The 72,089-nt window shown below is 35.7% G+C and overlaps 1 protein-coding gene across 1 annotated transcript; it reads left to right on the forward strand.

The window, feature by feature from the left end:
• Positions 1-19,054: 19,054 nt before the first annotated feature.
• HNMT (histamine N-methyltransferase) lies at positions 19,055-53,230 on the forward strand (the record flags this gene model as incomplete). The annotated part of the gene is made up of 6 exons (XM_084230620.1): positions 19,055-19,395; positions 25,231-25,283; positions 41,425-41,532; positions 42,507-42,637; positions 45,073-45,166; positions 52,875-53,230. The coding sequence occupies exons 1-6, from the start codon at positions 19,259-19,261 to the stop codon at positions 53,228-53,230; spliced, it is 879 nt and encodes a 292-aa protein (XP_084086746.1). The 5' UTR covers positions 19,055-19,258.
• Between the last annotated feature and the right edge of the window lie 18,859 nt (positions 53,231-72,089).

A 72,089-nucleotide genomic window follows, 5' to 3' on the forward strand; every position in this document is an offset into this window, starting at 1 on the left:
CACACACATACATATATATATATAACAAGATTCAACTATAATATATAAATAAATCTTATACAAATCAATAAGAGAAAGCAACACACAACTTTAAAATATGGATGAAGAGTTCAATAGGAAGAAGGGAAAGGTGAAGATGGTATAAAGAACCTGACCTTAGCTCCTCCAAAGATCACAACAAATTTCTACCTAAACTACATGGAAGCAGACCTGAAACCTGGATATAACAAAGGACAAAATGGCAGCACCTAGAGGGATAGGTGAGACAGACATACTCTAGCCATGGAGGGAACTGCATCGTGTAGAAAATTAGGCACAATTAGAAAGAGTTCTAAGGATGAGGAACTTTTTCCTTGGGGAGCAGGACTAACACCCAGCACCCTAACCCTACTGTGCTGAGAACTAGAGGGAAATGATCATAGGAAAGTTGAAGAAAATGTAGAGACTAAGCACCAGTCTTTTGTAGACCCATGAGTCTTACTTGCTCTGGAGCCTAAAGCAACAAACACCAGTCTGAACAATGTCCAACCCATAGAAGAAGGAATTACAGATATCATCTCACAGCATGGGCCTGGGAGGCAGACAATACTGGGGAATAATCTGGAGTTGTAGTCACCAGAAGATACCATCTTGACTTATCTTATAATCTTGCCATTAACAGAGCAAGAGGACATGATTGTAGAACTTACCCTCCATATTACTAGACCTTAAGGGTGAATCCCTATTAAGTGCTCTGCCCACCTAAGTAGCCTTGCTAGCTGGGGCCCAGAGATAATAATCAAGATATACCCCTGGAATATAGATGTGTACAACCCCTGAGAACTACTACTTACTTGTCAGCAAATAAAAGGGTAGTCAGCAAGCACCCTGCAGAACATCCAAAGCATAGGAAGCTAGGACACAAACCCTCCTGCTACCCAGTATGCTTCCTTATTGGCCCATCGCCTGCCAGAGAACATATATTCTTGGTCCAACACATGTGTGCCATCCCCTGCAAGACCCTCCATGGGATTTCACACATATTTCCAGCCATATTAAGTGCTGTAGCATCAAGTTGTGCCACCCTCAGGTACATGCAGAGCCTCAGCAAAACACTGAGCATCATGGGCACATACTACAGCTACCATGGCCAATAGTCCAGCTAACTCAGCACACCTACTAAAGGCAAGTATCTAGCTGAAGGCTGGTCTCCAGCAATTACTTGCCCTTGTGATACAAGCACTGTGCCCTGTTGCAAGCTCAGTGGGCACCAGTGTGGCATACACAAGTTCACATCCTATAGCTACTCTAGGCAACCACATACCAAAGCTGGATCCACATCACTACCTACTGAAAAAAAAACTTTAGTGTAAGGCTGATACCTAACCCAATCAAAGCATTACTGCCTGACAGGTGGACAGCCATACCCAGAGTGCTGCTTGGACACAGTAGGCAGTGAGTGTGGTGAAGAGATAGAAAAAATAATTCATACAAATGGAGCTGAAAAGAAAGTTAGTACAGTTATACACATAGAGGACAAAATATACTTCAAAACAAACCCAGTTATTAAAAAAGGTACATATTATATAATGATGAAGGGGTAATACATTAAGGAGATATAACAATCATATATATATATATATATATATATGTGTATCTCCAACACAGAAGCACTGAAATATATAAAACAAATATGAACAAATCTAGAAGGAGAAATTGACAATAACACAATAATATTAGGGGACTTCAAAATACACATTAATGTATATAGCTTCTCCAAACAGAAAATCAATATGGAATATTACTCTCATATGATACATAAGACTAGACACATGAAATAGATATATACAGAACATTCCATCCAAAATCAGCATAATATACATTCTTCTGAAATGTTAATGGAAAATTCTCAATGTTAGATCCCATGTTGGAACACAAAAACAAATCTCAACAAATTTAAAAGATCAAAATAATACTAAGCATCTTTTCTAACTACATGATATATTAGGTTAGAAATAAACTATAAGAAAAAAACTGAGAAACAAGTATGTCGACAAAACTATACTACTGAATTACTCGGTCACTAAAGAAATCAGAAAGTATTGTGAGACAAATGAAAATGAAAATACTATTTATCAGAATATTTGGGACATAGCAAAAGCAGTACTAAGAGAGAAGTTTATAGTCACACAGGCTGATCTCAAGAAACAAAGAAATCTCAAATAAGCAATCTTATTTTAAAAGTAAAGGAACTGAAAAATAAGTAGATGGAAATAAGAAAAATCAGAGTGGAAATAATCTAAACAGAAAGCAAGAAAATGCAAAGTATCAATGAACCTAAGAGCTGGTTGTTTTTGAAAAATCAAAAAATTTGAAAAACCTTTGACTAAACTCATTAAGAAAAAAAAAAAAACCTCAAAAATTAAAAAAAAAAAAGAAAAGAAGTCATGTTGGATACCACAGAAATAGAAAAGATCATAAGAAAATACTATGAACGTCCATATGCCAAAAAAATTAGACAATCTAGAGGAAATGGATAAAATCATTGAATTGTACAACCTCCCATAACTGAATCATGCAGGAAAACTTCATAATCTGAAAGTGAAGAGATGGTTGGAAAATAGTCCATGCAAATGGAGGTGAAAAAAAGCTGAACATAGATTGAACATACCTATCACAAGGAAAGAAATCAAAACAAAAAGAAAAATAGTCCCTGACTAGGTGGTTTCACTGGTAAATTCTACTTAACATTTAAGTATCTTATACTCCTGCTTAAATTTTTTCAAAAACTTGAAAAAGATAAAAAGTTTTCTAAATTCATCTGAGACCAGTATAATGCTGATATCAAAGTCAAACAGGACAGCCCAAATATATATATATATATATATATATATATATTTATATATATATATAAATATATATATATGACAGTTTTTCTGTTGAACATAGATGCAAAAATACTCAACAAAACATTAGGAAGTCAAATTTAGCAATGCATTAAGAATGTCGTAGATCGCAACTTAGTGGGATTTATTCTATGGATAAAAGATGTTCAGTATCCACAAATCCATCAATGTGATTTGAAAAATCAACAAAATGAAAGATAAAAGTCATACAAGCATCTCAATAAAGGAAGAAAAAGCATTTGCTAAAATTCAACATTCGTTTATAATAAGACTCAAAAAATGGGTGTAGAAAGAACATCCATAAAGATAATAAAGTTCATATATTTCAGATCCATTGCTAACATTATCCTCAGTGGGGATAAAATGAAAGCTTTTCCTCTGAGATCCGGAGCAAGACAAGGAGACCAACTCTCACTACAGTTATTTACTATAGTACCAGAAGTTTTGACCAGAAAAGTTATCCAAGAAAAATAAATAAAAGGTATTTCCATCTGATAGATTAAAAAGGAAGAACTAAAACTGATAGTATATGCAGATGACATATTACCTATAGCACACCTTAAAGACTTCACCAAAAATTTATTAGAAATAATAAATGATTACAGTAAAGCTACAAAATTCAATAAATAAAAGTCTGTTGCATATTTATATGCAATGACCTAGCATAGAGAGATGGCAAAGACAATACCATTTATGATGATGCCAAAAAGAATAAAATACCTTGGAGTAAATATGGCCAAATAAGTGCATACTGAAGCTATAAGACACTGTTAAAAGTAATTGAAGGGGAAAAAAATGGAAAGGGATTCCCTGCTCAAAATTAATATTGTTAAAATGGCTATTAAATGTAAAATTATAAATAAATTGAACTTAATTCTTATTCAGCCCTCAACAACATTCTCCACAGAAATAGAAAAAAAAAAAACTGCTAAAGTTTGTGTGGAAACACAAAAAAATCTCAAATAGTCAAGATAGTCCTGAGAAAAAAAGAAAATAATGGGGATATCATGCTCCCTGACTTTCAGTACATTGCAAATCTATAATAATCTAAACAGTATAACATCAGAATAAGAACACACATACAGATCAATGGAATGGAATAAGTAGCCCAGAAATAAAGCCACAAATGTGACTACAATTTATGACAAAGAAGGCATGAGAATACAATGGAGAAAGGAAAATCTTTTCAGTAAAAGATGCTGGGAAAATAGAACAGCCACATGCAAAAGAATGAAACTAGACCACTATTTTACACCACAGACTAAAATTATTTCAAAGTCGATTATAGATTCGAATATAAAACCTGAAACCTTGAAATACAGAGAAGATGTAGGTGATAAGCTCTTTGACATCAGCCTTGCTGATGTCTTTTTGGATTCATCTCTAACAGCAAGAGCAAACAAAAGAGAATATAAATAAATGGGGCTATAGCATACAAAAAAGCTTTTGCACAGCAAAAGAAACCATTATCTACTGAATGGGGGAATTTATTTGCAAACAATGTATCAGACAGGAATTAATATCCAAAATATATAAACTCATACAACTCAACAAAAGCAAAATACCCAAAATGTGTGGACAGAGGATCTAAATAAACATATCACCAACGAAGACATAAAAATGACTACAGACACATGAAAAGATGTCCTACATCATTTACCTTTAGGGAGACGCAAATGAAAATCACAGTGAGATTTCACCTCATACTGGTGAGAATGGCTATTATCAAAATGTCAAGAAATATTAAATGTTGGCAAAGGTGTGAAGAAAAAGGAACGCTCATGCACTGCTGGGAGGAATGTAAATTGGTGGACTATGGACAACAGTAAGGAGAATGTTCCTCAAAAAATTAGAAATGATCCAATAATCCTACGTCTGCATACTTACCTGAAGAATATGAAAACACTAATTTGAAAAGAGATATGCAACCCTATGTTCACTACAGCACTATTCACAGTAATCAAGAATGAAAGCAACTCAATTTGACAGATGGTTGAATTAAGAAGATTTGGTATATATACACAGTGTTACTCAGTTATTTTAAAAAGGTGAAATTTTGTCATTTACAACAATATGGATGGAACTTTATGGGATTACACTAATTGAAATGACTCAGGGAAAGACAAATAACATGATTTCACTAGGGTGTGGAATATAAAGAAAAAAAGAAAATAAATAAACAAAACAAAAACAAAACAAACCCTTACACTCTGACCTGAGAAGGAGGGGCTAGGGAGGGGCTAGGGGTGTAACTGGTTGGTGGTAGATGATGTCTCAACATTTGGTGGTAGGTATGGTGTGATATTTACAGTTACAGAGGTGAGAGACTGTACACCTGAAACCTCTATGTGTTGTAAAGTAATGTTACTTTAATAATAAGGAAAAATATTTCTTAGTACAAAGAAAAAGAAAGTCTTAAATAGGCCCTTTTAAAAAGACTGCATACCTTTCAGGGGTCACAAACTTTTGAAAACACACAAACATTACTGACAGGAAAATGCAAATTGAAATGAGAAGGAATGTTGCTATATCTCCCTAAAAGGAATAAAGCAAAAATGACTGGTAATGCTAAAAATTGGTGAGGAAATACTAAAATTTGTACTAAAATTTTTAATATTTGAGGAAATACTAATTGTCAAGTAACTAACTACCTACATTTTTTAAAAATGTTAAGTAGGCACATACGTGCTGGCTACACACATAGTATTGCCTTTAAGCCAAGTACAAACTATTCCTGAGTGAATCTGGTAGTCCTGGCATTGCCCTTACCACTGGGAGACCCAGGTTTCATAGATCAGGACCCTCAGAAGAAATGAAAATCAAGGAGTGAAGTAAAGAAAACCTATGCACAGAATAGAGCTTACTCTGGAACAAAACAAGAGGAAGCAGTGACTAACATCACTCCTCAAACCAAGGTCAAGCATTACAGCATTAGACACCCTTCTACCTCAACTTCACACCAAGGTAAGCTAAGAAGAGAACAAACAAAGATAAATCTCCAGGACCCCAACCACATACACATGCATAAATAGCAATAGAGTAATATACATGCCTAAGAAGCAAAGAAGCATCTCACCAAGAACTGGAAAAGCAAAATTAGAAGGACAAATATAAAGAAGACAGAAATAGAGAAACTGTCTGACAAAGTTTTCAACAGCAATATTAAAAATGTTAAATGAGTTACAGGAAAGTTAGTCAAAGACAGACAGACACAAGATCTCAGAAAGGGACTCAGGAACAAATAAAGTTCTTCAATGAAGAGACTGAACATATAAAAAGATCATAAAAAGAGATTCTGAATGAAATGCAGGTAAAATTAGTGGTTTATATAGATTCAAAATGGCAGAAGAATTTCAGCTGTAGAATACGCCAATGAACAAATCACACATTTAAAAGAAGGGTGACCATCAAAACAAAGGAAAAATGAGAAAACTCCACAAGAAATATGAGACTCAATTAAAATAGGAAGCCTGAAAATGATTGGTCTCTAAGAAGGGTAAGAAAAAGAAATAGGAGTAGAAACACCATTCAAAAATTGAATAAATAACTTACCAAACCTACAGAAAGAATGAAATATAGAAGTCCAACAAGCAAACAGAACACCTAAATTCTTACATGCAAACATAATTACACCAAGACACATCATTGTCAAACTATCAAAAATCAAAGACAAAAAAAAAAAATCAAAGACAGAAAAACAATTCCAGGAAGCAAGGGAAAAAATAACTTATAACTACTTCCAAATTAGTACTTCCTTGGGTTTCAGTCTAAACACTCTCCAGGCAAGAAGAGAGTAGGCAGAAATATTCACAATCATAAAAGACAAGAACTGACAACCAAGAATTCTCTATCCTGCAAAATTATCAATTAAGTATGAAGGGGTAATAAAGGTTTTCTTAGAAAAACAGAAGCTAATGGAGTTTGCCACCACCAGAACTACTCTTTAAGTAATACTAAAAGGAGTTCTAAAGAAAAACAAAAAATGAAGTGTAAACTCCTTGGCAAAATGACAAGAGCCAAACAAACACCAGTACCAAGAGCAAGAACACTATGAGTTAAAAACACCTAATACTAAGGGGGAGAAAGATATTGGTAGAACCAATGTAGTTAAATGTCAGAGAGCAGACGCCAGCTCATAAAGAACCCAAGACACAGGAATTCAAGTAAAACCCACATGGTAACCAAAATTCCAGAATAGATATCCAAAGACAAAGAAACAACTAAAAAAAAATAGAAATACTAAGGAAAACCCTGCATAAAGAGCAGAGAGGGGAAAAAAGGAACAGAAACAACAGAAAAATAAAACAATCAAAACCAAAAAAAATTTGAAAATAAACAGTTTTTATCAATAATTACCCTAAATGTGAATGATCTAAATTGATCAATAAAAGACAGGCTAATAAATGTGGGTGAAAAAATTCCAGCCATCAATACTTTGTTTACAAGAAACCCATTTAAAACCAAAAGATAAATACAAACTAAAAATAACAGGCTGGAATAAGGTTATACATAGTAATAAATCAGAGAGTAAATCAGGGACAAAGATGGACACTATGTAATGATCAGAGAAACAACTCACCAAAAAGTTATAATTCTAATTAATATTTATGCTTTATATAGGAGCAACTAGTTATATAAAGCAACTATTAAAAATCTCAAATAATACATCAACAAAAATACAATCATTGTTGGAGACTTCAACACACAACTGATACACAGGGATTGATCAACCCAACAAAAAATTAACAAAGATAAAAGGTCTTAAATGAAGTATTAGATCAGATGGTTTTATTAGCTGCTTTAAAAGCAGTACTATGTGGGAAGTTCATAACAAATACAGGCCACATTATTAAAAAAGAAATCTCAATTTAATATTTTAACTATAGTTAAAAAGTCACTAGAAAAATAAAAACAACCAGAAAATTCAGTAGAAGGTAAGAAATAATAAAAATTAGAGCAGAAGGAGATGAAACAGTAAACAAAGGACAGTCCAAAAGAGCAATAAAACCAAGAATTATTTCTTGGAAAAAATAAACAAAATTGACAACTCACTAGTTATTCTTATGAACAAAAGAAGAGAGAAAATGAAAACTAATAGAATCAGAGATGAAAAGGTGAAATTATAATAGACACTGCAGAAAACATGAGAACCTATTATAAAAGTCTCTAGGCAAACAAATTGGACACCCTAGAGGAAATGGAAAAATTCTTAGATTCACATAAACTTCCAAGACTGAACTAGAATGAAACAGTCCAATCACAAGTACTGAAATTGAAAGAGTAATAAAAAGCCTCCCCATGAACAAAAGCCCATGACCACGTGTCTTCACCAGTGAGTTCTAATCTTTATAGATTTTACTCACACTCTTCAAACACAATTGAAGAGGGAGGAAATATCCCCAAAATATTCTATGAGGCCAGCATTACCCCAACCTTGAAATCAAACAAAGAATACAAAAAAGAAAATTAGAAAGCAGTATCTCCGATGAATGTAGGTGCGAAAATTCTCAGTAAAAACCTAACAAACCAAATACAAAAACATATTAAAAGAATCACTCACCATAATTAGGTAGGCTTCACCCCAGGATGTAAGCCCGGCTCAACATATTTATTTATTTATTTGTTTGTTTGTTTATATTTTTATTTATTTATATTTTAAGATTTATTTATTTATGCATACAAGAATTGGGGTACAGGCCAGGTATGGGGGCGGGGAGAGGATTCACCAGAGAAAGAGTGGGGAACGGAACAGGCAGATTGACCGAAGTACACTGCTGGGGGAAACAGCGGGCAAGTCAGGAAAAGTCTGCTGTACCATGTGGGTTGCTCCCTGGTTGTTCAGGAATAGAACTAATGCTGCAGAAGCTGCAAACTGCTTCATAGATTGCTTCTTAACCTGTTGTGCCACCAGGGAGTCCCCCTCAACATATTTAAATCAGAGAATGTCATACTTAATAACAAAAATGGAAGAAAAAAATCACACGGTCATCTCAATGGATGTTGAAAAAACATTCAACAATGTCCAACATCCATTTATAATAAAAGCCTACAAAAATGGAAATAAATGGAACCTATTTAAATATTATAAAAGCCATAAATGACAAATCCACTGCCAATATTATACTCAATGGTGAAAAGCTTGAAGCATTTCCACTATCAAGAATAAGAGGATGCCCATTATCACTTCTGTTATTCAACATAGTCCTAGAATTTCTAGCTGAAGCAATTAGGCCAAAAATAAAAAGACAGAAAAGGAATTCAAATTGGAAAAGAAGAACTGAAACTGTCATTATTAACAGATAACATGCTTATATACTTAGAGAAACCAAAAGATTACACAAAAAATAAAAAACTCCCAGATATAATAAAATGAATACAGTAAGGTGGCAGAATATAAAATCAATACATAAAAATCCGTGGCATTTCTATAGGTGAATAATATATCAGGAAAATGGGAAGTAAGGAATACACTTCCATTTATAATCACACCAAAAAGAATGAAACAACTTGGAAAAAATAAAGGAAGTGAACTACTTATACAATAAAATCTGTAGAACTTTATTAAATGAAATAAGGGAAGACACAAAGAAAAGGAAACATATCCTATTCTCATGGGTAGGATGAATTAATAAAATTAAAATAGCTATATTGGGCCTCCCCTGGTGGCGCAGGCAGTTTGAGGGCAGCACTGTGAAGCTGTCTGCAGCCTCTGCAGCGCTGGTTCAATCCCGGCTGGCCGGTGAGGGTCCCACATGGCGCAGCAGACATCTCCTATCTCGCCCGCTGCTCCCCTCAGCAGTGTATTTCTTCAGTCTGCCCATTCTGTTCCCCACTCTGTCTCCGGTGAATCCTCTCACCCTCCCATGTATCTGGGCCTTTACCCTGGTTCTTGTATAAATAAATAAATAAATCTTTAAAAAAAATGGCTATATTACCCAAAGCAATTTAAAGGTTTAATGCAATACCTATGAAAGGACCAACCTTTTTTGAAGGAAATAGAAAAAACAATTATCAAATCTATATGGAACCACTAGAGGCCCCAAATAGCTGAAACAATCTTGAGAAAAAAGAAGGAAAGGGAAGCATCACATTTCCTGACTTCAAAAACTATTACACAGTTGGGCCTCCCTGGTGGCTTAAGGAATTAAGATGCAACCTATGAAGCTATCCACAGCCTCTGCAGCATGAGTTCAATCCCCAGCTAGCAAGCTACCTATATGGAGCAGCAGACCTCTCCTGTCTTGCCCACTGCTCCCCTCAGCAGTGTATTTCAGTCAATCTTCCTGTTCTGTTCCCCACTCTGTCTCTGGTGAATCCTCTCCCTCCACCACCCCCCACACATACCTCTGGCCTGTGCCCCAGTTCTTGTATGCATAAATAAATAAATCTTAAAAAAATTAAAAAAAAACTATTGCACAGCAACAGTTATCAAAACAGTATAGTACTGGAACAGAAACAGAAACTCAGACAATAGAAAAGAATTGAAAGTCCAGAGATGAATCCATATAAATACAGACGGCTAATTTTCAATAAAGGAATTGTGGCCAAACAATGGTGGAAAGATAGCCTTTTTAATAAATAATGCATGGATAGCTACAAGCAAAAAATTATAAATCAAGACCCATATTTCACACCATACATGAAAATTCACTCAAAATGGATTTAATATTTGAATGTAAGAACTGAAACTATAAAATATTTGAAAGAAAATATAGGGGACACACTACAGGCCATCCATCACAAAGATGTATTCTCTTGACCAACAGCAAGAGAAACAAAAGCAAAAATAAACAATTGGGCCTATTTAAAGGTCTTTGTAACTCAAAATAATACATCACAAAAACAAAAGGCAATCTACACAATGGGGAAAATATTTGCATAACATTATCTGATAAAGGGGTTAATTTTCCAAATTTATAAAGTACCTCAATAGACACTTCTCTAAAGAAGACATTCAGATGGTCCATAGACACATAAAAAAATGTTCAACATCATTTGTTATAAGACAAATGCAAATTAGATCACACTGAAACACCACCTCACCCCTGTGAGAATGGCCCATATAAAAAAGAATGGAATTAACAAATGCTGTAGAAGTTGCTGGACAAAGGAAATCTCATCCATTGTTGGTAGCAATGCAAGCTGGCATAGTATGGAAATTTCTCAAGAAAATAAAAGTGGAAATTCCATTTGGCCCAGCAGTACCACTATTAGGTATTTACCCATATAATACTAAAACACCCATATGAAAAGATCTGTCTACACCTATGTACATTGTGGCACTGTTTACAATTGCTAAATAATGGAATCAACTCAAGTGCCCTTCAACAGATGAATGGATAGAGAAATTGTGGAGCATATATTCTATGGAATATTACACAACTCTGAAGAAAGATGAAAAGGTGGCATTTGGGAAAAGAAGGGTGGAAATTGAGGTAATAATGTTGAGTGAAATCAGTCAAAATATGAAAGACAGATTGCAGAATATAAATACACCCCCCAAAAAACATAAAAAAACAAATACATGCATATATTAGAAGAAATAAAATTTTGAACACAGCAAAAATAAGATAATGGTTACCAAAGGGAATAGGGGAAACTGTGGAAATGGATGGGGAAAGCGGCAGATGGGATATGTGTACAGGTGGTTTGGTAGAATGATAAAAAAAATATATGCTTATAATTTGCTGATGACTGTGAACATCTGCAAAGCATTTTTCAAATGCCTTCTAAAGCTACACATTTGCTTTTCCTAGAAATAATTTCACTCATGCATTCATTCACAAATGAAAGCGTATATCTATGCAAAGAAATGCAAATGAATATTTCATAAGTGACAGAATGGTGACTATCTGGAGGAGGGGGTTAAGTATTACTGATTGAAGACAAGAGTTAATCTTGCAGGATGTATACACATGTAAAACTTTTTCAACCAGCACACTTGGGCTTTGTGTACTTTATTACAAATAAATTATGTTTTGACTATTTTTTAAAGTAATCTTTGGGCCTCAAGGGTATATGTATCCTTTTTAGTCTCTGAATCATTACTAGGCCAGGCTTTCCAGATGGAAGAATGTCCTAGTCTTGAGCATATGCCTCTGAAGCAGATGCCAGACAAGTTTGCTTACCATTACCATGCTCTATGCAAAAACTTTCTCTCTTATAAATACTTTCCCTTTACCAGATCCCTAAATCAACGTTAGACCTACTCACTGAGTAGGCCGAGTCACTGAGATGATCTGTATCATGGATTCAAGCAAAGCTCCTTTAATGAATTTTATTATGTTAAGTTTGGTTTGTTTTATTTTGTTTTTTTTTGGTATGTCCACTTCTTGGTAACTTACCAGTTCTAAATACTCATCAATTTCTATGTATTTGGAAGGAGATCTAGACCTTCCCAGGTAACTTTAAACATTTTTGGATTATTAAATAGGAACTAAGTTCTCAGACAATTTCTTGTGTTAGTTATGACTTGTTTCTACCCTTAACCATTTCATATAAGTTTTATGCCTCTAGGATATCACTGGTTATTCTTCTACCACTTTTAAAATTGTCTTTCTTGGGGTCTCCCCGGTGGCGAAGTGGTTGAGCACTGGGTTGCGAGGCTGCCCGCAGCCTCTGCAGCGCCGGTTCAATCCCCAGCAGCCGGGCTAGGGTCCCACATGGTGCACAGACCTCTCCTGCTGCCCGCTGCTCCCCTCAGCAGTGTACTTCATCAGTCTGCCTGTTCTGCTCCCTGCTCTGCTCTGGTGAGTTCTCTTGCCCTCCCGTGCTTTTGACTATACCCGGTGCTTGTATAAATAAATAAATAAATAAATCTTTAAAAAAAATAAAAAATAGTCTTTCTCTTCCTCTCAACTAATTACTGCCCAAATATTTCTTCTGTATCACTTCATCTGATTTGTATCATCTCTAACTGGGTGTTTTGGGTCTTTTTTTTTTTCCATTCTAAGTTAATTAAAACAAAACCATTATAAGCTACATGTTAATAAAATGTAATTGAGATAACTATGCCATTAAAAGAAATAAGGTATATGTCATTACCAGACAAGTTGAGTTTAAGCAACTCACACTGATATAAGGTTTTATATAAAGTCAAGAGACTGTATCCAAAGTCGGCCTCCAGGTTATCATTTATGATTTATTAACAGTCTTTGGATACAGTGGTTTTATTAGCTATGAACATATCTATTTTTAGTTTTACAAGCCCACAATAATTTTTAAAAGATGGAGACAATAATTAGAACTCCAAGGAACTTTAAAGATTCCCCAGTTTTACTTCCATTTATCATATTTATATATAGTGGCAGAGTAGGGGTTGGAGGCTAGTTAGAGCAGTTACCTCCTTTATCCAATGTCATTTACTTACTGTGTGGCTGAGTTTGCATTACTATGAAGGTTTGTTGCTTGTTGGCTTGGTTTACACTGTGAGAAACTTAAACAAATGTCCACTTGAAAGCAAGTTCCCCAATATTTATCATATTTGCTTAAAACTACCAGTTTAATTGAACTCTAAAACTTTATGTACTATGATTTCAAGATATCCTTAAAGACCAGAATTGCATCAGCCTGCTGCTAAACTGCTAATAAACCATCACATTGGCTGAGTCAATTAGTTTGTATAAAAGACTTTACTTCTCCATTCTTATTGAGAGAAAATAAAATGGAACTCTTCTAACTATTTAAGATAATTTAACAACACTTTTATTATCATATACATTTATGTTATGTTATGGGTCATTTAATGAAGGCTATATAAGAAGACAGGTCAACTAGAACAGTGTTTGGAGGACTGCAGACCAACGTGAAGGGAGACAGAAAAAAAAATGCTATGTATAATAAAATGGATCCTTAGAAATTTGCTATTGTTTATTCTTCTCCTTTGCTCATTTGCTTTCTGATATAGTACATTCAGAGCAATAAGAATAAACAGGGGAAAACTTTTGCTTTTTGATTTAGCCTGGATAGTATTACGTTAATAGGTGATAGGAAGAATATGGAATCATTTTGCTTTTTGATTGTTCCAGTCTTCTATAACACGGAAAATTATCTTTACATTGGAAAGGTACAGAGTGGTGTCAGAGAGTGTGATGTCATTTTAAAAACATGGTCCCCAGAAATAAGCAATGTGGATTTGAATCCCAACATTCCACTTGTGAGTTATATGATTTTCTGCAATTTCCCCTGAGTCTTGCTTTGTAATATTAATAATTCCAAGCTCAGGTTTGATAAGATAATTAAAAGAGATAACATATGTAAGGTACTTTGACACAGTAGCAGTTTAATAAATGGTAGGTAACAGGAGCTAAAGGTCTAAAGTAAGAATATCTCAAGTAGGATGGAAATGATGGGAATGGAGAGAAAATCCTAACGTGGATGTACGTGAAATGCAGACTTGGAGAAGATAAGACAATTAAGGCAGATGATGACCTCAGGGGATGAAGTCAGTTAAAGGTAGGTTTTAGCAAGAACATTTCAAAACAAGGTGAAGAATATTGCTTCACAGCAGAGTAGAATACAATAGAATCTTACCAATATTTATTTAGGATAAGTGAATAATTTGGATAGCGTTCTTAAAAAAAAAAAAAAGAGCATGCACAATGACAATAGATGAACCAAAAGCTTGTCAGTGTTAGCTTGAGGAAAGTGAGGCTGGAAGAATAGAGATGGAGGTTAAGGGATAGGATATGGAGGCCTATGAGCTAGGTTAGGAGCTGATTAGGGCCACAGGAAAAATGCAGCCCACCACCTGTTTTTGAACAGCCCATGAGCTAAGAATAACTTTCATATATCTATATATATTTTTTAAAGATTTATTTATTTATATAAGCACTGGGTACAGTCAGAAGCGTGGGAGGGTGACAAAATTCCCTAGAGCCAGAGCAGCAAGCAGAACAGGCAGACTGATGAAGTACACTGCTGAGGGGAGCAGCGGGCATGGCAGGAGAGGTCTGCTTGCCATGTGGGACCCTCGCTGGCAGCCGGGGATTGAATCAGCGCTGCAGAGGCTGCGGGCAGCTTCGCAGTCCAGAGCTCAACCGTTACGCCACCGGGGAGGCCCAACTTTCATATATTTTTTAAAAGATTTTATTTTATTTATTTATACATACAAGAACAGGGGTGTTGGCCAGAGATATGGGGGGTGAGAGGATTCACCAGAGACAGACTGGGGAGCAGAACAGGCAGATCTACTGAAAAACATTGCTGACAGGAGCAGAGGACAATACAAGAGAGGTCCGATGAGCCATGTGGGTCAGCTCCCTGTCCAGGGATTGAACTCAAGCCAAAGAGGCTGGTGATAGCTTGATGATGCTGAGACTTTAACCTCTACACCACCAGGGAGGCCCTATATTTTTTAATAATCAAAAAAAATCCAAAAAAAGAATATTTCAGACGTGAAAATGATGAGACTGTAATTTTAGTGTTGAAAAGTAAGACAAGTTTTTGTTGTTTTATTATTTAGAATGATCCAGGCTGCATCTCAGAGAACAGGAACAATGTGTTAGGAAGTACTTTATAAGCATTATCTATAAATAAAACCCTATGAAATAAACTCAATGTTCCTATTTTACTGATGAGCAAACTGAAACTTACATTTCAACCAAGGTCATGCAATTCATTAACAATAGACTCAGAAATATTACCCTCACCAACTTGCCTTTCCAGATTTCCATTTTCCCAGACTAGGCTTAAAATCCTGGCTCCAAGTTTAGTTAGACTGTTAAAGCATGACAGAGGGACACCCAGGCACTCCAAACTATTAAGGGGTACATGATCTAAAGGTATCTGACCATCCATTTGCAAAAAGGCAAAGAAAGCAAATCGTTAGTATGAAGAGTTTTAATAAAATGAATGTGTAGAGAGAGAAGAAAAGAAAGGCTATTCTTATTAGTTTCCCAATAAAAACCTTCAAAATTACCTAATCCCTTGTGGGCAAATTGCCAGTCAAAGAGGGTCAGCCCAAAGCAGGGCCACTGAAATCTTGCCACAAGTCTAAAGTACTTACTGGCTGGGAACCACAAGAAGGGGGTTAGACAGATCTCAGAGAGCTGGGATAGGAAGACATATCATATCAATATAATGACCGAAAAGAGAGAAACAGGCAAAAAAAAAAAAAGATAATGGCTGCCATTTTTAAGCCTTCCCACATGTCTCTCATCTTGTAACAGGGTAGTCCCCAGGAAAGGGGGAGGTTCCAGGTTTCCTGCCCCACCTAAAAAGGAGGGTGGATCTGAGAGAGAAGAAGCTGCAGAGGAGACTGAGGAATGAAGCAAGCAGGATGAAGAGCCAGGAGACCTGGAGGAGGCACATGGAACAGAGAGACATGTGAAGAAACTGCATTTGCTTCTTGGTCCTGGACTGGTTGAAACAGATGTGGGTGAGAGACCTGTGGGGAAGTGCCAATGACAGTGTTTATCTTGATTTTGATTTTGCTCTTTTCTTCCCAGACTAGTCTGGCTGTTTTTTATCCTTTTCCATGGGTCCCCACCAGGAGGGGCCTTAGACTTGGGCAGGCTTTTGGGGTTGCTTTGGGCCAATCCTGTTTGGCTGGACGAGGGAATGGGTAACCCATGAGGGAATGGGTATTGTTGGGTGCTTGATTTGGAAACTATATATCTTGTCTTTTCTGCATTGCACACTAATTGTATTAAAATTCCTTTTCATTAAAAGTCTATATGTTTTGTCTTGATGTGGTGGCTGACAGAACCTATTTAGAGTGTGTAGGTTTGGGGGTTCTAGGGTGCCTCTCTCCCTGCCCTGTAACAAGTCCCTCTTCTGCAAGTTTCCTTACAAATCAAAGTCTGAGAAGCAAGCACGCCATGCTCATCTGCCTTCCATGTTATATCTGCCCCTAGTATCTAGTAGCTCTTCCCCTTCAGAAGTCCAGTTCATGAAATAACAGGATTTGTAATCCAAGGTGGATGTATGTTATGGAGGTAAGGAAAATGGCACCTCCCCTTATTTGTAACAGGACCACGAGATGTTTATAAAATAAGGTTTGAAAATATGCTGAATGGTTATGTTGTGGTTTTTGGAGTCAATGGGTTTGGAGTGCGGAGTCCTTGGTTTCACTTTGGGAAAGGTTTCACCAGGGCTCCTGTTTCAGCGACACACGGTGAGTTTCCCAGGCAAATTTCTCCACAAGACAGAGATATTAGTTATATTTAAAGGGCAGGTTTATTAGGGAAGGCATAAAACAGTTAAAGACACTTGCATAGACGCAAGCAGGCAGGAAGAGCTGCCCCAGAAGGGACAGGTTTGCTAAGAGAGGCCTCCATGGTTGTGAATGTGAAGGACAAGAAAAGAAAAAAAAAAAAAAAAAAAAAACTGAAAAGGAGGTGTGCCACCAGACCAGAAACCTGGCTCACACAAGGAGGTGGGGGTCGAAGAGATTAGCATAGCTATTGACACAGCTACAGAAACAAAGATCCTTAGGCGCAGTCCACACAGTTATGGAAACTAAGATCCTTAGGCACAGACACTAGTATCCTTAGGCATGGATGCCTAGATTACAAAGCAAAAACATAACAGTGCACACAGAGATTGAGCCCATTGTAGAACCTTCTGGTCCCTTTCAAATTCTATGTAGTTATCCAAAATTGGCAACCAACTGATGGCTCACAAGGAGAGACCCCTCCCAAACAGAAGACAACTTTATCAGTTCAGTGTCTGCACTGGCAGAGGGCGGCGCACGTCTGCCCACCTGGACCCGCACGTCTGCCCACCTGGACCTATGCGGGTGCGTCTTTTCACCAACTCTCTCCTGCAGGGCAGCAGCTTCCTGCCTGCCCGTGACCTGTAACCTGCCGGGGCTTCTCTTCACTGACCTCCCTCAGTGGAGGCAGCTCTCCTCAAGGCTGCCCGCCTGCAACCATGCAGGCCTTTCTCAGCAAACCTGAACCTTCTGGGGCAGATCTTCCTGCCTGCTTGTGTCTATGCAAGCGTCCTTTAATCTTCTGTCCCTTTCCCTAATAAGCCTGCCTTTTAAATATAACTAATGTCTCTGTCCCGTGGAGAAACCCTCCTGGGAAACTCGCCGCGTGTCGCTGAAATGGGAGCTCTGGTGACACCTTTCCCAGAGTGAGCCCAAGGACCCCGCACTCCAAACCCACAGACTCCAAAAACGACAACAGTTACAGGTTACTTCTGGAACTGAATCAGAGGAAGGGAATGATTTAGGCAGACCCATTTCTTTCTTTCTTTCTTTCTTTTTTTTTAAAGATTTATTGTATTTATTTATCCAAGCACTGGGTACAGTCAGAAGCGCCGGAGGGTGAGAGAATTCACCAGAGTCAGAGGGGAGAGCAGAGCAGGAAGACTGACAAAGTACGCTGCTGAGGGGAGCAGTGGGCGGCAGGAGAGGTCTGCGCGCCATGTGGTACCCTCGCCCAGTGGCCGGGGATCGAACAGGTGCTGCAGAGGCTGCGTGCAGCTTCACAACCCAGCGCTCAACTGCTGCGCCACCTGGGAGGCCCTAGGCAGACCCATTTCTAAGAGCTGTATGTGAATTAACTCAGTTAATCCTCATGACTCCCTCCTGGGTAGAACAGAGGTGGCCTTCCTCAAGGCTGCATCCCAAATAAAAGGTCTAATGTTTGGGTTTGTTATTAGGAGATGCCACTGAGCCTCCAAAGGAGCATCCAAATGTATGTATCTATACTCCCTTCTTCAGAAGCACTCAGGGGAGGATTTTTGAGACCTTTACCTGTTTCTTGCAGTCCTGCCCTCATCTCTTTCACTATCCCCTCTCAGGGCTTCTCAGACTTAACTAAAAGCTCAATGGTTTCTCCAAGATCATTTTAAAGAGACTAGCTGAATCACAAGAAATGAATCAGCATTTGAAAAAATGCAGCAGATGAGTTTAAAGTGCAAGTGTTGATGGGCTGAAGGCATGTAACTCAGATGAGTATTTTGTCAAAGATCTCTGCAACTGTAGATTTGAGAAAGTTGTAGCTGGGGTGTTTATTCCTGAGTTCCTCTCTTTTAACCTACAAAGCAGCCACTTTGTCACTTTGAACTCACTTCTGGCAGCTGCTGACAAAACAGGAAGCATTAGAATGCAGTCTGTCTTTACAACTCTCTGAACATCAGGAGTTTTAAAACAAGTTTCAGAGGTGGATTTGCTGTTTTATGGCCTCCGTTTCTTACAAAACAAGCAGGTAGGGGTTAAAGTATCAATGCAAAGTCCTAAACACTGACTTCATAATGAGTGTTACACAACAGCCTTTCCAACATGTTAAAGTGAAAGCAAGCTTTTTTTTTTTTGCTTTTTTTTGGCTAGAAATTGGTGGGTGTGGGGAGAGAAGAAGGAACTGGGAAGAGGAGGGGAAGTTAAACCTATCTTCCCTGCCTGCCTTCTCAGAAAACCAAATATGGCATCTTCCATGAGGAGCTTGTTTTCTGACCACAGCAGATATGTCGAATCTTTTCGGAGGTTTCTGAACAATTCCACGGAACACCAGTGCATGCAGGAATTCATGGACAAGAAGCTGCCAGGCATAATAGCAAGGTAAAAAAAGGGGCATTTTTGTCAAAGGGAGGAGCCTCGGGCTCTCTCTGCTGTGGTAGATGGTGGATCCCAGGCTGGCAGGCTGGCCTCAGGGATGAGGATTTCCCGACAGCAGCTCTGCTTGGCTGCCCGCGCCCCTGCGCCCTTTCTCCCGCGGTGCTTTAGTTAGATGTTCCTTTTAAGCATTCAAAGGCTCTGATTCATGCTGTATTCCAGCTGCACAGAGATAAGGTTAACTATTTGAAGGCACAAACCCACCTTCATTTAGGAAAAGATAAGATATAGATCTTTGAGCTCAGATTTGTCAGTCCGCCTCCAAATTTTACATTAAAAAAAAGACCCTAAAGGAGTCTAGTATTCTTTTCATTAGAATCTAATGTAAATAATTACCAAATACTATTTGCCCCCTGAAGATTAATTGGGTGTCTCTCTATTCTCTTAATATCCATTTAAAGTCATTTTCCTTATCCATTATTACAGGTATCACTTTTCAATAAATTATCTTTTCCTTTCAACTTAATATTAGCAATGTGGCCCTTAAAAAAAGCATTTTTCCATTATCTGTGACACTCACTAGTTCCTATCCTTCTTGCAGACTTTTTTTTGTGTGTGTGTGTGATTAATGTGTTCAATTTGTGCCAGAGCTGATAAGCATTAAGAAAGTAACAGATTCCACATGCTAAAGATAATCAAATCACCTATCTAGGGGTGGATTGCTGTAACTTACTCTGCTGTAGGATATAATGATGGAAAACTGGGAAGAAATGACTGACTGTCAATCCAATTTGCAACAGCGCAGGAAACTGGTAGTTTATCTTTTGCTGTGTTTCCCTATTGTAGGCCTGAAATTCTTTCCCAGCAGAGAACATCAGCCTGAACAATGTTGGGTGTTTCTAGAATTCTGCTTCCCTTTCCATGTTTCATGGTTCAGTTTTTAAATGTGTTTTTAAGAAATAAGAGTATTATATAGTATAGTAATAGGTAATAAGTCATAGAATAACTGCAAATAATTAAAGCAGAGAGCAAATACAAATTATTCCTTATCCAGGTACTAATTATAGTTTGCTACTTCGGGTCTTTTTGCTTATTGATAAAATTTAAGGTGGTGAGCTAATTTTTAGTTCTTTTTGCAATACTAAACACCTGTGTTCATGGCTGTAGCTAATTCAGATCCTTGGAATTCTTCAATAATCAGTTTGTTTTGAAAAGGTACTATGGATGGATATAACCTAATGCAATACATGACTGTTGCCTGTCTTCAGGGTGTATACACTCTAACTGGATATACTGAACATAAAATTTGTAAAAGACTGAAGAACTTTTAAAAGCCTAATTAAGTTTGCATTAAAGTAGTAATATATAATTGGAAATTATTTGAGCCAATATAGCATTTATTTTAAAAGTAATTTCTTACCTGAAAATGATGAGATTTAGCTAAAGCACTTAAAATTGCTGTTTAAAGTTATTTATAATTGGGCCCACCAGTGCTGGGCTGCGAAGCTGCCTGCAGCCTCTGCAGTGCCGGTTTGTTCCCGACCACCAGCAAGGGTCCCACCTGGTGCTCAGACCTCTCCTGCCATGCCCGCTGCTCCCCTCAGCAGTGTACTTCAGTCCTTCTGCCTGCTCTGCTACCAGCTCTGGCTCTGGTGAATTCTCTCACCCTCCCTGCGCTTCTGACTGTACCCAGTGCTTGTATAAATAAATAAATAAATAAATCTTAAAATAAATAAATAAAATAAAATCTTAAGTTGTTAAAACCCTCAATTTAAAAAAAAAATAAGTTATTTATAATTGAATAGTAGGCAACATGCTTATTTGATTTTTCATTTTTATTAAAATAAGACATTCTCATATTTTTAAAGTCAAATTATCCTAAAAATACCTATAACAACAAATACTCATCCTTTGCCCTTCCTATTCCTAACCCCAATTCCTATTCCACCACTTTCAACACTCAAGATCCATTTTAGTTATTTATTTTAGAATTTTGTTCCTAATTCAAAATATCACATTGCTCTACTCTTTCTTAATTTGCTATATTAAAATTGCCAAATAAACATGCATATTTCCTACCCGTGTCAATATATTTGACAAAATTTGTTGCTAAATAATTTGTTTATATCATTTTACCTATGTATATATTATTCATAATTGAACAAAGCATTATACAACTAGACTTCCTTTCATGTACAACCTTTTATTCTTTGGTAGATTTAACTTTTATCTGAATTTTAGTTTATTTTCTTAGTTTTCTATGTCCTGTCGCTATTAAACTCCAAGCGGTAGTATTAATCTCCTCCAAAAACATCTCAACAGATCAAGTATTTTGTTAATTTCTCCCCCTGGAAAGATCCTTTCTGGAGTCTCTATTCTTTTCCCACAACTTGGGTGACTTGCTCTTGGTCTGCTATACAACTATTGATGAAGGAATTTATATTTCACCTTCTAGACATTCTCTTTTCCTCTTTCCAGTAACAGATTCCCTAAGTCTGGATTTCACACCATTCTTTTCTTATTTTCTTTAGTCTTGTTTTGCTAAAAACTCCCCAAGAAAGAATACATGGGAGGAAACATTTCGAGATTCTGCTTAAAAGTGCCTTTACTCTATGCTCATCTTTGTTAGTTTGATTTGGCATAAGACTCTATACTGAAAATAATTTTATGTCAGAAATTTAGAGGTAATTTTCAATTGTGCTTTGGTAAGCAGAGTCCCTGCTGAGACATTTAATACCATTCAGATTCCTCATCTTTGGCTTGTAAATTGTTTTGTTGCTATTACATTCTTTTGTTTTCCCTACTTAGAAACTTTTAGGAGCTTCTCTTATATCTAGTATTGTGAAACTTTAAGGAAATGATTTTCATGTGTGTCTTTTTCATCCATTTTTGTGAGTACTCCCTAGGCCATTTCAACTGAGATACAGATCTTGCAGTATTATTTAATCATTTTCCCCCTTTGTGTTTCTCTTTCTGCGACTTGTATTCATCAAACATCAAACCTCATTAATTGATTCTATAATCTTATATTTCCATTTTATCTTCAGCACGTCTATTAATGCTTTGGTATTAGTTTTAATTTCCAAGAATGTTCCTTTTTGTAAAGTATCCTATTCATATTTCATATGAATAACTTCTCTTATCTTTAATTTTATTTTCCTCTGCTATCCTTGCATTTCTTTTGAGTTTCCTTTTTCTGTTTCTTTTGATCTGTATTCTATCACGGTACTTCCACAACTACTTCAGGAGAGTTGACTGTCCAGCCAGTCAGATAATGAGGTACTAAAATGCAGTTCAGATTTTCTTTGTCTATCTAAGGGAAAGGTTTGTTGAGTGATTGACTCAATGCAATAACTGGAGGTGGACTCAGGTATTTCTGGGAGATTTTCAGATGTCAGTATACATAAGGTTATTCACTGATGTGGTTTGCCTCAGCAGGGAAGAATTCCTCAAACACTCTTTTGAGGTGAAATTATTGGAGAATTACAGTGTATAGTTGTAAATACTTAAATTTGTTATTGTTATTATATATAGTGCATTTAAAGTCTGGTCTACCTAGAAAATAGTAAGTTTGCAAATATATAAGTTTGCATAATATATAAATATATGATAGTATGATATAATTAATTATATAATACATAGCATGTAATATATGATAATAGTATCTAGCTCATAAAGGAATTGTGATTATTCAAAGAGTAATTCATGTAAATCACTTACCTGTGCCTAGAATAATGCTAATTCTTATATAATAATATTAATTAGTGAATACTTTTAGGGGCAAACACATTTCTTAGAGATTTACTTAACTTAAATCATTTAATTTTCATATTTCCTTCAGAATTTAGATACTATTATTAAAATCCTATAAGGTAGGTAGTAGTAGTATCCTATGTCATATGAAAGTACAGAGAAATTAAATACCTTATATAATATAAAAATAAGCTGGGATTTTAATCTAGGTGCTCTGCTCCATAGTTTATGTAAGCATTTTTAAGAATTAACCAAGAGCATAGAGAGGAATGGGTATATTAAGACTTATGAGAGGGCCTCCCCGGTGGCGCAGCAGTTGAGCGCTGGGTTGCAAAGCTGCCCGCAGCCTCTGCAGCACCGGTTCGATCCCTGGCCACCGGGAGAGGGTTCCACATGGCGCGCAGACCTCTCCTGCCGCCCGCTGCTCCCCTCAGCAGTGTACTTTGTCAGTCTGCCTGCTCTGCCCTCCACTCTGACTCTGGTGAATTCTCTCACCCTCCCATGCTTCTGACTATACCTAGTGCTTGTATAAATAAATAAATAAATCTTTAAAAAAATAAAATAAATAAAAATAAAACTTATATTTAAAAAAAAGACTTATGAGATAGAAGATAATTAGAACTAAAGTAGGTAATTCATTCATAGCTGCCCTTGACTTTATGCTTTTCAGTTTCCTTAAGAACTTTGCTTCAACCTGCCTTCATCATATTCTTTGTGCAGACTTTTTCACTTCAGCTTAAACCAGGCTTGTTTACCTACAGCCCAAATTAGCAAACATCATTTTACTATTCATGTTTACCCTCTATCTGTCATTCCATTCCCTTCTTACTGTGTTATCCTATTTCAGCTATCACTAGATCTTTCCTTCTTTGAGTTCACTTTTAATTCTACTGCCATCTGACTTCTGTCCTGAACCTTCTTTTAAAACTGCCAATATCAAAACTATTATAAGTATAAATTAAATAGAGATTTTTCCTGTTTTATTTTTCAGTAGTATACTCTGCTCCTTTGCCACTGCATCACAAACTCAATCAGGCTCTCCCCTCTTATTCTCCCATCCGCCTAAGCTTTACTGTTTTCCTTTGTCTCCTTTGTGTATTTTCCTTAAACAGTGACTTTGAAAAGTTTGTATTGCATCATTATTTTACTGCTCTTGTAACCCTTTGCAATATCCTTGGATGATGAAATCTACTCTCCAGTTTTCATCATTACTTTATGATAATTCTCCAGTTTATAACATTGACATTGATCTATCTCCTACCCAGCTTAAATCTTACATATCCAAATATCTATTGATTCAGTTATCAAAACAAGACAAAACAGACCAAAAAAAAAGCTATGCTCACAAAAAAACACCCCCCTCCCCCCAACAAAACATAAACTTGCTGTCAAACTATATTCTCCAGCTTTCTTTTTGGTGCCACACTTAATTCAGGCATACTGGAAAACTGGCAATCACTGTGTACTTGTACATTTCTTGTCCCCTCATCCCCCACTTTTTATATCAATCTAAATAAAGCAAGTCCTACTGTTGCATCACTGTCACTTTATTTCTAGTACGAGAGCCATGATGCCAGGTTTTATTATCTCCTGTTTCAATGTTTAAACAAAGTTGTATCATTCATTTTTATATCCTCAATATCAAAGTAGGTACACAATAAATGTTTAATAAAATTTTGACCACTGAAAGGAAGTAAGCAAGAAAGAAAGAAGGTAGATATCACAAAGCTAGTATGAATCACCTAAACCTTTTCCCAATCTACAGTGAATGGCTTGTTATATCACCAGATTCAAAGACCCATTTTTTTCTGTTCTTGTTCTCCAACCTCTAACCAAATGGTATTTCCTACCTCTGGGATGTTTATATTGCTGTTTCTAAAAGTCTCTCAGTAGAAGATCATTAATGAATGAAACCTATATTTCTATAGATTTCTAAAGCAACAATATAACTTACTGAAATTATTGGAAGCTTTCATGTCAATCTAGTTTTTGTTCACTGTAATTCAGTTTGTTTTATTCAACAAGACTGGATAATCAGACTTTACAAAGCATCTAACTCATTTTTCTTTAATTACTTTTATTTTTCAGAATTGGAGACACAAAATCAGAAATTAAGATTCTAAGCATTGGTGGAGGTGCAGGTATGAATAACACATATTTTAAATTTGTATTTCACGCCAAATATCATGTTGTTTGATGGCAGTATTGTTCATTCTTTTAGAAAAGCTATTTTCCTCTGCTTTTAGAAAAGATTATCTTATTTAAACTAGTAAGAGCAATACCACTTCAACTAAGATTTGTGCCCCTCTAGATTTATAGGGACATTAGCCTTCTTTATTAGTAATATGGACAAGATGTGGCTTTCTTATTCTCTTTATAAATGAAAAATGTATTTGGAAAAATTTTAACCAAAGTGATTTAACTATTTTCAGAAAAGGAAAATTTTCATAAGCTATTTTCTAAGATTATGTCACCTAAAATATGGTTGATAAGATAGTTGCTGGCTTGAAACTATTATTGACACACAAGGAGATAAGAAGGATGCACTGAAATGCAAATCAATGCATAGCTCTCTTCATTCAGAAAGTATCACTATGGGAAAAATAGTCTTATGAACATAGATAATTTATAGACTGTGACCACATTCTTTGAGTTACACTGGATTAAACCATTCTTTTCCTCTGATTCATTACTAAAACCACCCTCTAAGCTTTCAGCACACTCTGAACCCTCTTTCATAAACATTTCATGGGCTTTCATCCTAAGGTGAAATGGGAAGTCTGGAAAGACATTGATATGGGTATAGTTTCTGACTCTGCTGCTAATGAACTGTGTGATCTTGGCTGAAATCTAAGTTTCAGTTTGCCTGTCAGTAAAATGGGGAAAATTAGCTATATCTCATAGGGTTGTATGAAAATTGTATAGATTAATGCTTATAAAGTGCTTCTTAGCACATTGTTCCTGTTCTTGCAAGTTGCAGGCTGGTCCATTATCCAGAAACACAACAAAATGTTTCATCTGCAGACTTTGTCCCCATATCAGTCTTTGAGTAGTATATTACTATTTAAAATATAGTCATATGTGTTATTTATATATGTGTTTATTTATCATTTTCTGTTGGAACAATCACTGAATGATGGTTTAGTTTCCACATGGTAACTAGTGGCATTATATTACCATTTGTTTTATGGTATCAAGTATGCCTCTTGCTCTTTTAAATATGAGTGTTTCAGTGCCTGGTGGATAAGCTGAATTCTGGCCCATGTTAACACCATAACTGAGAGCCCTCTAATAGAATGGGATAGCTAGTTTTTTAAGTCATTGTTGTTCATTTTACATAAAATATACAATGATATAATAAAGACTAACACTTAAAATCATTTTCCTTTATCATCTTATCTTCCCCTTAGAAAACAGAAACCAAAAAGGCCAAATAATAAAGGATATTGTCATGAATGATCCTATACAGAGTGCTTAAGCTAAAATACTTTGTTATTGCTTACTGATATTTTAATAGTAATCCTTAGGATTATTAGAGTGATGAATTGTACAGTGAGTGTCCTATTAATTAGTTAGCCAAGACATTTCCAGGATGTTTTGAATATGATTTTTAGGAAACTGACAAGCAATGAGACTATCATTTGATAATGTCACTTGTGCTTGGACAAGAAGAGAAGCCCTACAAGGAAAAGTAATTAAAAACAATCTCTATCGTGGTTAAGTTAATTGACCTTTTAATATAAAGTTAATTGAATTTCTAAAGTAAATTTATCCAGATGCATATAAGGTATCTAAAAAAGGAATATTTGCCCCACACAGTGATTCCTTACATAAAGATACACACTTGAGCTACTATAGAGAACTTATCAAAATAAAGGAGCAACACCTAGTGTTCTCCTTGAGCTCTAACATTTTATTAATAACAGGCTCTGCCTTGGGGAGAATATGGGTGTCCTTTAAGGTCACTCATAAGAAATTGATCAGAAATGCAAGATGAATTCCACCAGAAATATAAGCTATTGTTATTTAGCGCTCATTGCTCAATTAAGCAACAATAAATTAAAATCATTACATTTAAAATTGCAAGGTATAGATTTCTTTGGCAACAAAGAACAGTGTTTTGGGGGAAAGGAGACACTTTCTCAGATAGTCTGAGTGTCCATATGCCAATTGGGTGATGCTTATCTGTTTGTCGAATGCAGGTATCATGCAAAAGAACAATATATTACCATACAGTGAGACACTTCCTATACCTGCCTTAGACATTGACCTCCCAATGTTTCCCACCATCTTACAGTATGTCTGGGCCTTTGCATTATTCTGTGGCTTTTGTATCCTTCCAAATCACTGAATTTCGATCTATGGCCTCATTGATTTCACTTTCTAGATGTTTTTTTTTTTTTCTTAGTTGCCCAACACCTACAGACAGATTATATTCTGCATATCTTCAGTCATTTATGATGATGCTACCACTTCTCCCTACCACAGTGAAAACACAGAGCAATATCAAACAAAAAACTTTCCAAATGAAATTACTCCCATTATGTTATCTAATGCTTGTGTTCTTTGGGGGCAAAATCAAAAGAAAATTTGATTTTCTTTTCAGAAGCAAGAGCAGGGGTTACCTAGGAACACTTTCTGTCTTCAGTCTCTTTCTATTCAGAAAGGTTGATGATTGTGCGGAGAGAGGTTTCCTATTTTCAGAGAGAATGTAAGAATTTTGAAAAAGGCATTTGGCAATTCAGCACAAAAGCTAAACAATTATTAAAGCTCTGAGCAGATCAAAAGAAAAGAAATCGATGGCAAACTTTTTGATGTTGTGTTTAAGTAATTTACCACATCAATAAACTATATTTTATAAGAAATACTATTACCCACAGATTATATGTTTAATGTTAGGGAAATGTCTGAAATATTTTTTGTGAAGCCAAAATAAAAATATCAAAAGAAAAACAAAGCATAAGCAGAAATAGAGATCATGTAGCTTTTTCAGAGCCCAAACTAGGAAGTGTAAAGTTATGTGTATATGTGTATAAGTTTATGTGCCTTAATGAAACACAGCAAGCATCTGAACTGCTTTATTCAAAGTCTTGAAGTATTCATATCACGTTCATTCCAGCAATTGTTTTTAGATACTGCAACCAATTGCACTATGTTCTAAATCTCACAGAATATTCTTTTTGGTCCATCTTCAATACTGATGCTTCCTAAAATTAAACCATCCAGTGGAGCTTCATTATTATTCAAATTTTAATGAGTTTTGTCTGTATGCTAGATGGCACATGGAGGAAAAAGAAACATATTCCTATAGGTAAGGGTATGTAATTTACAGTACATACATTTATGCCTGGAAAATGCTCCAGAAGGCAGTAATGAGCAATGTGTTCTCTTGCTCTGAGCTCTGCTTGAAGGGGAATCATTTTTTTCTGGTGCACTGTTCAGTTCTTATGTTCAAATGCCCAAAGTTTTGTAAGGCCTGGAAAGAATAATAACTCCATAACCTCATTGTATCCAATTTTCCACTTATGTTTTTATTGTATCAGACTATTTATCTGTGTCTTTTCATAAATGTGATGTTAAGGTGACAGTGAAGTTTATTTTTTTAAAACTAGTTGGGTAGTAGTGCAACAAATGCGGTAAGAGCTGGTAGAACCATGTCATTAGTTTGAGAGGTCAGGGGGTGACAGCAAGCAAATGACACTATTTTCCAGTGGTCAACAGTATATATTAGCAAATTAGGGTTGATTGGGGGAACTGTGGGAATTGGAGGACATTTTTCCGTCCAAAGAAAAAAAAAATTAAATGTGCTTACTGCCATCTTCAGATATTTCCTGTTGCATAAACTACAGAATATTTGCCCCTTGATGGCAGATGTTCAAAATAGAGAGCGTTCTTGGCTGAGTATTAGCTTTTACTAATGACCAAATTTGTCTAGAAATGAAAGCACATATCTTGGGAGACAAAGAGCTACCTGTCAATGTACAGATTTTAGCCTAGACTGGAAACATACTTTTCAGACATGGTATGGAAGGAACTCAGGCATTGATTTTTTTTTCCATAATAGTATTGAGAAAATACCATTAAAGTTCTTTTCAGTCTGGAAAAATCTATGGTTTTATGAGTAACTTCCTTGTAACAGGCATGCATCTCTCCAGTGATGTGGCTAACACCATATTTGGTTATGCTAAGAAGTTAATAACTTAAATGGGATGCCAAACATGTAGACAGTTTTTAGTCTGTATTCTAATCGCTTTGTAACTTGAAATGGCAAGAATTGTTTTACCCCTTGCAGCATGCTAGTAGTTACTCCATTCTAAGAAGGATATGATTCACTAATCCACAGGGCCTAGGACTGTTTACTTTGGGTAACAGTTAGGGGCCTCATATATAAAGTTTTATTAAAGGCATTCAGAACTATATTATTAAAAGAAAAAATATTTTCTTTTAAAGAAAATAAGTCCATATTTTAAAGTCTGTAAATCCATATATCAAGTGACTGAAATTGTTAGCCCATTGTACTGTATTTATATATGGAAATACTGTTAAAGACAGATACGTTACAGACTTGAGATAACTGAACATAACATTTCAAAATTGGAGCCATTGTGAGTAAAACCAGAGTAAACAAGATTGTTTTGGCTGATTCAATAAGGCTTGAAACAGGAAAACACAGGATAATGAGCAGAATGAAGACAAAACTATCATTATTTGCAGATTAAATGACTGTATACTTTGAAAAGCAAATAAACTTGGTTGCACAGCCTTAGAATTAATAAGAATGTGGTAAATGGTCTGAGAGAAGTAAAATAGATAAAAAGCAGTATGGCAAATCTACATTCTTATTCTTATCCTTTGAGTGGTTTTCATTCACAGCTTTGATTATTTACAGTAGGGTTTCATTGCTATCTTCATTTTATACATGAACTAATAATACACACCACAAGGGATTTGGGAGATACAGATATTGGTTGGGTGTCAATGTCTAGGTTTTTCTGGAGCTTTATCTCTATTAACAGTAACAAACTGTTACTGTTTGATTAGTTATACAATAATATATTTGATTAGTTATATAATAACTATTTGATTAGTTATACAATAATATATTTAATACAAAATAAACTTATTTGAAATAAATTCAAATGTTTGCCAAGAACAATTTGAGAAGACTTAAAATGACAACAATAGGTGATACTGATGAGGAGGTTACAGTGATTTGGACACTTTCATGTTCATAAGGTAAGGGTAGTAAATGAAAAGAAATTTTCCTGAAAACAATGCATCCTTATTATATCAAGAACAGCTCTAATATTCACCTAAATACAAAGGCCTGGTTAGCGTGGTTGCCAGAGTCTTGACAAAACTTTGAACATAGCCTTCCCTACTGTCACCACAGCTCAGATACTGCTTTACCTTCCTCCTACTGTGTTCATACTCCCACCTTGACTGCATTTATACTCCACAAAGAATTTAATCTTTTCTATTTATGGGCAGAAGTACCAGGAGAGTATCTATATGTTTAAAAGTTATAAATTAAAAATAAATAGAAAATATTCAGTCTTTTCTGAGTTGTCTACCAAATATCTATACATTGACATATTTCATCACCCTTTGGGGCATTTTCTGTAAATCTCTGTTTCATAGAGCATTTTGGTAGCATGGTTTTCTTATGCCTTGTGCCACTGCAAAGCATTTAGGATGTAGATTTCCTAGGCCAAGAGCCAAAAGACACATGAAAGCAAATAGCAATGACCTTTTGACTCAGAATTTATATTTATAATCCCTTTCCTGAGATCCTGTATTTATTTTAATATTCTACTTTTATCTTTCCATACAGACATGACAGATTTAATACTGAGGCACCCTGTAATAAAAAGTGGAAGTGAGGGAGGAAGGTAGGAGAGAGAGAAAGAGCTAAGAGACAGAGAGAGTGAGAGAGAGCGAGAGAGAGAGAGAGAGAAAAGAAATGAACTTGTCAAGAATCTTCTAGTTTCACACTTGAGCTCACCATCAGGTTGTTCTTTGTTTTTGCTCTGGTTGTAAAGCTGTAGCTGAAATTATTTTTTATCACTAAGCATGGAGTTATCTGGGCAATTTTTACACTAGAAATAATTTTTTGTGTGTGCCTGATTCCATAGGAGGAACAAAGGAGATAATAATCTTAATACAACATGTAATAGAATAAAAATTTTTCCCACTGATAATCTAAAGAATTCACATATATTTTGATATGAGAAATGAAGCAAGAATAGACTCAAATCAAATGGTAGGTAATATCTCAGCAGTCTTTAATCCTCCATTTTCTTGACCTGCAAATTTTCTCATTTGGGGAGGCCCCAGGGTTCTCAAGCTGGGATTTGTGTTTCATTTGATGTAGGCTTAGTCAGACATCACAAATACATGAAGAGTTCTATTCCAAGTTGGAATTTTATTATGTAGCTACCAATTTAGGAAGGCAAATCTTCATTTCCCTCATTCCCAGTCTCCTTTAGACTTTTCCTAAATGTCACCTATACATGAAGTTACTTGACTACCCAGTTGAACTCTTAAAGCCCCTTTCTGTGGCTTATCCTATTATTTTTTACCTTGGCTTTTATCATGAGCCTTATGCTCATCTGTAAATGTTGAATATTTTGTCAGTTTTATATATTGCTGTATCTCTAGTGATTAAAACCTGGTCTTTAGTAGGTGCTCAAATGTATGTATTACTACATGTCATAAACTGTGGTAAATTATCTGCATATGCAGTGCCTCTAACCTTTACAATGACCCTATACCATAAATCACATTATCCCTAATTTATCCATATGCAACTTAAAGGACAGAGATAATAACAAATATGCGTAAGATAGTTTTGGTGAATACTAAATTGGGGTCCAGTTACATTTTACTCTTAGAGTCTTAATTTTTCCTTTTCTTATCCTTTCCATTTATAATCAAATAATGTTGGGTTTCAAGCAAAAATGCAACATTCCTCTGTTAATCATTAGATATATCCTTGAAGTTCACAAGTGAAGAAAAGTTAGAAGATAACCCCCCCCTTTTTTTTAAGATTTATTTTATTTATTTATACAAGCACTGGGTACAGTCAGAAGTGTGGAAGGGTGAGAGAATTCACCAGAGCCAGAGCGGGGAACAGAACAGGCAGACTGACGAAATACACCGCTGAGGGGAGCAGTGGGCATGGCAGGAGAGGTCTACACACCTTGTGGAACCCTTGCCGGTGGCTGGGGATCGAACCAGCACTGCAGAGGCTGCGGGCAGCCTCCCAGTCCAGCGCTCAACTGCTGCGCCAACAGGGGAGGCCCGATAATCCCCCCTTTTTTTCCTTATTTTTGAATTTTTTATAATTTAAAATGTCAGGGGTCTAATTATACATCCTTCTTTAAATGTAAAAATGATGCATTCAAAATATTTCATGCATTTAAAATATCTCGCCATACATAGCCGCCAAAGGAGATATGAAAAGTCATTCTCATGTTATAGACAATTTAATGAACAGGGTGATACAGAAGAAAGAGATTCAGAGGAAAGGTTATTTTTTAATTTTAGTTTTCATTTAACTTCCCATGTCAAAAAGTCAGTATATTCTGTTTGATGAAAAACAAAACAAAACAAAACACAGGAATGAAAAGGACTGAAAAAACAAACAAACTACATTCCAGTCTATTAGACTCAACTTTTGGTTAAAAGTAAATTTATTAACTTTTGAAATACTTTATAGCCAGATAGCCTTCAAAAATTCACTGATCAATAATTTTCAATAAAAGTTGCTTTTCTCCTTTATATGTTGTAATAACATAAATCACCTATCTATTATGTGTTATAGAAGAGAAATCATAGAGGAACTAAGCTTTGTTGAGTGTCTGTTATTTTCCAGGCACATTACTAGGTACTTGATATATGTTGTCACATTTTACATAACATCCCTTTGGAACTTTGTTTAAAAATGAACACAATGATGTTCAGATGTTTTGAGGTTGAGATGACTCAAAATATGTATCATCAGGTAATGTATGATGCTGCTAAGATTTAAGTTCAGTCCTAATTTTTCCTGAAGTCCAAAAAAGCTTTACTTTGCTAAAGTAAAGTTGTTGTGAATTTCATGGTGCAAATCTCCTTTTGAGCTGTAGGAGAATTTCTTTGGATTATGTATATTTCAAATATAGAACTCCTTGGTCATAGATATATTTAATTTAAACCAGTATTAGTAAATTAGTGTTGATACTGGCTGTACCAGTCTAAATCCTTACAAGCCTTCTTGAAGTTTTCTATATCTGAATATCCCTGGCAACACTTGACTTTCTCTGGCTTTCTGAATTTTGTATAAAGTGAAATCTTATAGTCAATTTAATTTTCATCTCTCTGTGTTTGAACTATGTGTTTGAACAATTTTTAATTATCTGTTAATATCTTAAAAATGTCATTGTAAACTCAACATTTTAGACATTTTCTGGCATATAGCAGATCCTTACTCAGTAGACATGACTGAAAGAAAAATATATAGTATGAAAAATTCCCACTCTAGTCCCTGGCTTTGATACTTTATACTATCTCAAACTCTGAATAACTAAACATTGTAACTAAATTTTAAGCCAATTTTATTAACCAGTTGCTCTGATTTTATGATTAAAGATTGTTTATAACTTTAACAGAAAATTAACTTTAAAAATCTGCAAAATAATGAATTAAAAAAAAGTTTACTGGCCAGTCACTAGGAAAACCAGTATGGAGACTAAAAAAAAATATATATATATATATATGTATATATGTAACTTTTTATGATCTAGCAATCCCACTTCTGGGCATATATCTGCAGGAAATGAACTTACTATCTTAAAGAGCTGTCTCCACCCCCATGCTCACTGCACCATTTTTTTACAATAGCCAAGACCTGGAAACAACCTAAGTGTCTATCAATGCAAGAATGGATAGAGAAAATGTGAGATATGCCCATCGTATTGATGATCTCACTACTATGTGGAATCTAAAGACCGAACTCATAGAAACAAAAAGTAGATTGGTGGATGCCAGGGATTGTGGGTTGGTAGAAAGGAAGAATGTTTGCAAAGGGTACATAATTCTAGTTTTGAGATGAACAAATTTTGGCATCTAGTATAGTCTGGTTATTATAGTTAACAACATTGTCTTATATATACTTCAAACTTGCTATGAGAGTATATTTTAAATATTCTCACAAAAAAGAAATTGTAATTTTGTGAGATGAGAAAGGTTTAAACTATATTATGGTAATTATTTCATAATATATATCTGTATCATATCATGGTGTACATTTTAATCTTACACAAAGCAATGTGTATGTCAATTTTATCTCAATAAGGCTGGAAAAGATAAGTTCAGCTGTGGCATATAGAGTGAACATGAGTTATATTTTCTCATTTCATAGATCAAGAAATGAAATTAGGAGGTTTAAATATTCTACTAAATTTATTCAAAAATCTGGTAAACCTATAAGGAAAAATTAAAAGAATTGGGCCATTTGGTAGGACTGGCATGAGTTAATTATAATCATCAGTAAATAAAAGATTTTATAGCCCATTAATCATGTTATGAGGTTTTAGTCACTGTCTTCAAATAGTAGCAAACAAGGGTTTTCATTTTATAATAACAACCAGTTTAGATTATAATGACATAATATACAAAACACTCACTTTTCATCTGCCTAAAATGTACAAAGACAGGGGTCTCCCTGGTGGCTCAAGGGGTTAAGCACAGCACTATGAAGCAGTCCACAGCTATTGTACCACGAGTTCGATCCCCAGCCATGGAGGTGACCCACATGGCACAGCAGACCTCTCCTGACTCGCTCACTGCTTCCCTCAGCAGTGTATTTCAGTCAATCTGCCTGTTCTGTTCCCTGCTCTGTCTTGGTTGAATCCTCTCACCGCCCCACACCTCTGGCCTACACCCCAGTTCTTGTATGCATAAATAAATTATTTTTAAAAATGTACAAAGACAAAATGTGTGTGTGCTAGAGACAATGTATAGAAACCCAAATCTATGAATAAGAATTTTTAAAAAACATTCCAACTCAAGCCATTGAGATTGCCTTGTGATCTCAGAGGATATATATGACATCCATCAGAATGCAAGTGGAAATGTATGTTTGCCTTAAAGACACAGTGTAAGAATAGGCTTCGCACAGTGTGCCAGTGGGAAGGTGATGAGGGCTGTCAGGGCTTTTGACAGGGATTTCCTTCTACCCTATTTTCATATCTGCCCTTTAAACATGGCTTTATGTCATAGTAGACCACCTAGAAAACCCGTATTTCCAACTTATGCCTCCCATTTTTCCCTACATATTTTCCTAGTCACCCATAGAGTTTTTTCACTGGTAGTTGTCAGTTTGTTGGTCTGTTGGTTTGTCCATGTATTCATACACTCATCTAACCAGTTTTTTACCTACCTGTCTATATTTTCAAGCAATAATCAAGTCTTTTATTTTAGAATTATTAGGGTGCTCACCCAAAAAGAAAAAAGTCTCCAACTTATAAGACTAGTTCTTTGAGCCATGAGTTAACGATCTATTTTTCTCATCTTCAATGTACTAACATTTCCTGTAATGCAGTGGTACCTTATAACATCAAAAATATGCTTCCAATATGTGAGAGGACAACTTCTGTATTAAAGAATACCTTATTTAAAGATGTTTCATTAGAAACTTATTGGTAAGGTGGTTCTAACCTTAAATGGCTATAAATGCCTCAGGCCAGTCATTTGCATATAAATTTTGTTCTTGTGGTTGTTGAATGGAGAAAGAAAGGACTCTATATTTTGGACTTGAAAATTTAAAAAATAATTCAACAAACACTTATAGAAACATTTTAAGCAAAAAGACAATGAGAAATAGCCTATAATTCTACCTCCCTGAGATAACCATCAATGACAATTTGGAATCTTTCTTAACACTGTATATTGAGAGGAAATGCTCTATAAGTCACTGATTTATGCTGACACCTGTTTGTATTTTCCTAACTTTGCTCAAGTTCCAATTATTGATCACCTGAAAAAACTCAGTTATATCATCAGACTTTCAAAATCATTCATGTGCTTCGGTGGTGACATAAAGAGAGGAGAACAAAATTAAAAAAGTGGAAGGGAAGAAAACAGAAAAGAAGAGAATGGCATATCGGAGTATAGTTGTTTAATTACTGTAAGTTTTCCATTTCTCACAGGAAATTTTGCAGATTTTATTGAAAAACTTTAGGGAGAAACATTTAATAAGGCTTTAGAACCCAAACAACTCTTGGTGTTTATGCATCTAAAGGCTTAGGATGTTAAAAATAAGTAGTCCACAATTGTTAGTATTAGGATCAAGCAATGCTTAATAAAAGATGATATATGAAAAAAGACCAACTATAAAATTGTGTGTATGTATATATATATATATATATATATATATCTTATTTCTCTTAAATATTTATCTCAAAGATTCCAAGAAGACTTTTAAAAGTGGGCTCCCACACTTATTTTGTTAATCCCTGAATTTGCCAAGAATTTCTGAATTAATCAATAATCAATTTGATTGATTATTTTGTTGTTTACTTTCCCCCAATTATCTGACACACTAGTTTGCTTGTGTGTTCTTTAAAAACATTTACACGATGCTTAATGTCTCATATTGAAAAACATTCATGATGTTATGGTTCCTGCTCAGAAGGATTCAGCTGAAAAAGAACAAATTGTCTCCTTTTTTTTTTTTTTTATTTCAATCACTTTACTGCTGGCTCATGGTACTGTAGGGTCTGATAACCTCTCATAAGCTTTTCAGTGATTGATGATCAAACCTGTTCAGCTGTTCAATGGAGCATTTTAGACTATTTGATACTTTTTAACAAACTCACTGGAATCAAACCTTTGCTAGTACATAAAATAAGTGAAGGAAAGCAATAATTTAGATCAGGGAGCACAGAGGTATTATCTTTATTGCCAACTCCTATTAATCGACAGGTAGTCTCTGTCAGAAGGATTCTCATGCTTCCAAGCTCTGTAGAAAAATCTACCAAAGTAAGTTGTGATGTGTGTGGAAGAATTTAATATGTACACCAATTGGTCTGATGAAGGGAAATGTTTCTAGAAGAGAAAACAGGAGCAAAGGATAAAAAGTATGGAGAGCATGATGCATATGGGGGAGAGGGAGGGTGGAAATGCAAATGCAAGAAATTAAGGGTTCCTGAAGCTAACAGTTTCAAAATATGAAATTCTGAGATGAGAATCAGGGAACATCAGACAGTCCATGTTCAGTTAAGGAATTTGTACTTGAACCAGTAGGCTGACTTGTAAGATATTTTTGCAATAGTCTAAGGGATAGATAATTTAGGTGTGGACAAGGGCATTGGTGATAAGGATGGAAAAGAGAAAGTAAAGAAACATTTTAATAGGAAAACTTGCTGACGGCCAAAGAAGGATTAAGAAAGCAGCAAATCTTGAGTCAGTAGATGGATAGTGAACAGTACAGGTGATGTATCAAGAAATTCTTTATAACTAAATGCTAAATGTTTAGAAAAGACTGTAATACAGCTAAACTGCCTTTCTGTTGACTCTTTTGGTGCTGAAAAAGTTAATAAAAATGATTTAAAAAATGCCTGTTTCCTATTTTTGAGGGATACTAGAAAGCAAACTCTAGTATATAAGACCAAGGAATAAATTATCTTTATTTCTCTCTGTCTTCCTTTCTTTCTATCTATTTACCTACTTAGCTGTCATCACCTATATATCCATGTCTGTTAATACTTATAATAGAATTCATTATAAATAACAAAAATAGCACAGAAAATGAGTACCTTATGAGCACAGTTGCATTATTGTCAAACTCAGGATACTTTTAAGAGAGTTGCAGGGATTGAACAAAATAATTAAAATTATTATGCATTCTGAAATATCTATTGAGCAAGTTGTTTTTATTACATTGGTCAATTAATAATTTATTTTTAAAACTATTTTCATAAATAAAATTGTAATAATATTTTGTTAAGAATGAAAAACTTGGGTTAAGAAGCAAAACAAAGTGGACTACCAGAATAATAAACATAAAATGGAACGTCCCCTGGCAAACAGGAAGTTTGGTACCTGACTTCTGAAGTTAGTTAGAAAGAAATTTTATATGCTACCTCTTGAGGAAATTATTTGTCTTTTATAGTTAATTTATTACTGCTAGGGCTCTAACAATAATGCAAAACTGTTTCATGTCCACATATCCTAGATGTTTTTAGGGGAGCTCATGGTTTCCCTCTCTCAATTACAATTCTAGTATTGTGTCCTGTATCAGTGCCTAGGAGGGGGTGTTGGCTAGCTCTGACTACAGTAGAACATCCGCTAGGTCAAAAATGACAAGAGAGAAACAAACCAAGGGAGTATGCTGGATACATTTTGCCTTTTGGGTAGTTTAAGAATCAAGGTATACAAGGACACCTTATATCCCATGATATTGTTATTTTTACATATTTACATATTTTTACCTGGCATCTTAAGGCAATGAATGCTTATCAAGTAAAAGGGGGAAACAACTGTATTTCAGCTATCTGAATTTTAAAATGTTGGACTTGTAATCCTCAGAATTTATGATTTTATTTTTTAAAATATGTGGCAAGGACAGAACATTTGCCTCTGGTCCTTTGGGCAAACTGCAATATCACAATTTCTCATTAGCCCACAATTTGTTTGTTTTTTCTAGCCTTTTCCTTTAGTTATTATTTTCCTCTTCAAAAACACTTACTGTAAAAAGGAAAAAAGCATTCCTTTTAATATTTGTGATATTTCTACTTCTAGCATCAAGCAGTTAGAAGAACAATACCATAGTCAAACAGATGTGCTTAAAATTTTAAATTCAGGCATTTAATATTCCCTGAAATCAAATTATTCAAACTACCGTATCTGTTGGGAATTATACTGTGGCACTTATATTTACATTGTGGTCAGGAGTAAATGGTGATATATTTCAAATAAAATGCCTAGCACAGTGTTTGACAAATAGTAGGTAGTCACTAAGTGTCAGAGCGAGTTATTCGGGAAAGAACAAAATGTTTCATGTTGGTGGGATCAGCTTTGAAAAAAATTGTCACACATAGGCTCTATCATCCTCCATTTTAGCTTCCTAACCTTTCTTTCCTGTCCTGCCTTTCCCACACACTAACTCCTGTTATCAGAACTTGGGGCTTGCTTTATGCCGTTAGACTGACCTCTTTTCTTAGTCCACTATTTTTTGTTCCTGATTTTTGTTTGTCATCTCCTTCCATCCAGACTTCCCCATCTTAAGACCTATGCTTTTGTTCCAAAGGTTCTATTAATATTATTTATGCTAAAATATCAAAGACTGGGCCTCCCCAGTGGCGCAGCGGTTGAGCGCTGGGTTGCGAAGTTGCCCGCGGCCTCTGCAGTGCTGGTTCGATCCCTGGCTGCTCCCCGGCCACCGGAGGAGGGTCCCGCATGGCGTGCAGACCTCTCCTGCCGCCCGCTGCTCCCCTCAGCAGTGTACTTCAGTCAGCCTGCTCTGTTCCCGGCTCTGGCTATGGTAAATTTTCTCACCTTCCCACGCTTCTGACTGTACCCAGTGCTTGTATAAATAAATAAAAATAAATCTTAAAAAAAAAAAAATCAAAGACTAAGATCATTTGTATATGCTCATCTTACCAGCTGATAATTCTATTAAAATGAAGGTTAACATCCAAAGAGAATAAATATGCAAAACTTAAGTTGGAAACATCAACAACAGGGAAAGAAGACACTAAGAGAATAAGAAACTACTGTACAAAAATAAGCAAAAAAAGAAAATAAATTTAGAAAAAAAAAAGAGGGATTCAATGGTAATAAAAATAATGAACAGCTAACATTTTTGGGGGAGTCAGCTCTGTTTTTGCACTGTGCTTTATAACCATTGCTTCATTTAAACCTCAGTTATTAAATTATGTACTGTTATTATTATCTCTAATTTAAATACAGCTTGGAGAGGTAAAGCAATCTGCTGAAGGTCTTCTACACTTAGGACAAGGAAGGTCTGGAACGCAAGTCTATCAGACTTACTAACATTTCTCTTATGTAGTCACTTAAAGGCTAAATTCCCTGCAGGGCAGGTATCTATATGTTTTTCTTATCATTTGCTAGAGCCTAGTGCAGAGACTGGAACAGAGTAAACAGTCAAGTTGAATTAATGAATATCTGTTCTGCCATAACTTCCTCTCCATTTACCTTTCCGGGATCACTATTTTCTTGGGGGCCCTGTCCCCCATTCCAAATATTCCCAAACTCTGAACCACCAGTGGCCCCACATGTACCATTCTGTTTCCTAACTTCATCCCTCTGTTTTTCTTGCCTCTCATCTGCAATTCTCCATTATTTCAGAAGTCTCTTTGGTAACTTCTACATAGCCTGTAACATGTAGCTCAGGAGTGCTCTTCTTTCATGAAGTTTTCCATGTCTCTCCCTCCCCTCCCATCCTTTCTCTTACTGTGTCCTTTGCTCTTACACCCAGGCCAAAACCAGGGTTTTTTTTAAATTTTTTTAAAGATTTATTTATTTATACATACAAGAGCTGGGATGCAGGCCAGAGGTGCAGGAGGTGAGAGGATTCACCAGAGACTGAGTGGGGAACACAACAGGCAGATTGACTGAATTACAGTGCTGAGGGGAGCAGCGGGCGAGTCAGGAGAGTTCTGCTGCACCATGTGGGGTGCTCCCTGCCCAGGGATCGAACTCGTGCTGCAGAGGCTGTGGATTGCTTCATAGTGCGGTGTTTAACCCCTTGTGCTACCAGGGAGGCCCCCAATCAAGGTTTTTGATCACTTTTTTGTACCTGACATATTTTCACTTGACATATTTCACTTCTCTGTAAGCTTTTGTTTAGCCTACTCTATCAGTTTTAAGATATATATTTTTTAATTTATATTGTTTAACATGTCTGAAGTTGGGATACATCTAGTTGATATCTTAAAGTTATAATTGACAGTGTTTCTTCTGACATAGTGATACAAAAAGAAGTGTTGACTTCATCTCATCATCAATGGCAGCTTTGATTTAATGTAATATAAAAATAAATATTAAGTAGGGGTTATATGAGTAAAGGAATGAATGAATGGCAAGCATAGCCCTCCTCAAATCACATTATTTCTACTTACACTCTGGATGTTCTGGCAGACTAAGAGTTGAGCATTATTCATTATTTATACTGTGCTCTTCTATTTGTTGTTGATATATAATAAACTAGCTCAAATTATTCTTAATAATTTCTTTTTGGGTTGATGTCACCTGTTCCATATGTTTATCTTCTAGGTGAAATTGATCTTCAAATTCTCTCCAAAGTGCAGGCTCAATATCCAGGAATTCATATCAACAATGAAGTTGTTGAACCAAGTATTGAACAAATTACCAAATATAAAGGTACCTAAAACCCATATACTATATGCCAAATTCTATCCTAAAAGGTTCATCATCCCAAGTTTGTCCCTTGAATCATTAGCAACAGTGTTACTGTGGTATGCTTAATGTAAGTTTTTTTGGAGAAGAAATTAGTTTTCTTAGCAGATATAATTAAACAACTTGGAAAATAAATAGTGAATTTCTAGATTTTTTTTTACTGACTTTACATCCATTCCACTGTAATCAACTATTTTTGATATATATTCTTAGAAACAGGACATTTAATTCATTTAGAAATAATTAAGCAGAATGTCTGCCATTAGAAAGTTTATGTTTAATGTGTTACATAAGAATCGGCAAACTTTTTTTGGAAAAGGTCAAATAGTTAATATTTTAGACTTAGAAGGCTACATAGTCTTTGTCACAATTAATGAACTCTATTATCATGGCACAAAGGTAGCCACAGAAGCTAATGACCATGGATGTGTTCCAATAAAACTTTATAATCATGCTAATTTGAGTTTTATGTCACTTTCACATATCACAAAATACTATTATTATTTTGATTTTTTTAACCATTCCAATGTTTAATGCTATTAAGTAATAAATTCTGGAAGTAGCATAGAACATATCTTTAGGAGGTGGGTCAGATTTGGCCTGTGGTTTGGCCTTATAAAATCCTAAGACCTGTTCTACATCAATTTTCCACTGATAAAGTTTACTAGTTAATTTTCCATTATTAATGAGATATTGTAATCTATATCTGATCAGGGTTCTCATAATTATTTCTTATTCTTTCCTCTCTAATTTCATTTAATACTAGGGAAAAATAACAAAACACTATGAACTCCCTGGTCTCCCAGAGCTACATAAACGAAAAATGTATTTTATATCTGTTATGTATGTAACATTGATTGCATTAAAATTCTAAATGGAAATGGGTTCCACATTTGCAATTAAAATTGATGGTGTGCCACCTCTTCTCTGTATTTTAGAGCTTGTAGCCAAGACATCAGACCTCCAGAACATAAAGTTTGCTTGGCATAAGGAGACAGCATCTGAATATCAAAAGAGAGTGACAGAGAAAAAGGAACTTCAGAAGTGGGACTTTATTCATATGATTCAGGTAGGAAATACTTATTATTATATATACTTAGAAAAGAGGTTTTTTCAGAAATATGTATAAAGAGCACCTAATATTCTAACTTTGAAAAGAAAAATGAAAATCTAATTTATTATTTGTAAGTGAGCAGTATCTATCCAAATTATTAAGAGATTTTCTGTAACAATCAAAACAGCCTGCTTTCTCTCCTCAAAATGCCTCTAAGTTATTAATCTTTTTCATTGCTTGGTAAATTAATTTCCAAGGAATGAAAAGTTCATCGATAGATTTAAGGACAGTAGAGTATAACAATTCTGTAGTAGCTCTGATGGGTTAGATAGACCAGTGTCCCAGAATTTCTCCTACATTTGCTTTCTATTGACCTACATGATTTTATAGGCTTTGGATGTTACTTACTATTTAAGAACATCACTTGACTTATTTTAAGATACTTCTTTCTTCCTATAGTCCACAAGTACATGTATCTCAGGAATAAACTTAAAAGAAATCAAAGGAAGAAATAACTATAAGATACACTATCTAGGCAAGTGTACATCTCTGCTCTCCTAACTCACAAAATTTTGTAATTATAAGGAAGTACTTAACAATGCCCATCAAGCTCTTGATTTTTCTTTATTGAACTTGCTTTTCCACATCCTCAGGTAATTATTTCATACCTTACCCTCTAGCTCCTGTTATCCCTCCCCCACTACTCATTCAAACTCACAACCTCACTTTATACAATAGCGTAAATATAAACACTATCTCATGGAAACTCATCATTCACCACACAAACTCTTAAACATTGCTGTACCTATACACATAGCTGGACCTATACATTTCTTCCTTCCTTCTTTTTACAAATGTGTCCTCTTATCAAGATCCAATCCCTTCACTTATGCTCTGGATCCCATTCTTTCCTTATAAAATACTGGAATTTCAGAGATCACTATTTTTTCCCCTTTTCTGTCAAAACATTCATATCCATTCCTTCTTTCTTATAATTCTGCTTCCTCTGTATTACTATCCTCATCCACTGTCTCTTGTCTACTCTGTATTTTTCTGTGTTATATCCTTGTATCTTCATTATTCCTTAGTCTTAACGCTCTCCTGACATTCCTTACTGGTCAACTGCAGAGAATCTTTCTATCTACCAGATAAAAATTTCAGGTCATTTGTTATGAACTACCTCCTATTTTTTAGCCAGGTGATATCATTGATTGTTAGCCATCTTATGGACTAGCTATGTATGGATACCCTGTCTATGAGTGGAAACAGCATGGAGTGAAATTGTAATAACTATGTCCCCTAAGGTGGCACAGACCATGTGTAGGTCCATTTTATTTCATTCATTCATATGAAAGGGGCATAGCTTAAGTTGTTTTCACTTTATGCAATAATTCTGTCATGGGCATCTACATAAAATAAAATATTGTATTTTGGTCAAGAGAGGAGATGTGAAATAAGAATTATGTCTGTGGATGTAGATTCTAAAGATGCAACAATTCCATAAGGAAAATATTCCACTACTGAGGTATTATTTCAAGTTATATCTGTGTTTGTTGAAAAAAACCTCACCTTGAATTTCACCAGAGATGATCCAGTTATTAAAAATAGGTGAGCTAATCCCTGAAATCTTGCGATCAATCATGTAACCCCATGCTTTTTGAGTCTATTTTTCAGAGAATCTGTCAACATCAGAGTCTGTCACATTTTCTATGATTTATTAAAAAGCACCTTCTGTGTGCATACGGTGATGCTAGTGCAAAGGGCTTAATTTTAAAGCAGTGTTCCATGAAATGGGATCTGTTTTTATAGTGTTGGCACCATTTTTCTCCCAGAAGAACTGTAATTCACAAAATATGGAGTAAGTTCAGACTCAGTGTCCCAATGTTGAATGGAAACTATGTGTCTCAGCTATAAATTTATGTGTTATTAAAGCCAGAAAGAGTAAATTTAAAACTATTTGGCTCTAGTTCAGCAAATATCATCGTTTTCTGTTCCCAAAATTATTTTTATATTATTATTCTATTTTGCTATCTACCATCTTTAATTTCTTTTTTTTTTAAGGATTTATTTTTATTTATGCATACAAGAACTGGATGTAGGCCAGAGGTGGTGGGGTGTGGGCAGTTATGAGGATTCACCAGTGACAGAGTGGGGAGCAGAACCAGCAGATCTACTGAAATACACTGCTGAGAGGAGCAGCAGGTGAGACAGGAGACGTCTGCTGTGCCATGTGGATTAGCTCCCTGGCTGGTAATCGAACTCATGCTGCAGTGGCTGGCAATAGCTTGATAGTGTTGAGACTTAACCCCTTGTGCCACCAAGTAGGCCCTCTTATCTGTTTTGTTGAGTAAAAATCCACTGAACTTGAAAATCAAATGTTTTACTATGTAGTTTAAGCAACAAAGATATTGAAATGAAAACTGCCTCACTTCTCTTTCCTTCACATTTAGATGCTGTATTATGTAAAAGACATCCCAGCTACTTTGAACTTCTTCCATAGTCTTTTAGCTACCAGTGCTAAGATTCTCATTGTTCTTGTGTCAGGTAAGTTATTTTCATTCAGCCTGAATTTTAAAATAGCAACAGTGCATGTATGTGTGGATTCATTTGTTTGAAGGCAGCTGGTATTTTCCATTTTCATTATGAAAGTCTTGACTTGGCTTCTGATCATAGTTAATTAATTAGCACAATATTAGGAAAGTCCTTCATAACAGCTCTCAATTTAAGGGTTCTAGTAGAATTAAATGTCTATTTACTTCTTTATATTGGGAAAATTTGTCTTTATCATCTCTATATAATTTTTTTTACATAACTTAGAGAAAATACAACTGGTAGGATTTCTTTTAATGAGATTAAAAATAGAATGTCTCTTTTCCCTCTGTGATATCCATTAATAAATAAAAATTTAAATATTATACCTCATATTTGATGAATTTGCACTTTAGAGCCATTGTCAATATTATTCATTATAAGTTTTTTTTCAAATAGTTATCAGAAATGGTTCACTTATTTTGCTTTGTGATATTTTATTTTCCAAGAATGCATTTGATTAGATCAATTCACTTCCAGTAATATAGTAAGTAATCCAAAGAGAGTATAAGTAAACATAGTAGTTAATGAAACATTGATATTGTTGAATTCATTCATTCATTCATAATTTTTCATTAAGCAATCTTTATGGGTTTTTCACACAGTGCTAGGCAAGTTGAATCTCTATCTATCTATCTATCTATCTATCTATCTATCTATCTATCTACCTATCTATCTACCTATCTATCTATCTCAGGCTCTATCATCCTCAGCTTATACCAGACACCAAACTTAAAAACTTGTGTTACAAAATTCACTGATTCTTAAATATGAAATATGGCTCTAAGGATGGCAAGTAGAGTTGTTGCCTGTAATCTTGGATTTAAAGTCATATATATCTGATTTCAGAATATATTTCATAATAATAACAGATCTACTCCTATTTATATTTGCTATATTCTATTTTCAGATTAAATGAGAGTCAGAAGTCATCTATGAGTTTTTTCTACTAATAAGAAAGAAAACAGCTTCTTAGGTAGAAAATGACACAAGTGGTCTACATGCAACTGAGAACTGACTAATTGCCTACATGTACATTTATCTCTTTATGTTGGCTATTTCATTAGTACAGTTCATGTTTTATTGTCATCAAGAAGTATGTAAGTAAAAAAAAAAAAAAAAAAGTCAGGGCCTCCCCAGTGGTGCAGCGGTAGAGCACTGGGTTGTGAAGCTGCCTGCAGCCTCTGCAATGCCAGTTCGATCCCCGGCCACAGGGCAAGGGTCCTACACGGCGCGCAGACTCTCCTGCCACCCACTGCTACCCTCAGCAGTGTACTTCATCACTCTGCTTGTTCTGCTCCCCGCTCTGGCTCCGGTGAATTCTCTCACCGCCGCCCCCCTCCCCCGCCCCATGCCTCTGACTGTACCCAGTGCTTGTATAAATCAATCAATCAATCAATCAATCTTAAAAAAAAAAAAAACAGTCAGAAGTAGAAGAAACAAAAATGCTGAGACACTTCCTAGCTATGTGAACTGGCTTTATGAAATATGCAAGGGCTATTTCTAAATAATAATACATATATTTTGTATATAATGATATGTATATTATATCTATGCATATACTCAATATGTGCATGTGTGTGTGTATAAATTTATGGGGAAATCAAAAGAAAATGAGTAAAATCTCAAAATCATTAACTTTTTAAAACAAGTATTTTGAGTAAAAAATTTCAATCAATATAGATTGATGGTGGAAATATTTTACCTACCTGTGTGGTATGCCATTCACAATTCTCCATTCATGCACACAGCATAGGAAACAGGTGACCTAAAGAGGAATAAATTGTTAATACTCTCTTCAGACATAAGAATTAAAAAATAACAATTGTTCTGTTGCATTAATAAATACAAACACTGAAAACAAATTTAATCACAAGTAGTTTCCATTCAGGTTTATTTTGTATCATGGTTAATCACCATGTATAGGGACAAGTCAATTTTTTATTAGTCATTTTTGTCATAAGTGATAGTTCTTCACAAATCTCTATCTTCCCAACTGATTGTGGAAACCAAATGGGTACTGCCAAGCTTCCCAATCATCTGAAGTGCTGGAATAACTTTCCTCCTCATTCCTGTGTAAAATCCACTGCTTTATTCTGCCTTCTCAGCCCAAACTACATATAGTTCTTAAAACCTTATTTTCCGGGGCCTCCCCAGTGGCGCAGCGGTTGAGCGCTGGGTTGCGAAGCTGCCCGCAGCCTCTGCGGCGCCAGTTCGATCCCCGGCTGCTCCCCGGCCTCCGGAGGAGGGTCCCACATGGCGAGCAGACCTCTCCTGCCGCCCGCTGCTCCCCTCAGCAGTGTACTTCGGTCCTTCTGCCTGCTCTGCTCCCCGCTCTGGCTCTGGTGAATTCTCTCACCCTCCCGCGCTTCTGACTGTACCCAGTGCATGTGTAAACGAACAAACAAACAAACAAATAAATAAATAAATAATACATGCCTCTTAAAAAAAAAAAAAAAAAAAAAACCTTATTTTCCATATGAAAACATTCCTTAAACATGCTCTTAAAAATTGGAAAAGCTACACCAAAATGGTTCATGTTAGGCACCATTTTTATCAAGTTTCTTAGGGTAACTTTCTAAATAGTATTTGTTTCATAGTTACCTAAAAGAAATCTATTTGAGTGTTTCCTTAGTTTCTAGGTAATATTGTCACCCATGGCTACAGTGCAATGCAGAAAACTCAGTGCTCACAATAGGCAGACAAGCCTAGATCCAGTTACTAAGTTAAAATTTGAAAAGCACTCATCTAGCCAACATCTCATCTAGGCTGATCACTGTGTCCTGATCAACATCTTACTCTAAAGGATCATCTTAAATATGCCACACAGCAAGGACACTTGGCCGTGCAACTCAGACAATGACCTATTACAAAATTAATGAGTTATTTCTCTGAATAGATTGAATTACTCAGTTATTTTGAGTACCAGATGGACACTCATTTTTTTTTTTTGAACGGCATTAGTTTGAAAGACAGTGAAATATGGGGTTATCATCTAGATTTAATTATTCAGAGCACCGAACTTGGCTAAGAAGCCATGCATGTTCAGCATTATTCAAAATACTGGTTCCACCTTGGCTGCATAGGAAAGTTATGTAAATTTGGTTCATTCAACTTTTATTGAGCTTCTATAGTCAGTCACTGCTAGACTCTGAAGGTTGCAAGATGACATAAGATTGCTTTTCCTCTGCCTTTGAAAGGCGTGTGATATAATGGAGAATTCAAACAAGTAAACACTTTCACCGGTGTGCTAAGTTTCCTATTAGAGGCATACAGGGAATTTAAGGAGAGTTCTTGGAGAGTAGGAGACTCTGTCTCTTATATCTAGTACCAGGATTTTACAAACTCTTTAGGATCTAAAGGACACTCAGTTAATGTGTTTGAATTGAACTGAGTAATTGTTTATTGTTTCTATTTTATGACATCAGAACTGCAAAGAGAGTGTGTTTAATTAAATCATGGTTACATCATGAATCTGGAATTGAGAATATAAAAAGTTCTGGAGATTTGAGATAGTTTAATAAATAGGAATGAAAGAGTCAGTAAAGAAGATACACATATTCTCTCATACACACATGCATGCAGTATACACACTAAAATGGGCAGACTAAAGCAATGAGGGGCAGGCAAGAGAATCTAGGAAAAGAAGGATAAATTGAACTCAGAGTGAAACAACGTTTACTGGCCATCCTATTAAAATACATGTTGCTTGTGGGAAGCTAGCCTTTCTTCTATGCTCCAAAAGATCCATTACAAAACCAGCCTCAATCAGTAAATATTAATCATAACATGCACAACTTCCAAATTATAAAGATTAAAAAATAAACCTTGCTCTGGGGGGTGAAAAAGAATAGGAATAAAAACAAAGAGGTAGATTTTCTAAATTGCCAATATTCCAGACTATAACTGTGTTGTTACAAGTGTTTCTGCAAATGTAGTAGCCAATAGTTTGTTGAGAGAGTTGCTAATAAATTGTAATTTGTTTGCTTAAGAGAAATTAGCCAGAAGGAGATCACTGAAGTTTTCTATCCTTCTCTCTCTACCTGGCTACGAAAGAAGGCAAATCATAGTGTGTAATCGTTAACACAGTGAGAGTAAAGAATCTGGTTTATAGCATGTTGAAAACAAAAATAATACCATATGCCCTGCCCACTGAGAGCCATTATGATAATGCATCAGTCAGAAAGTGTATAATTGCTCAGTTCAGAAATGGCACTAAGTCACAGGATACTGACACAAGCAAATTTTCTGCAATTAATGTTTGGTTCTTTTTCCTCTGCCAGGTTAAAAAAAAAATGATAGCGGAACCTCTCCAGAACCACTGAAATATTTATTTTCTTCTAGACAAATTCTTATTTGGGAAGACAACCACTGTCCTTGGAATGATTTTTTTTTTTAATTTTATCATAATGTTTTTTCTTTTTTTTTTTTATGGGCCATCTCACTAGTGTGAAGTGGTATCTCATTATGGTTTTGATTTACATTTCCCTGATAATTAGTGATGTTGATTTTTTTTTTATGCCTATTGGCTATTTACATATCTTCTTTGGAGAAGTGTCCTTTTAGTTCTTCCACCCATTTTTTGACTGGGTTGTCTGCTTGGATTTTTTGAGTTGTGTAAGCTCTTTGTAGATCTTTGATATCAGTCCCTTATCCATTGTACGATGTGCAAATATTTTCTGCCATTCAGTAGAACGTCTCTCATTTTGGCTAATGTTTCTTTTCCTGTGCAGAAGCTTTTTAGTTTTTGTAGTCCCAGCTGTTTATTTTGTCCTTTGTTGCTTCTGGAGATGACTCCTCAAAAATTTTCCTGAGGTGTATGTCATAGAGTGTTTTGCTATGCTCTCTTCTGTATATTTTATGGTGTCAAGTCTTACATTCAACTCTTTCATCCATTTTGAGATGATTTTTGTGTATAGTATGAGATAGTAAGTGTTGCATTCTTTTGCATATGGCTGCCCTACTTTCCCAATACAATTATTGAAGAGGCTTCCTTTGTTCCTTGTTGTATAATCTTTGCTCCTTTGTCATAGGTTAGTTGACTATATATGTGTGGTTTATATTTCTGGGCTTTCAATTTGATTCTATTGGTCTGTATGTGTTTTTGTTGCAATACCATGTTGTTTTTATTATAATGGCTTTGTAGTATTGTTTGAAGTCTGGGATGTAATACTCAAAATGAATGGTTTTTAATACACACTCAAGACCCGCACTTTTTTCATTGAACTGAGGTTTTTGTTTGTTTGTTTGTTTTTCTGCTTCATTCCAAGTCTGCCTTTTCCTCCTAGAGCAGTACTGCAGTTATCTTTCTCCCTAATGAAATATGTGTGGAAAATCAATTATCTATACTATTCAATATTTACCAATGCCTGCCTTGGATAGTCTTTTGTTAAGTTAAATCATGGACTTTAGCATAATCCATGGATGTGGTCAGGAATCTTTAAGATCCTATAATGATATGTGGAACTGTGTGGATATGTATTGTTTGTGTACTTTCCTGGAGAGTCTGTTGCTCTCGTTAGATTGTAAAGAGGTTTGGGGATCAAATATGTCAAGCCTTTAAAAATCTTCATTTTTATCCTGGAAGCTCATAAAAACTAGGTTTTCTCTTACATTGTTTTGGCCCACCCCAGTTAAATTCCCTAACATTTTGACAATGTTCATTATCTGCCGGCATGGTTCAAAGTCCCTTTATTAACTCAATGAATCCTTGAAACAAAATATTATCCTGATTTCACAGATGATGAAACTAAAACCAGGTTCACAAAGTAAGTAAGAGAAAATGCCAATCTTCACACTTGGACAGTGAGCTTTAGAAACCACTTTTAATCACTGTATGCTATAGTACATATATATAACAGCCCTGTAGGTCTGCATGTATTAAAAGTCCATTCTAGATGCTCATTTGTTTTTCTTTATATTGTTCTAGATTTTTCTGAACAGTAAATTTGCTTTCCCACATCTTAAGATTATAACAGGCAGAAATATATTGCCAAAGTAATTCCATATAATATCCATTTATTGTGCAAGTGGTTATTGCATTCTGTGTTCTTATTGGCATTGTGAATGATTCATTAAAATTATTTCATTTAATACTTGAAATTGATTGAGGTAAGAATTGTTACCCCCATTTGATAGATGACAAAACTGTAGTTCTTTGAGACTAAATAACAAACTTCAACCTATTCATAAAGTGTCAGAAAAACAGCCCAAACTAAGTCGCTATCTCTCAGATGCTGCATCTCTTAGCTTCCATGCTGGACTGGGTTTTCAACAAGTACAACAGACATTGCTAAAATATCTTTTAAAGTTTGGAACAAAATTTGTAGAAATCAATGTATTGGCAGTCCAAACCAGCATCTCACAAGTGGATAGACATGAATGGCTGCCCCCTCTCTGGCTTAAGTAAATCATCATTTTATTTTCTGTGCTCTTACTTTCCATTTCAATTTTTGTTCCTGGACCATCTCCTCTGAACTCAAGACTAACATAAATAATAGTCTCTTGCCTATCACCTCCTTGTCTAGTAGGTCCAATAGGTAACTTGAATTTACATTTCCAAAACCAGATACTAATGATACATTTAAAACTGTTGTTCTTTCATTCTTCCAACTTCCATCAATAATGGCAATTCTCTCTTTTCAGGTGTTTGGGAAAAATGTCACCACTGAATTTTTTTCTTTCATTCATACCCAATATCCATATTTTTCGCAAATCCTATTGATTCCAGGAGAGCAATATATTAAAAAATCCAACACATCATCACCTCCAAGCTTGCTGGTCCAACTTACCATCATCTGTCACCCAGCAGCCTTCATATTGTTCTCCCTGCTTCTGCCCTTATGCTTCTATAGTCTATTTGCACGTGTGTGGGCAGAATAACCTTGTTAAAAATAAATCAGCTTAAATCACTCTGATGTTGTGTTGTCCAATGTGCAAGCTACATTTGCCTATTGAAATTGAAGTAGGGATGAATTAAAATGAAGTAAAACTTAAAATTCATTTCCTCAGTCACATAAACCATAGTTCAAATGTTCCATAGGCACAAGTGATTAGTGGCTACCACACTGGGCAATGCATATATAAAATGTCCTTCAGTTCAGAAAGTGTTATCAGGCAGTACTACAAAGGCTTCCCACCTCACCCCCACATGATTTAATATCCTGTCCGCTCATACCACCACCTTCCAACTACATTTCCTTCCCCTTTTCTTCTTGCTCTTTCAGTTGTAATCTCACTGGCTTCCTGGCTAGTCCTTAAACACGTTGTGCTTCAGGTACTTTGCAATCACTCTTCTTTCTTCCTGGACTAATCTGCCCTCTTACTTTCCTCTGACATGTGCTATCATGTCTCTGCTCACATGGCACAATGTTAGTGAGCCTCTTTGTGACCACACTATATAAAACAGCAACCCATCCGACTCTTTAATGGTCCATATTCCTTGCTTTTCATTAGCTAATGCTTTTCATTAGCATTTAACATCATCGGACATATGAATTAGTTCTTTATTTGACATCCTTCTGTGTGCCCCTTGAATTAAGTTCCACAAGGTAAGAATATTATTTTATTGCCTGCTGTATTCAAGCATTTAGTGTACTATCTGACAAAGTACATAAATGAAAACAAGAATGAATAAAAATAGAGATTTTGTTATATCACACAGGATCCAGTGGTTGGAACAAACTATGGAAGAAGTATGGACCCCGGTTACCCCTGGATGACCTTTGCCAGTATGTAACATCATCTGACCTCACTCAGATGCTGGACAAGTTGGGTTTTAAGTATGAATGCTATGACCTTCTGTCTACCATGGATATATCTGACTGCTTTATTGATGGCAATGAAAATGGAGACTTGCTTTGGGATTTTTTGACAGAAACCTGCAACTTTACCACAACAGCACCACCTGATCTCAAAGCAGAAATTATGAAAGACCTACAAAAGCCTGAATTCAGTTTTAAAAAAGAGGGGAAGGTTCTTTTTAATAATAGTCTGAGTTTCATAGTGGTTGAGGCATAAAAATCAATCAATCATATGAGTTTATTCAAAAATATTGTTAACAATATTGATTGTTCATTTCTGTATTTAAATTCCAAATAAATCTTATAACAGATAAAACATTGTTTTTTTTATATGTGAATTTTAGAAAAAAATTAGGCATTCTTGGAATTCCACATAGAATCACATGTGAAACTGCTAGTCTTGTCCCATCCCTACTCTAGTTTCACAGACTAAATACTAGCTAAGCTGGAAAAAATTGAGATGACTAGCTAACCTGGAAAGAATGAGATGACTAGGTTTCATTGGCTGATTGACAATAAAATCCTTTCCATTTATTGATTATGCCAGAATTTCCTAGGCTATTAATAAAATACCTCTAGGGATTTTATAAATACTAGTATATAATTATTATACTCTGAACACCGAAAAAGTACATGTTGTTTGGTTTGTCCCTTGTGACAAAGTATCTGCCTTCATTCATTTCTCTATTGTAGTTTGTGTTTCATTTTTATTGATTACTAAAAATAAGCACTTTTAGGATACTAAAAGTAAGTACTTCATCATGTGTTCCTATGATTTTATAGTTTGTTTGTAATATACTGTTTTTTCTATTTTATTCAGTCAAATTTCATTATTTTCTTTTTTAATTTGTTTCTGACACAAAAGTCAGTCCAAAGCAAAGTTTTAACTTAATTTTTAATAATTTTATAATTTCACTTAAAAATTATATGCTATGTTTGAAATTAAAGTGTAAAGAATGAGTGGTTCCCCCTCAAAAAGACAGCCAGTTTTATCAAAACAATATACTTGGAAAACAAAACACTAACTTAAAATGTGCCTTTTATCACTTACTTTAATTCTAGGAAATCTTGAATCTATTTTAATGTTCTATAGTCAGTCTCTCTTTCCCTCCTGTCTAAGATCACATCTAATACTGAGAGTCATCTGTGGAGTTTGAAAACATATTTTTAAAAATTTTATCTTTAATAATGGTATTATTATAAAAATAATACATCTCTCTAAATAAGTATAAATTAGTTTTATAATTAATTAATTTTAAGTGCGTAAACATTTACTACTCGCTATTAGAAATGAACAAAAGCAATGTCTAATGAAAGAGCTCATAAACTCTCAATCTTCTAGTACTGAAGCCTTCAGCACAGTATATTTACTCTTTCAATGCTACAGGACAGTCACTAAAAGGAATTAATGTCTCTTCCTAATCTCCTAGCTGAGGTATAGGGAATATGCCAGAGTCCAGAACCTATTGACACTAACAAATGACCAAGCTTTGTAGTTCATAATAAGTAAAACTGACTTGCATTGCTCTCTTCTTTTGCACAACTACATCAATGTTTTTTGAGTTATAAGTTCCAATAAATGAAACGACAGTTATCCAATCAGATTTCTGAATATGAACTCTGAACCATTAATCATACTGATATGCATTCATGACAAAGGAAATCTGTGAGGCACATATGATTGATGAATATGGGCCATGACGACCTTGAACAACTTTGTCAAAAAGAGGGAAATCTAAACTCTATAGAACATTCTGACCTTTTCTAAAAATCACACATGCAAAATAAAAGAATAGAACTAACATGCTGTTTAATGAGAAAAGAGCAGTCCATACAAGGGTATTTGCAAACCTCACCTTTTTCAAACTCTTTCATAGTCCTTATTATAAAGCACAAAGATAAATAAATTCTCACCTGCTTCAAGTTAATGTAATGGGAACACTCAAGTCTTTTTAAAGAGAAAATCCCCATGAGTACCTACCAGTCAGTGGTGGTAAGAGCTCTGTATATGCAAGGAATGATACTATTGGCTTCTGCCTGCACTGCGTGATATTTCAAAGGATTTGGGGAAGTCATGTATTGACTTTGAAAGTTTGTTTTTGTGGTTCAGAAAAAAGCCCACAGAATGAATTGGAAGCACTATATATCACTATATATCACTATCATATACGTGCCCCATGTTTAACATGCTACATTATGAATGTTTAATGACTCCTTTTACAAGCATCTATCTAATACCAATGTGTTATTATTCATATTGTAAACATAGCTCAAGAAATCAAATAAAAAGTTTTTGTTACACCTAGTATTAGTGGAGACTTATTTAAAGTGTTTTGTATACTTTTTGGAAAAAATCCCAAGAGAAAATATTAAGTTGAATACAGAATTTTAGGGTCTTGTTATTAGATTACTGTAAAAATTGACAACTTTCAGGCTTCCTTGGTGGCACAGGGGTTAAATACACAGCACTATCAAGCTATCGTCAGCCGCTGCAGCAGGAGTTCCATCCCTGGCCAGCTAGGGTGCTAACCCACATGGCAAGCAGACCTCTTCTGTCTTGCCTGCTGCTCCCCTCAACAGTGTATTTCAGTAGATCTGTCTGTTCTGCTTCCCAACTCTGTCTCTGGTGAATCCTCTCACCTCCCATGCACCTCTGGCCTATACCCAAGTTCTTGTATGCATAAATAAACAAATGTTTTAAAAAAATTGACAACTTTCTTAACTGAAAAATTTGCTAATCTGGGCAAAATTATTATTACTTTTTTTTAAAGATTCATTTATTTTTATACATGAAGTGGGGTACAGGTCAGAGGCACGGGAGGGTGAGAGGATTCACCAGAGACAGAGCAGGGAGCAGAACAGGCAGACGGACTGAAATACACTGCTGAGGGGAGCAGTGGGTGAGAAAGTAGAGGTCTGCCGCACCATGTGGGTAGCTCACTGGCCGGCCGGGATTGAACCCATGTGGTAGAGGCTGTGGACATCTTCACAGCACTGCACTCAACCCACTGTGCCACTGGGGAGGCCTATTATTATTTTTTTACTTCTGGTATGCATCTATAAAAATAGATGTAAACGTTACAGAGAATACTAGGTCCTAAGCCTATGAAAATGCACAGACCCAAATTTATATTTAAGGTATTTTAAATGTCTATTTAATAAGAATAGCTTAATCAGAATATTTTCTCATTTTGAAAGTACATTTCCATGTGGCTGCCTCATCAGAATGTGAATAAGTATGTAAGTACTTCTTGCTAAGTCTCACAGGAGAATAAATGTATAAAATAGTCTTTTTAGATGGGAAGGTAGAAACAGGCTACCTGGGTTCAAATCCTGGTTCTGTTTAGTTACTTGCTAAGCCATCTCAGGGAACACATTTTCTCTCTATTCTCATAATCCCCCACCGTCAAAATGAAGGCAATCATAACACCAATGTCAGAGGATAGTCGTGAGGATTCCAGGATACGTAGATATGCTGATAAAGTGTCAATTCATAGGGAATTTCAAAAACATTGACTAAGGTTATCATTAGCTGCACATAACAATTAAATATAAAATACAGAAAGGATAAAGAATTAAACATAAGGAAACTTATGATTGAGACCATAAGGCTAATACCTAGAGGAGTCAATGTAGTACCTGACCTTGACATTTCTAACATTATACAACCTCTCTGTGTCTATAAGCCCAAAGTGCCATCAGGACTGGGCCACCTAAGTCCACCTTAGGGAGCCTGCCTCTCTGGTGCTATAAGTTTCTCTGCTCTGTGCTATGTGAAATGGCCCCCTCTCAACCCTTTCTAAGTAGACCAGTGGGCAGGCTGCTGACACAAGGATGGAAACTCATAAGCTGGCCAGCTGGAAGAGTTTCTCTTGAGAAATATGAAATATATGCTTTTAATTCTTCTCTTAAAAATTTGGAATTACAAATCTGGGGAAGTTAGTTATTAATTCTTTTACTTCTTCATGAAATATGCATTCAACCAGTACTGATCATTTGAAACATTGTTCTGAGAAGGACAATACTCCAGTACAGAATACAAAGTTCCCAGACAAGGATATTTAGGCAGAAAGGACTAAAAATAAATGTCAGATAACAATAGGTACTATTCAAGAAATGAAAGTAAAGACAGAAAAAAAGAGAATCAGATGGTATAATGCTGGAGTGGTCATAGAAGGCCTTTTTAAGAAGTTAAGATTTGAACAGAGATTTGAAGGAAGTGAAGGAGCAAGCCATACAAAGAATTGAGAGAAGACAGTTCTGGAAGGAGGAAATGAAAATATAAGGCCTTTGATGCCAGAATGAGATTGACACATTGAGAAAACAGACAGAAACTAGGTGACTTTCTGTAGTAGCTGAGCCAAAAGGTCAAGAGATAGGTTCAAGTCCAGAATAGTCATTATGGGCCAGATGTGGGAGGAACTCACTAAAATGGCAGCTCGAAAGAGGAATGGAACAGACCTGCAGAGAGAATAAAACCACATGGCCTTTGAACAGAAAATGAGCTTTGGTTAATTCAAATAATACTCCTCATTTCCAATCCTTGTTTTTCAATGCTGGAAATAAACACCTTTTCCCCTGATGTATCCATGTGCATTTATGCCTCTTGTTTCCCAAATGTCCTTTTTAGAACAGCATGTAAGATCTCATTTGATTATTTAACAAGTAAAAAAAAAAATGGTTATTATTATCCCATTTTGAAGGTAGGGAATTGAAACACTGATTAAATTAGATGCCAGCCCATTTGTCAAGCAAATTTGTAACAAGAGGTAAGTAAAACCCTACATTTTCTGACTTCACAATGTATATCTATAGTTTGGACACATGGTTCTCTTTCATCCTTAGTGTAACTTGTCTTAAAGAGTAAGGCTTCATAGAAATAAATTGCCTTTGTTCCTAAATGTCAATCCGCAAACTAGAGGGAAACGGATGATGGAATAGAAGAAGATGTAACTGGAGGGGTAAAGGATGGTATTTTTTTTAAAAAAAAATCACCTCCTTGAGTGGTAGAATAGCATTCTCTCTAAACACTGTGTTTCATTAATAAGTTTATTTTAATGTTGGCACAAATATCTGAGTTTTCCCATCCAATTGCCTGGACTTTTTCCTTTATTTTTCTGCCTCTGTTCCTACCAAGTCCCAGCCATCACCAATTTCATGTTTAAATTATGTGTCACACATATCCTAGCGCTTCTATGATTCATACTCTGTGCAATACACATCCATAGTACACAATCAACTAATGCAGGGTAGTTAAAGTTGTGGATTGTGTAATCCATTTCTCAATGTGATATACACCATGAAAAGGCAACAGCAGTAAAAAGGAGGTTGATTTAAGAGGCTCCCTAGGCAACAGCGGTCACAATTTCAAAATGTGCCAAAAATTCATTAGGACTCCATGTCAGATTGCCATAATCTCTGCAGCAATGGATTAATAAATACAGTGATGTCCTGTTATGGAGGCTGCAATGACACACTGTGGATATTCTATATAAGCAGTGTCCCCCCATGATCATATTCTTCCCTTAAAGAATTATCTGTGTTTCCTGATTCATCTTAATGATATTTGAAGGACTTGGCAAACAACCTGCCTAGGGTAGAAAATGTTGAAATAAATCACAGGGGCCATCAAATGTAGTCTAAGCTTGGTGAGTTCTCTAGACACTTGATACAAAAGATGCAGGAAAGTGTCAGTACCTCTATTTATGTCCCACAACTAACTAATTTCATGCTAATTTCATTTCTATACTGTGATTCCCTTTTCTACTTGTATTGACGGATTGGTTTTATGAGTTAATTCTCTAGTTTCTGAAGCAGGCAGACTGGACATAAATCCCAGGATTTTGTAGAAGAGGGAGTTGTTCCATGCTACTTATTATCTGCACAAGCACATTGCAGCCTTGGCTTATTTATCAAGATATGCAATTGTGGGGCATGCTTTCCAAGAGGTTTAATCTACCCCACAATAGCTCTCAGTGTGAGGTGCTTTGCAGTTTTTGTATTTTTTATTATTTTATTCGGTTTTTCTTTATTTCTTCAGAACTGATTGGGAGCAGAATTTGGACTTCGTTTCATTGTATAAAAGACACCCAGAAATGAGAGAAACAAGACAAGGAAATTAGCCAGGTTTTATTGCTTCAAAAGAAACCTCACAGGATGGATTTGTCTGGGTAAGGTTGGCAACCCATGGGTTTCCCATCTGTGTGTCCTAGGAATGGTGGTATAAATATTAGCTCCTGGGTTCATTTCCTTGCCTGTGCTTTCTTCAGTCTCTCTAATTTATAGATCCACAGCTTAAAAATGAGTTGATTATGGAATAAGAGTCTTTGTTAAATAAAAGGGGCCTTCAAGAAGTTAAGATTTTCACAGTAATTATAATTAATATTTATGAGGGTGTAATATGTATTAGGGATTGTGTTATATTAGTCAAATCTTCATAACACACCTATGGATTAGTTACTATTTTTACCTTATTTGCAAAGAAGAAAACTGAAGTTTAAGTTGCTATGTAAATTTCCTCTTTATTCTCACAGCTGGTGGAACCAGAAGTTCAACCCACATAGATGAGCCCCAGAGATCATTTATTAACCATGACATCTTAGCTAGCTCTAGTATTGATGCTTTTTGATTTCTTTGTTCCTGTCTCAGCCAAATTGCCAAGCTTTAGGATAGGAATTCTGTCCTCGCTTCCAAATTTTCGTTCTATTTTTTGGGACAGATCTCAGCCTGGTTACACTGCTAGGAAGAGAGTAACTGACTGAATCAGCTTTGATACAATAATACATTACTTTCAAAAGCCAGCTCATATAATACTATGGCCTGACTTCTTGGGCAGGGGAGAACAATCCTAGTGAATTGATCTATTTTTTTGATCTGTGTAACCACACCCTAACTTACTGAGACTTTGTGTAAAAGAGACTTTGTATTTATGTCCCACAACTAACTAATTTCATGCTAATTTCATTCCTATATGGTGATTTCTTTTTCTACTTGTATTGATGGATTGTAAGTAATAAGGACTCTATAGCTCCAGCTGGCCAGGGAATTGTAAGGTGATGTGTCATAGTATACTGCTGAAGAAGTAACATAATGTCTACAGTAACATAATGTCAATTTTTTAAAAAGATTTATTTATGCATACAAGAACTGGGGTACAGGCCAGAGGTGTGGGGGGTGAGAGTATTCACAAGAGACAGAGTGGAGAACAGAACAGGCAGACTGACTGAAATACACTGCTGAGGGGAGCAGTGGGCGAGTCAGGAGAGGTCTGCTGTTCCATGTGAGCCAACTCCCTGGCCAGGGATCGAACTCCTGCTGTAGTGGCTCTGGATAGCTTTACAGTGTTGCATCTGAACCCCTTGGGCCACCAGGGAGGCCCCCATAATGTCAAATTTTTAATTAGGTACAGATAAATTTAATTGAACTGAGATGAAGACTACATTTCTCATTCCCTTTGATTGAGATAATAGTAATATGACTAAATTCTAACCAATGGGATGTGAAAAGAATAAACACAATATGTGGAATATGCTGATGAAGGAAGAGAGATGTTCCCCTCTTCTGCTTGTTTTCTTTCTGGATGACTAGAATGTGAAGTGAACTATCTCAGACCATACAGACAAGAGTACCAATGCCTTACAAAATAACAAAGGGTAGAGGGAGCTACATCCTTGAACCTGATTGAGCAGAGTAACCACATTAGGTGTACTTACTAACCTTGACAGCTACATGAAAGAGAAATATTCTACCTTCTATGCACAATATTAACTTATTTGGAATAATAGTGGCTAAACTGATGCCCTAACTACCCCAAATAGGTTAATCTTATCCAAGTCTTCCCCATCTTTTTCAGATCAAATACAACACAAGGTTCTATTGGGTCTAGAAGAGAGGATGACAATTTTTGAGAAAAAAAATTTCTAAATAGGACTAAAATATCAAGATAAGAAAGTACTTGCTTATCAATCACCCTTGATTCAAGATGTTAAAATACTCACCTAGCAGATGACATTGTCATTCATCATGTATTTTAACAAGTTACTTAGACATGAATATCAAAAATTCTGTAAATCATACCTAAGGCTTTTAAAACTTCAATAAGAAGGGGCCTCCCTGGTGGCACAAGGGGTTAAGACGTAGCACTATGAAGCTGTCTGCAGCCACCACACCGCAAGTTCGATCCCTGGCCAGGGAGGTGACCCACATGGCGCAACAGACCTCTCCTGACTCGTGCGCTGCTCGCCTCAGCAGTGTATTTCAGCTGTTCTGTTCTCCACTCTGTCTCTGGGGAATCCTCTCACCCCCCCCAAACCTGGGACTGTACCCAGTTCTTGTATGCATAAAAAAATGTCTTTAAAACAAACTTCAATAAGAAGAATCACCTGGGAAGCTTTTTAGATATACAATTGTCATGATTCTGCATTTGATCTGAATCATGTGTGAGATCTAGGAATCTGTATTTTTATAAATCAACCAGGTTTTCCTGTCTTATCAGAGACTCAAAACCTACAGGATATAAGAGTTTGTAAGGAATATTTATAATGATAGCCATAGTTACAGAAATTTCAAATCACTTACTGATCTATTTAGACCTATATTTCTCTAAATAATGAAGATAATAACAGAATTGAATTATTTTTGTTATATATTGTATATAATAAAAAATAAAATTGTTAATTCAAATATCTAAAATGAACCGAGCACTGATTACTTCTCAGGTGTGATATAAAATGTTTGATAAGTTATTTAATTGTAGAGTTAAAAAGGTATTTTTAACTAATAATTTTCATTTTTTAGATTAAGACTCTGATTTGTTAGGTTTAGATGGACTTTTATATAGTCTAAGTTAATAAGTGACAGAACTGGCTCTCTTCTTCATAGTCCACAGCTTAATTCTTAGACACTAAGGACTCTCATTCATTCTTAGCACCATCATTGGTCAGAGAGAAAAATCACAGTTCAAAGGTTATTCAAATAAGGATAGCAGTGAGTGTTCAGTATGTCTTGCCACTTGTAAGATGCCATATAGGACTTACAAGAAAAAAGAACTTAGGGATTAGAAGAAAGGAAAGGAGGAGCATTAAAGATAGGTCTTCTGAGTTTAAAGAACAAGATTTTAAATAAATAATTTTAGTTATTTCAAATGTATACACACAAATATTTTATAGATATAAAACAAATTTCAGTGGGTTCTAAGACTGTGCCTGTTTTATTTTTATAAAATATTTTTAATTTAAAATAGTCTATTTTTAATTCACTATCATTTAACTCAAGAGAACTGTTCCATATTTTTTTAGTTTAATTTCATTGAATTATTATTTTTGTCCATAATAATAATTGCCCACAATAATAATGGCTAAGTTGTGGTTCGCATTTTTCAGTTTTGTCAGTTTTGTCAACATGTGTATAGGCTATATGTGTGCACGTGTATGTCTGGATGCCTGTGTACATATATGATATACACACATAAACATTTTATCTATGCATTTCTACATTTATATCACAGCTGCCAATCTCTGTAGTAAAAGAATCATAATGTAGACTACGAATTCATAGTAATTTAACATGAATAATTGTGGGTTTTGTTAAAATAGTACTTACATAAGCAAAACACCAGTATATGGCAAATCTTGACTGGGTCCTTAATTACAGCAGGAAATTAAATATGGAAATTAACATAGGAAATGTTACATTTAACTCAATGACATCAATATATCTCATGCTTTTGTCTTAAAGCAAGAATTTTTAGCCAACAGAACCACTCAGGAGAGAAAAAAATTCTCCATTTCAACAAAAATAAAAATGCTAAAATTAGATTAACATCTAATTTTATACCTTCATTTATATTATGTGCAAAATTATCTTAAATATTTGTTATGGATGAAGTGACTTTCTACCAAATTGGGCCTTTTCATAGTAGAAAATGTTAACATAAATTGTGGCATAAATCATTGCCTTGTAGAATACCAGAAGGCGCATATAAAAACCCATATCTTTACTGCACATATTTCCCATTAACCATAATCTATTAGTAATTGAAGTTCATTACAAATTCTTGTAGATTTTATTGCTATCATGCTGCATGACACACCAAACCTGGCTTGCATAACAAGAAGTCCTTGCTGGGAAATATCCTATTAACAATGACAGTGCATTTGTCATTGTGATAATAAACCCAAGAGCTGCCTGTAGACTATAAATTATCAAGGCACCATTTGCGCTGCCCTGGCTTGAAGATCTGTCAGCACTTCCATTTTAAAACCCTGATTTTCAGCGAGTTGTAACTCAACTATCAGAATCTGCAGTGAGCTGCAACTTTACATCCAAGGTCTCAGCTCAAGACTCTTTTTTGGAAGAATCCCTAAGTATGATTTACATTTTCTAATCGAAAAGTACAGCCGTCTGCTCACTTTTGCACAATAGTATTGAAGTGATCTATAAGACATAATCATTTCCCTCCAAGAAAAATATGTTCATATCAGGCCCAGATACATGGGCTACTTAAAATCAGAGTTTGTCACAGTCTCAGTTTTGTGTCTTAAAAAGAAATTTAATTTTTAAAAGGGTAACAACTAAACTCAAATGCCAGGCATTCAAGTCAGCTACATATGCTAAGCGATTGTTCCTTTTATGCAAGGTCCCCCAAGCCCACTACTTTTAGGTCAATAATTTGAACAAAATAGAAGAATTTACATGAAGCACTGAGAAAACATTACTGAGGAGGGAGATGAACACTGGAGAAACAAATGCAAATCTGAAACAGAAATAGCCACAACTGTGTAAATAGATGTGCCTCTGGCTTGGAGGCAAGCTTTACCAATCTGTGACATTTCTTAGCCAAGTAGCTAGAAGACAGAAGGGCCAGAAAAAGCTCCTGGCACTGCATGGAAACTAGTTCCACAACCTTTCATCTTTCTTACTTACCTCAGAATTGGTTTTCAGTTACTTAAGTTGAAAAATCCCCCCTACTCCTAAATTAAAGGATATTCAATTCCATGAATATAATCATAGGAATTGGGTGTCAGGTACAACAGAGAGGGAGTGATTGATAAGGATTGATCTGGTTTGGATACTTGTATGTGAGACCAGAATCTGGGTACAACAGGGAAGCTGAAGTGAAGGTAAAGACTTGGTCTAGCACTCACAGAGGTAGTAACTGCTAAGGGTGACTGACAAGTAAGGAAACAAATAACAAGTAAGATATAAATGCAAAATTAAAGTGTAGAAACTACTCAAGGTATTAAAGAAACAGATTTAATGAACAGGGCACATTTGAACAAAATTTTGAAGAATTTTATTGCTTATTTCCACTTTCTGTAGAGATTCATTCCTTTTCTCTTTCCCAATCAATGTCCATTTCTGCCACAACATGAGGAGAGTACTAGAATCCTATTTCAAAAATGACCACTAGCGTGGGTCAGGATAGACTAATTTATACTTGCCTACCTTTTAGCAATGACAAATACAAAATCATAGCCAGAATGGACCAACTGCTTTGAGAGAGGGAGCAGCCAAAACAAAGCCAGAAAAAATAATTCTACTTTACATTTCAGGGAAAATCCAATATTCAGGACTTTCTATCCTTCCAATGCAATACTAGGCCTTAGGTTTTACTAAATTACTAAGTGGGAAAATACAGAGCAAGTGGACCTTTTTATTGAATATATTCCCAAAGGTATTTAAAAGCAAAATCAAATATTTCAAGCCATGCCTGTTCAGTTCTTTGAATAGCAAATGTACTGGGACAATTTGCAAAAATCCTATATATGTGTCCCAGACACTATGAAAAGTAATAGACATATATTTCATTGCATTCCTGCAAAACATGAAGTAGATTTTAATATTTCCATTTTTTAGTGGAGAAACTGTACCTAGGCAAGTAAAGTATTGCATAATATCAAACAGCTAAAGTACCTAGGAATCAGACTCAGGATTATATGACTGCACAGACTGTACCATATTTTAACTTTTATACATCCCTACTATTGTTTTTTAATTAATATCAAGTTATAAACTAGAGCATTAAGCCAGTTTCCAACCTCCAAAACTTAATTCGTATTACTAAGTTTTGATTTCCCTTTTTTTTCCTTTCTATATCCAAATTATTTTAGTGGTATTTTTAATCATGTGCCAGTCTGCTCATTTTCACAAGAGCTATTCCACAATACAGTAATTTCATGTTTAACTAGAAGCAAAAAAAACTAGTAAATGCTAGTTTGTTATAAAGATTACAGGTTCTATCACAACCTGCACAACATTATCTGTGACTTATTTAAGAACAAAAGCCATAACTCAAGATTCAGTTTTCATTTGAAAATAGTTCTGGTCTCTACAACAAAGAGACATACATAGAGTCTTCCCACACCTTTATAAAAGTCTGTCACCTTAAGTTCAAATTCCATGATGTGTTCTCGTCTCAGACTCGTTTCTTCCTCTGTTAACATTTTAGCCATTTGGTGTTAGATATCTGTTCCTTCACTTGCTTTGTTTTCAAACTCTCTTCTAATGCTCTAATAAATCACATATTTTTTTTCAGCAGGTTTTATGTCCTTTTATAATGGTGAGCATAATTTGCATAGTACACAGAGTACTGAAATATTCTGAACAAATGGAGTGGGGGCATTTTGATTCCAAATATTTGCCCAGGCAATAGTTTGCCATTTGGAATCAACCTGAGAGCCAATGAAAGCATGACGAGCCATCTGCTCATTCTTTCTTTCTCATTCTCAAGAATTTGAGGCAATTATTCATTCCTTAACACCTTTCTTTCAAAGTTTGCCAATTGCCATGTGTATAATTTCACTCAACCACTCAAGATTTTCACTAAAATAAAAATCAGTAATTCAGAAGAAATTATAACTTATTATGTGTCTTATCCAATAATATCCTCAAAGTTTTTTTTTTTCCTCATGGGAAAACAAAGCACAAGGACATCAAATGTCACCTTCTAGGGATAAAACATATGACTTCAGTCAGTAGTGCTTTCCTTTCCCTGCCCCAGCCAAGTTCCCATGTCTTCATGAACTAAAGATGGTTTGAACTCAGAATAGAGAGTACAGTTATTGGAAAAACAGAAGTGATAAGACATAAGAAAGTGCTTTTCTCATTTGGGGGACTGAGGGACAAACACATATGTCCAACTCTATGTCAAATTAGCGAGGAAACAAAAAATCCATTTTAAATTTGGAGCTCTGACAGTAGCCAAGGAAGACAGAAAACCTGATGAAGATATCTTTCTTCAATCATGAACAGTGACTACAGAGTAAAAATGTCACTTTTACTATAGCATCACTAAGTGTGTAAGAGCAAGAAAGAGCAACAGAGGACACCACACCGCAAGATGTGTTCTCATAGACCCAAGAGTGGCATAAACAAACATTCCCAAGATCCCTGTCTACTCTACCTGCTACCACCCAAATGGGTAAGCAAGGTTCAAGAGAAGGCCACTTCTCCTCAACAGATTTCATATTTATGGTAAGGAGTTGTAACTATATGTGGCTGCCTGGTCAGGGGAACTGGAAGCCAAAGAATACACAGTGGATACCAGTGATCACATTGTGTTGCTGACAGAGAAAAAGCATGTTTGTTCACCTGTCTGATAATGTAAGCACTGACTTTTCCCTTGGAAAGAAGTTGATTCTTTTCCTACCCCAGATTTATAGTATTAACACTACAGAAAATCATGGGGAGAGTAAAGTTTCTGAATTTTAGGTTTCACTTGAAATGATTTAGATATTTTTCACTTGTGTGAGTTTACCTATAAGTGATCCAGCATAGGTAGAAAGGATACTAAAAAGAACAGAAATTTTGCTTTTTTGACTTTCAAAATTTGTATCATTCATAAAAGGACTCAAAATCTATGCAAGCTGGTATAACCCTCTTTCTACCCTTGAAATTTATTATATTGATACCAGGGCCTAGCATATTGTCCTTGTTGTGACAGGAGGAACATTTCCTGTCACAACAAGACAGGCTCGATTTCAGATTTGGTGTTTTACATTCTAATAACCCCTTCTTCCCACTTTCATGCAAATGTCTTTAAATCTGCAAAGGTCTCACCATCCTGAGTAAAACTTTTCACCCAATTTCTCTTCATTGTCTCTTAAGTATAGTTCATCACATCCTAGGGAAGATGATTCAAACCTGTGCACCTTACTCCATGAGTAGAAATTAGTCCCTTCAGAATTAGACAAAGTCAGCAGTTAAAGTCAGTTTTAATAAAAGAAAGTCATACAAGAATTGCTGCTCTCCATCCACATAGAGAACATACAGAATACATTATTCTCTTTATTCTTTATTCTAAACACCTTGAAATCCTTCTCTGATTACATCTTCAAACACTTCCATTGTTCAACTCCTGGTCTGTTATAATTAAAAACTTCTTATGTTCTAGATCCTGATTCTGCTGATACCACTTCCCCCACAGTTCTTTTAAATAATAGCTGTCAGTCCTGCATTCTCATACACTGGCCTTGCAAGAGGCATAGATGTCTTCTTACTCCTTCCCCAATCACTATTCTTCCTTCCTACTTTGTTTTCCTTCTCCATGAGAACATTCAACCTTGAATCTCAGATGATCAGATGCTTCCACATACCACTCCCTCTGTTGCAGTTATCAACTTATACTCAGGTTACTCTTAATATTTGAAGATTTTGATCATGGCTCACTCTGACATTCTTTTTATGCCATTCCTGATTATTTGGGAATTCAAAGTCCTTCTAATGTAATCTAATCTTTTTAATAGCCTGCCTTCTCAGTTACTGACCTCCCAATTCCTATGATCTCATCTCTGTATCTCAGTCATTGCTCCGTGATTATACCATAGACTTTGTCATTATGCTAACTATGTCTCCACCACATTTTCTCTTTCTAGCATCATACTCTCTGACCACCACCTGCTATCTTCCCCCCACTTCTTCCAGGATCCTCTCACTAACTTTCCTGTGACCCTTACAAGGCCCACAATACATTGTTTCACTTTTCCTGACCCATCTTGGATCACTCCATTTCTTTTCTTTACCCTCTTGATTGAGTTAACATTGGTTTTGCTTTATACAGTGTTGTATGTGATTTGGGGGAATAGGTTCAACCTGATCACTTATACCTCATCAGACATAAGTTATCACCCACTCCACCATCCAAGCACCCATAATGGTCCTTTTCACAACCATTTTGGCCCTTCTTATTTCCCTTTCTTATACAACCTTAATTGTGGAGCCAATTATTATAATCCCTCCCTTGCATATAACCTTAACTTCTTTGATTTTTTTTTTATTTTATCATAGGTAAAAACACCATCCTAGTTAAATTCAACTCTGTTTGTACTTCATGTCTTCAACAGTGTGACTGAACATGACTGAAAGAGAAGCATAAAACTACGATAACGACCTCACTTAAAATTCATGATCGCTAATCTCAAGTGGGATCTTAATGCTAATTGGAAATTATATATCCAAATCTATTCCCTTCCCATGGTACCAGCAAACATTTTATATTAGAAGCCTCCAATACCTTTCTCCATGCCCTCTTTTCTTACTTGATGACTTGCTTCCTCCTCCTCAGCTTCATAGTTCACTGAGAAAATAAAAACAAGCAGAAAGGAATTTCTACAAACTCCAAGCACATCTACTCACATCCCTGCACCTGTGAGTATAATCTGCCTTTACTCCTGGTACTATGGATGTATTGCCCATGCTCTTAGCTAAAGTCAGTGCCTCAACTTGTGCCCTGGATGTCAACTCCTCCAGTCTGCTGTATGACAAGGCAGTGCAATTATCACCTCTTGTTCCTGAACATAATTTTCTTTTTTCTAGTAGATCTTTCTCAGCAACATAGTGTCTTACTACTTATTATCCTACTTAATTTTTTTTAATCTTAACTTGGAAGTATTTTCTACTTACTGTCATTCATTTTCACGTTATTTCATTCTCCCTGAGCCTACTCTGTATTTTATCGCTACTGTCCTACATATGACTAGATCATATGGTAAACTCTTAGTCTTCACTTTATTCCATCTGTTAGAAGCATGTGACACATTTCTTCTTGTAACACATTCTTCATTTGACATTTAGGACACCGTTCTTCCCATGCGTGCCTCACACTTCATTTGCCACTAATTCTCAGACTTTTGCATTGGTTAATTTTGGGTGTCAACTTGATTGCACTAAGAGATACACAGAGAGACGGTAAAACTTTATTCTGGGTGTGTTGGTCAGAGTGTTGTGGGAAAATAGAAGCATTTGAAGTCTTAGACTGAGTAAATAAGATGGTTCTCACCAATGCCAGTAGGCATCAGACAGCTTGTTGAGAACCTAGTGGAACAAAAAAAAGGGGGGGGGGCAGAAGAAGTACGAACTCACTCTCTACTTGATCTGGGCCATTCATATTCTCTTGCAATCTTGGATCTTGAGACTAAAAATGAAACTTAGATCGTTGACTCCTTTGGTTTCACACCTTCAGTATTAGCCTTTTACTACACCCCTTTCTTCCCTGAACCTCTGAGTAGCAGATGGCAGATTATGGGCATCCATTATTGCATGAGTCAATCACTCATAATAAAGCTCTTTCTATGTATCTGTCTATGTCTGTCTCTTTCACTATATTTTTTTCTCTCTGTATATATCTTTCTCTATCTATATAAATCTTATTGGTTCTCTTATTCTGGAATCCCTGGCAAAACACAATTTCCTTTATTGTTCTTTTTTTTAAAGATTTTTTTTATTATTATTTATTTTATACAAGCACTGGGTAAAGTCAGAAGCACAGGAGAGTGCGAGAGAATTCGCCAGAGCCAGAGTGGGGAACAGAACAAGCAGACTGACAAAATACACTGCTGAGGGGAGCAATGGGCATGGCAGGAGAGGTCTGTGTACCATGTAGGACCCTCACCGGTGGCCAGGGACTGGGGACCAGGGACTGGGTACCAAACTGGCACTGCAGAGTCTGCAGGCAGCTTCGCAGCCCAGTGCTCAACCACTGCACCACCAGGGGAGGCCCTCCTTTATTGTTCTTTCTCAGCTCCTGACCCTTTAATTTAGGAATGTCAAAGACTTAGTCTTTGGCTTTTTATTTTCTTGTCTATGTTCATCCTCTTTTTCTTGTGGCTTTAGTTTATTTATGTGCTCTACCTGTATAGTTATACATCACCAGGCAACTCCATCATTGTGCAGTGCAACATTAACAGTGCATTTTGTATACTCAGGAGCCATTTTGAATAAAACAACACAAAATTAAGTAAAGCACAAGGGAAAATGTTATCAAGAGATTCAGTAAACATGAGATATATGAGGCTGCCGCTGAAGTAAAATGTTAGACTTCATGACATCACTAGGCAGTAGGAACTTTGGCACCACCATCATATAAGTAGCCCATAATTAACCAACATGTCATTATGCAGTTCATGAGTGTTACTGATAAATCCAAGATCTTTCTCTGAATTATAAACTCATAGAAGTAGCCGTCTATGTAGCATGTCTTCTTAAATGGCTTACAGGCTTATTACATTTAATATGTGTAAATATTAAGCTCATTTTTTTCCTAAACCCAAATTTTACAAACCTCCTCCCACTCATCTTTGCTCCATTTCAATTAATATGGACACCATCATTTCAGAGACTCTGGCCAAAAAGCTTATATTCCTCTGCAAAGACTAGTACTTAGAACCAACTCCAACATGACACTGTAATCCCTTTTCCTCTCTCAGCCTGAATGCTCTTTACTCAGCAGACTTATGACTCTCTTTCAGCCCCTTCAAGTATTTATTTAAATACCACTCTAAGTGAAGCCATCACTGACTTCCTATTTAAAACTGTAACCTTCTACTGCCAACACTTACTATTCACTTCCCTGCATTATTTTTTTCTGTAATACGTATCACCACCTTCATCATTCAAGCCTTAGATTGAATAAATAAGATGGTTCTCAATAATGCCAGTAGGCATCAACCAACTTGTTGAGATCCTAGTAGAACAAAAAAAAAGGCAGAAGTACAAATTCACTTTCTGCTTGATCTGGGACATATACATTACTTATGCATTTTGTTTATGATCTGTCACCTCTGTCTCCCACCCATATATTATAAAGTCCATGAAGATAGAGTAGTTTTCATTTGCTAACTACTCTACCCTCAATAACTACAACAGCATAATAGGCTATCTCTATTAGTTATATAATGTCTGAACAAAACAATTATCCTTAACATTCACAGGGTAAGTACTGTGAAATATGTTTTAGGAATATCACTTTCAAGTAATTAAGTTGAAGTTTGCAACCCATACCACCTACCAGTTATGGTATCTTATCCGCTACCTTAGTGTCAGATAAGCAATTCTTAGGTGGATAATCCAGCCAGTACCACATTTTTGTATGAAAGGCTGGATTTTGATGTGTGAGGGTTCTGGGTATGAGGGTTTCCCAGTTTTAGTTTGGTGAAAACTGATCTCCTTCCTCTGTGCAATGAAGCATTTAGAAGACAAAACTATCTAATTTTTTTAATCTGGAGCATTTCCTATAATATATCCCTTCCTCATTGTGTACTTTTTCTTCTACAAACCATGTTCATAAATTTAAACTCACCTTTATCCCACCTCAATCACTTTTAATGAAACAGTTTATATCATCAGAGACCAACTGGAAAAATAGAAACCACTAAATATTTTAAACAATATTGGGTGTTGGTCCAAAATTATAGAGTAATGGAAGGATGTTGAAAAGTTTCCCAGTGGAGGGAAGTAACCTGTATATGAGTAAGATCAGGAGGATCCAACAAAGCAAAGTTTGAAAAAACAAGAGAGGAATATTTTCACTAGAGACCTGGGGCAGGGGTCACCTGGTATAAGCTGGAACCATTGCAGGGTTCGTTGGAGACACAGAGGAGAAGCAGCTGCTGTTGGAAATCCTGCCATAGGAAGAGAGGTGATAATTTCTCCTCCCCACTGACCCCCAATCTTTCAACAGAGCTTCTTTGGCCAAACCCAACCATAAGCATTTGCCTAAGCACATAGGATGAGTCTGGGAACAGCCTATGGGGGCTAGTGAACCTTCCCCTTCACTGCCTCCCCACCTTTGGTGATATGGA

The sequence above is a fragment of the Talpa europaea genome (genome assembly GCF_964194135.1).
Source record: "Talpa europaea genome assembly, chromosome: 1".
NCBI lineage: Eukaryota > Metazoa > Chordata > Mammalia > Eulipotyphla > Talpidae > Talpa > Talpa europaea.